The sequence below is a fragment of the Populus trichocarpa genome, chromosome 18, assembly GCF_000002775.5.
Source record: "Populus trichocarpa isolate Nisqually-1 chromosome 18, P.trichocarpa_v4.1, whole genome shotgun sequence".
NCBI classification, from domain to species: domain Eukaryota; kingdom Viridiplantae; phylum Streptophyta; class Magnoliopsida; order Malpighiales; family Salicaceae; genus Populus; species Populus trichocarpa.
In genome coordinates this window covers 2832052-2904140 of record NC_037302.2, presented here as the reverse complement: position 1 = coordinate 2904140, position 72089 = coordinate 2832052, and the positions used below count along the sequence as shown (strand labels likewise).

The following is a 72089-nucleotide window of genomic DNA, read 5'->3' as shown; positions in this document are numbered from 1 at the left end:
AAAAAAAAACCTTTAACAAATTAAAATCTCCTACTTTTTACCTATTTATTTTTTAAAATATCATTTTCACCCAAGAAAAGTAACAACTAGACAATTGAAAAAAACAATCGATAAAAAATATCCCATTATTATTTACAATGAAAAATTTTTGTCACTAATTTTTTACAGAAATAACGGCAAAATATAAAAAAAATCTATAAGCAATTCCATTAGTATTGTTGACGTATCAAATTACAAACAGAATTGCTGATGAAAATCTCATTAATGATGTTAAAATGAATTAAAACCCAACTATCCCTTTTCTCTCTCTTTTTTATGTTTTAATTATTTCATCCTAGAAATTTAAAATGATAGGCAAAGCTTGAAGACATGATTATATATTACTCTTTAACAATCAAAACATTTGATTCAATAAAATATTCTTATCATTTTGTACATTTAGATGTTTAGTCATTAATTATGATATTTAGAAGCGATAAAAAAAAAAACCTTTAACAAATTAAAATCTCCTACTTTTTACCTATTTATTTTTTAAAATATCATTTTCACCCAAGAAAAGTAACAACTAGACAATTGAAAAAAACAATCGATAAAAAATATCCCATTATTATTTACAATGAAAAATTTTTGTCACTAATTTTTTACAGAAATAACGGCAAAATATAAAAAAAAATCTATAAGCAATTCCATTAGTATTGTTGACGTATCAAATTACAAACAGAATTGCTGATGAAAATCTCATTAATGATGTTAAAATGAATTAAAACCCAACTATCCCTTTTCTCTCTCTTTTTTATGTTTTAATTATTTCATCCTAGAAATTTAAAATGATAGGCAAAGCTTGAAGACATGATTATATATTACTCTTTAACAATCAAAACATTTGATTCAATAAAATATTCTTATCATTTTGTACATTTAGATGTTTAGTCATTAATTATGATATTTAGAAGCGATAAAAAAAAAACCTTTAACAAATTAAAATCTCCTACTTTTTACCTATTTATTTTTTAAAATATCATTTTCACCCAAGAAAAGTAACAACTAGACAATTGAAAAAAACAATCGATAAAAAATATCCCATTATTATTTACAATGAAAAATTTTTGTCACTAATGTTTTACAGAAATAACGGCAAAATATAAAAAAAAATCTATAAGCAATTCCATTAGTATTGTTGACGTATCAAATTACAAACAGAATTGCTGATGAAAATCTCATTAATGATGTTAAAATGAATTAAAACCCAACTATCCCTTTTCTCTCTCTTTTTTATGTTTTAATTATTTCATCCTAGAAATTTAAAATGATAGGCAAAGCTTGAAGACATGATTATATATTACTCTTTAACAATCAAAACATTTGATTCAATAAAATATTCTTATCATTTTGTACATTTAGATGTTTAGTCATTAATTATGATATTTAGAAGCGATAAAAAAAAAAACCTTTAACAAATTAAAATCTCCTACTTTTTACCTATTTATTTTTTAAAATATCATTTTCACCCAAGAAAAGTAACAACTAGACAATTGAAAAAAACAATCGATAAAAAATATCCCATTATTATTTACAATGAAAAATTTTTGTCACTAATTTTTTACAGAAATAACGGCAAAATATAAAAAAAATCTATAAGCAATTCCATTAGTATTGTTGACGTATCAAATTACAAACAGAATTGCTGATGAAAATCTCATTAATGATGTTAAAATGAATTAAAACCCAACTATCCCTTTTCTCTCTCTTTTTTATGTTTTAATTATTTCATCCTAGAAATTTAAAATGATAGGCAAAGCTTGAAGACATGATTATATATTACTCTTTAACAATCAAAACATTTGATTCAATAAAATATTCTTATCATTTTGTACATTTAGATGTTTAGTCATTAATTATGATATTTAGAAGCGATAAAAAAAAAACCTTTAACAAATTAAAATCTCCTACTTTTTACCTATTTATTTTTTAAAATATCATTTTCACCCAAGAAAAGTAACAACTAGACAATTGAAAAAAACAATCGATAAAAAATATCCCATTATTATTTACAATGAAAAATTTTTGTCACTAATTTTTTACAGAAATAACGGCAAAATATAAAAAAAAATCTATAAGCAATTCCATTAGTATTGTTGACGTATCAAATTACAAACAGAATTGCTGATGAAAATCTCATTAATGATGTTAAAATGAATTAAAACCCAACTATCCCTTTTCTCTCTCTTTTTTATGTTTTAATTATTTCATCCTAGAAATTTAAAATGATAGGCAAAGCTTGAAGACATGATTATATATTACTCTTTAACAATCAAAACATTTGATTCAATAAAATATTCTTATCATTTTGTACATTTAGATGTTTAGTCATTAATTATGATATTTAGAAGCGATAAAAAAAAAACCTTTAACAAATTAAAATCTCCTACTTTTTACCTATTTATTTTTTAAAATATCATTTCACCCAAGAAAAGTAACAACTAGACAATTGAAAAAAACAATCGATAAAAATATCCCATTATTATTTACAATGAAAAATTTTTGTCACTAATTTTTTACAGAAATAACGGCAAAATATAAAAAAAATCTATAAGCAATTCCATTAGTATTGTTGACGTATCAAATTACAAACAGAATTGCTGATGAAAATCTCATTAATGATGTTAAAATGAATTAAAACCCAACTATCCCTTTTCTCTCTCTTTTTTATGTTTTAATTATTTCATCCTAGAAATTTAAAATGATAGGCAAAGCTTGAAGACATGATTATATATTACTCTTTAACAATCAAAACATTTGATTCAATAAAATATTCTTATCATTTTGTACATTTAGATGTTTAGTCATTAATTATGATATTTAGAAGCGATAAAAAAAAAACCTTTAACAAATTAAAATCTCCTACTTTTTACCTATTTATTTTTTAAAATATCATTTTCACCCAAGAAAAGTAACAACTAGACAATTGAAAAAAACAATCGATAAAAAATATCCCATTATTATTTACAATGAAAAATTTTTGTCACTAATTTTTTACAGAAATAACGGCAAAATATAAAAAAAAATCTATAAGCAATTCCATTAGTATTGTTGACGTATCAAATTACAAACAGAATTGCTGATGAAAATCTCATTAATGATGTTAAAATGAATTAAAACCCAACTATCCCTTTTCTCTCTCTTTTTTATGTTTTAATTATTTCATCCTAGAAATTTAAAATGATAGGCAAAGCTTGAAGACATGATTATATATTACTCTTTAACAATCAAAACATTTGATTCAATAAAATATTCTTATCATTTTGTACATTTAGATGTTTAGTCATTAATTATGATATTTAGAAGCGATAAAAAAAAAACCTTTAACAAATTAAAATCTCCTACTTTTTACCTATTTATTTTTTAAAATATCATTTTCACCCAAGAAAAGTAACAACTAGACAATTGAAAAAAACAATCGATAAAAAATATCCCATTATTATTTACAATGAAAAATTTTTGTCACTAATTTTTTACAGAAATAACGGCAAAATATAAAAAAAATCTATAAGCAATTCCATTAGTATTGTTGACGTATCAAATTACAAACAGAATTGCTGATGAAAATCTCATTAATGATGTTAAAATGAATTAAAACCCAACTATCCCTTTTCTCTCTCTTTTTTATGTTTTAATTATTTCATCCTAGAAATTTAAAATGATAGGCAAAGCTTGAAGACATGATTATATATTACTCTTTAACAATCAAAACATTTGATTCAATAAAATATTCTTATCATTTTGTACATTTAGATGTTTAGTCATTAATTATGATATTTAGAAGCGATAAAAAAAAAACCTTTAACAAATTAAAATCTCCTACTTTTTACCTATTTATTTTTTAAAATATCATTTTCACCCAAGAAAAGTAACAACTAGACAATTGAAAAAAACAATCGATAAAAAATATCACATTATTATTTACAATGAAAAATTTTTGTCACTAATTTTTTACAGAAATAACGGCAAAATATAAAAAAAAATCTATAAGCAATTCCATTAGTATTGTTGACGTATCAAATTACAAACAGAATTGCTGATGAAAATCTCATTAATGATGTTAAAATGAATTAAAACCCAACTATCCCTTTTCTCTCTCTTTTTTATGTTTTAATTATTTCATCCTAGAAATTTAAAATGATAGGCAAAGCTTGAAGACATGATTATATATTACTCTTTAACAATCAAAACATTTGATTCAATAAAATATTCTTATCATTTTGTACATTTAGATGTTTAGTCATTAATTATGATATTTAGAAGCGATAAAAAAAAAAACCTTTAACAAATTAAAATCTCCTACTTTTTACCTATTTATTTTTTAAAATATCATTTTCACCCAAGAAAAGTAACAACTAGACAATTGAAAAAAACAATCGATAAAAAATATCACATTATTATTTACAATGAAAAATTTTTGTCACTAATTTTTTACAGAAATAACGGCAAAATATAAAAAAAATCTATAAGCAATTCCATTAGTATTGTTGACGTATCAAATTACAAACAGAATTGCTGATGAAAATCTCATTAATGATGTTAAAATGAATTAAAACCCAACTATCCCTTTTCTCTCTCTTTTTTATGTTTTAATTATTTCATCCTAGAAATTTAAAATGATAGGCAAAGCTTGAAGACATGATTATATATTACTCTTTAACAATCAAAACATTTGATTCAATAAAATATTCTTATCATTTTGTACATTTAGATGTTTAGTCATTAATTATGATATTTAGAAGCGATAAAAAAAAAACCTTTAACAAATTAAAATCTCCTACTTTTTACCTATTTATTTTTTAAAATATCATTTTCACCCAAGAAAAGTAACAACTAGACAATTGAAAAAAACAATCGATAAAAAATATCCCATTATTATTTACAATGAAAAATTTTTGTCACTAATTTTTTACAGAAATAACGGCAAAATATAAAAAAAATCTATAAGCAATTCCATTAGTATTGTTGACGTATCAAATTACAAACAGAATTGCTGATGAAAATCTCATTAATGATGTTAAAATGAATTAAAACCCAACTATCCCTTTTCTCTCTCTTTTTTATGTTTTAATTATTTCATCCTAGAAATTTAAAATGATAGGCAAAGCTTGAAGACATGATTATATATTACTCTTTAACAATCAAAACATTTGATTCAATAAAATATTCTTATCATTTTGTACATTTAGATGTTTAGTCATTAATTATGATATTTAGAAGCGATAAAAAAAAAACCTTTAACAAATTAAAATCTCCTACTTTTTACCTATTTATTTTTTAAAATATCATTTTCACCCAAGAAAAGTAACAACTAGACAATTGAAAAAAACAATCGATAAAAAATATCCCATTATTATTTACAATGAAAAATTTTTGTCACTAATTTTATACAGAAATAACGGCAAAATATAAAAAAAAATCTATAAGCAATTCCATTAGTATTGTTGACGTATCAAATTACAAACAGAATTGCTGATGAAAATCTCATTAATGATGTTAAAATGAATTAAAACCCAACTATCCCTTTTCTCTCTCTTTTTTATGTTTTAATTATTTCATCCTAGAAATTTAAAATGATAGGCAAAGCTTGAAGACATGATTATATATTACTCTTTAACAATCAAAACATTTGATTCAATAAAATATTCTTATCATTTTGTACATTTAGATGTTTAGTCATTAATTATGATATTTAGAAGCGATAAAAAAAAAACCTTTAACAAATTAAAATCTCCTACTTTTTACCTATTTATTTTTAAAATATCATTTTCACCCAAGAAAAGTAACAACTAGACAATTGAAAAAAACAATCGATAAAAATATCCCATTATTATTTACAATGAAAAATTTTTGTCACTAATTTTTTACAGAAATAACGGCAAAATATAAAAAAAAAATCTATAAGCAATTCCATTAGTATTGTTGACGTATCAAATTACAAACAGAATTGCTGATGAAAATCTCATTAATGATGTTAAAATGAATTAAAACCCAACTATCCCTTTTCTCTCTCTTTTTATGTTTTAATTATTTCATCCTAGAAATTTAAAATGATAGGCAAAGCTTGAAGACATGATTATATATTACTCTTTAACAATCAAAACATTTGATTCAATAAAATATTCTTATCATTTTGTACATTTAGATGTTTAGTCATTAATTATGATATTTAGAAGCGATAAAAAAAAAAACCTTTAACAAATTAAAATCTCCTACTTTTTACCTATTTATTTTTTAAAATATCATTTTCACCCAAGAAAAGTAACAACTAGACAATTGAAAAAAACAATCGATAAAAAATATCCCATTATTATTTACAATGAAAAATTTTTGTCACTAATTTTTACAGAAATAACGGCAAAATATAAAAAAAAATCTATAAGCAATTCCATTAGTATTGTTGACGTATCAAATTACAAACAGAATTGCTGATGAAAATCTCATTAATGATGTTAAAATGAATTAAAACCCAACTATCCCTTTTCTCTCTCTTTTTATGTTTTAATTATTTCATCCTAGAAATTTAAAATGATAGGCAAAGCTTGAAGACATGATTATATATTACTCTTTAACAATCAAAACATTTGATTCAATAAAATATTCTTTTCATTTTGTACATTTAGATGTTTAGTCATTAATTATGATATTTAGAAGCGATAAAAAAAAACCTTTAACAAATTAAAATCTCCTACTTTTTACCTATTTATTTTTTAAAATATCATTTTCACCCAAGAAAAGTAACAACTAGACAATTGAAAAAAACAATCGATAAAAAATATCCCATTATTATTTACAATGAAAAATTTTGTCACTAATTTTTTACAGAAATAACGGCAAAATATAAAAAAAATCTATAAGCAATTCCATTAGTATTGTTGACGTATCAAATTACAAACAGAATTGCTGATGAAAATCTCATTAATGATGTTAAAATGAATTAAAACCCAACTATCCATTTTCTCTCTCTTTTTTATGTTTTAATTATTTCATCCTAGAAATTTAAAATGATAGGCAAAGCTTGAAGACATGATTATATATTACTCTTTAACAATCAAAACATTTGATTCAATAAAATATTCTTATCATTTTGTACATTTAGATGTTTAGTCATTAATTATGATATTTAGAAGCGATAAAAAAAAAACCTTTAACAAATTAAAATCTCCTACTTTTTACCTATTTATTTTTTAAAATATCATTTTCACCCAAGAAAAGTAACAACTAGACAATTGAAAAAAACAATCGATAAAAAATATCCCATTATTATTTACAATGAAAAATTTTTGTCACTAATTTTTTACAGAAATAACGGCAAAATATAAAAAAAATCTATAAGCAATTCCATTAGTATTGTTGACGTATCAAATTACAAACAGAATTGCTGATGAAAATCTCATTAATGATGTTAAAATGAATTAAAACCCAACTATCCCTTTTCTCTCTCTTTTTATGTTTTAATTATTTCATCCTAGAAATTTAAAATGATAGGCAAAGCTTGAAGACATGATTATATATTACTCTTTAACAATCAAAACATTTGATTCAATAAAATATTCTTATCATTTTGTACATTTAGATGTTTAGTCATTAATTATGATATTTAGAAGCGATAAAAAAAAAACCTTTAACAAATTAAAATCTCCTACTTTTTACCTATTTATTTTTTAAAATATCATTTTCCACCCAAGAAAAGTAACAACTAGACAATTGAAAAAAACAATCGATAAAAAATATCCCATTATTATTTACAATGAAAAATTTTGTCACTAATTTTTTACAGAAATAACGGCAAAATATAAAAAAAATCTATAAGCAATTCCATTAGTATTGTTGACGTATCAAATTACAAACAGAATTGCTGATGAAAATCTCATTAATGATGTTAAAATGAATTAAAACCCAACTATCCCTTTTCTCTCTCTTTTTATGTTTTAATTATTTCATCCTAGAAATTTAAAATGATAGGCAAAGCTTGAAGACATGATTATATATTACTCTTTAACAATCAAAACATTTGATTCAATAAAATATTCTTATCATTTTGTACATTTAGATGTTTAGTCATTAATTATGATATTTAGAAGCGATAAAAAAAAAAACCTTTAACAAATTAAAATCTCCTACTTTTTACCTATTTATTTTTTAAAATATCATTTTCACCCAAGAAAAGTAACAACTAGACAATTGAAAAAAACAATCGATAAAAAATATCACATTATTATTTACAATGAAAAATTTTTGTCACTAATTTTTTACAGAAATAACGGCAAAATATAAAAAAAAATCTATAAGCAATTCCATTAGTATTGTTGACGTATCAAATTACAAACAGAATTGCTGATGAAAATCTCATTAATGATGTTAAAATGAATTAAAAACCCAACTATCCCTTTTCTCTCTCTTTTTTATGTTTTAATTATTTCATCCTAGAAATTTAAAATGATAGGCAAAGCTTGAAGACATGATTATATATTACTCTTTAACAATCAAAACATTTGATTCAATAAAATATTCTTATCATTTTGTACATTTAGATGTTTAGTCATTAATTATGATATTTAGAAGCGATAAAAAAAAAAACCTTTAACAAATTAAAATCTCCTACTTTTTACCTATTTATTTTTTAAAATATCATTTTCACCCAAGAAAAGTAACAACTAGACAATTGAAAAAAACAATCGATAAAAAATATCCCATTATTATTTACAATGAAAAATTTTTGTCACTAATTTTTTACAGAAATAACGGCAAAATATAAAAAAAAATCTATAAGCAATTCCATTAGTATTGTTGACGTATCAAATTACAAACAGAATTGCTGATGAAAATCTCATTAATGATGTTAAAATGAATTAAAACCCAACTATCCCTTTTCTCTCTCTTTTTTATGTTTTAATTATTTCATCCTAGAAATTTAAAATGATAGGCAAAGCTTGAAGACATGATTATATATTACTCTTTAACAATCAAAACATTTGATTCAATAAAATATTCTTATCATTTTGTACATTTAGATGTTTAGTCATTAATTATGATATTTAGAAGCGATAAAAAAAAAAACCTTTAACAAATTAAAATCTCCTACTTTTTACCTATTTATTTTTTAAAATATCATTTTCACCCAAGAAAAGTAACAACTAGACAATTGAAAAAAACAATCGATAAAAAATATCCCATTATTATTTACAATGAAAAATTTTTGTCACTAATTTTTTACAGAAATAACGGCAAAATATAAAAAAAAATCTATAAGCAATTCCATTAGTATTGTTGACGTATCAAATTACAAACAGAATTGCTGATGAAAATCTCATTAATGATGTTAAAATGAATTAAAACCCAACTATCCCTTTTCTCTCTCTTTTTTATGTTTTAATTATTTCATCCTAGAAATTTAAAATGATAGGCAAAGCTTGAAGACATGATTATATATTACTCTTTAACAATCAAAACATTTGATTCAATAAAATATTCTTATCATTTTGTACATTTAGATGTTTAGTCATTAATTATGATATTTAGAAGCGATAAAAAAAAAACCTTTAACAAATTAAAATCTCCTACTTTTACCTATTTATTTTTTAAAATATCATTTTCACCCAAGAAAAGTAACAACTAGACAATTGAAAAAAACAATCGATAAAAAATATCACATTATTATTTACAATGAAAAATTTTTGTCACTAATTTTTTACAGAAATAACGGCAAAATATAAAAAAAATCTATAAGCAATTCCATTAGTATTGTTGACGTATCAAATTACAAACAGAATTGCTGATGAAAATCTCATTAATGATGTTAAAATGAATTAAAACCCAACTATCCCTTTTCTCTCTCTTTTTTATGTTTTAATTATTTCATCCTAGAAATTTAAAATGATAGGCAAAGCTTGAAGACATGATTATATATTACTCTTTAACAATCAAAACATTTGATTCAATAAAATATTCTTATCATTTTGTACATTTAGATGTTTAGTCATTAATTATGATATTTAGAAGCGATAAAAAAAAAAACCTTTAACAAATTAAAATCTCCTACTTTTTACCTATTTATTTTTTAAAATATCATTTTCACCCAAGAAAAGTAACAACTAGACAATTGAAAAAAACAATCGATAAAAAATATCCCATTATTATTTACAATGAAAAATTTTTGTCACTAATTTTTTACAGAAATAACGGCAAAATATAAAAAAAAATCTATAAGCAATTCCATTAGTATTGTTGACGTATCAAATTACAAACAGAATTGCTGATGAAAATCTCATTAATGATGTTAAAATGAATTAAAACCCAACTATCCCTTTTCTCTCTCTTTTTTATGTTTTAATTATTTCATCCTAGAAATTTAAAATGATAGGCAAAGCTTGAAGACATGATTATATATTACTCTTTAACAATCAAAACATTTGATTCAATAAAATATTCTTATCATTTTGTACATTTAGATGTTTAGTCATTAATTATGATATTTAGAAGCGATAAAAAAAAAAACCTTTAACAAATTAAAATCTCCTACTTTTTACCTATTTATTTTTTAAAATATCATTTTCACCCAAGAAAAGTAACAACTAGACAATTGAAAAAAACAATCGATAAAAAATATCCCATTATTATTTACAATGAAAAATTTTTGTCACTAATTTTTTACAGAAATAACGGCAAAATATAAAAAAAATCTATAAGCAATTCCATTAGTATTGTTGACGTATCAAATTACAAACAGAATTGCTGATGAAAATCTCATTAATGATGTTAAAATGAATTAAAACCCAACTATCCCTTTTCTCTCTCTTTTTTATGTTTTAATTATTTCATCCTAGAAATTTAAAATGATAGGCAAAGCTTGAAGACATGATTATATATTACTCTTTAACAATCAAACATTTGATTCAATAAAATATTCTTATCATTTTGTACATTTAGATGTTTAGTCATTAATTATGATATTTAGAAGCGATAAAAAAAAAAACCTTTAACAAATTAAAATCTCCTACTTTTTACCTATTTATTTTTTAAAATATCATTTTCACCCAAGAAAAGTAACAACTAGACAATTGAAAAAAACAATCGATAAAAAATATCACATTATTATTTACAATGAAAAATTTTTGTCACTAATTTTTTACAGAAATAACGGCAAAATATAAAAAAAAATCTATAAGCAATTCCATTAGTATTGTTGACGTATCAAATTACAAACAGAATTGCTGATGAAAATCTCATTAATGATGTTAAAATGAATTAAAACCCAACTATCCCTTTTCTCTCTCTTTTTTATGTTTTAATTATTTCATCCTAGAAATTTAAAATGATAGGCAAAGCTTGAAGACATGATTATATATTACTCTTTAACAATCAAAACATTTGATTCAATAAAATATTCTTATCATTTTGTACATTTAGATGTTTAGTCATTAATTATGATATTTAGAAGCGATAAAAAAAAAAACCTTTAACAAATTAAAATCTCCTACTTTTTACCTATTTATTTTTTAAAATATCATTTTCACCCAAGAAAAGTAACAACTAGACAATTGAAAAAAACAATCGATAAAAAATATCCCATTATTATTTACAATGAAAAATTTTTGTCACTAATTTTTTACAGAAATAACGGCAAAATATAAAAAAAATCTATAAGCAATTCCATTAGTATTGTTGACGTATCAAATTACAAACAGAATTGCTGATGAAAATCTCATTAATGATGTTAAAATGAATTAAAACCCAACTATCCCTTTTCTCTCTCTTTTTATGTTTTAATTATTTCATCCTAGAAATTTAAAATGATAGGCAAAGCTTGAAGACATGATTATATATTACTCTTTAACAATCAAAACATTTGATTCAATAAAATATTCTTATCATTTTGTACATTTAGATGTTTAGTCATTAATTATGATATTTAGAAGCGATAAAAAAAAAACCTTTAACAAATTAAAATCTCCTACTTTTACCTATTTATTTTTTAAAATATCATTTTCACCCAAGAAAAGTAACAACTAGACAATTGAAAAAAACAATCGATAAAAAATATCCCATTATTATTTACAATGAAAAATTTTTGTCACTAATTTTTTACAGAAATAACGGCAAAATATAAAAAAAATCTATAAGCAATTCCATTAGTATTGTTGACGTATCAAATTACAAACAGAATTGCTGATGAAAATCTCATTAATGATGTTAAAATGAATTAAAACCCAACTATCCCTTTTCTCTCTCTTTTTTATGTTTTAATTATTTCATCCTAGAAATTTAAAATGATAGGCAAAGCTTGAAGACATGATTATATATTACTCTTTAACAATCAAAACATTTGATTCAATAAAATATTCTTATCATTTTGTACATTTAGATGTTTAGTCATTAATTATGATATTTAGAAGCGATAAAAAAAAAACCTTTAACAAATTAAAATCTCCTACTTTTTACCTATTTATTTTTTAAAATATCATTTTCACCCAAGAAAGTAACAACTAGACAATTGAAAAAAACAATCGATAAAAATATCCCATTATTATTTACAATGAAAATTTTTGTCACTAATTTTTTACAGAAATAACGGCAAAATATAAAAAAAAATCTATAAGCAATTCCATTAGTATTGTTGACGTATCAAATTACAAACAGAATTGCTGATGAAAATCTCATTAATGATGTTAAAATGAATTAAAACCCAACTATCCCTTTTCTCTCTCTATTTCTTATTCTTCTTTATTTTACAAAACATCAGCTTATGCCCCCCCCCCCAATAAATATGGCACCAACAGTAGCTCTCATCTCTGATCCATCTCAAGTTTGTATTCTTGTTCAAATAACCTTAGGGTTTGATATTGTTAAATTGATTGTGGTTTGTTAGTGTTTTTGGCTAATTAATTTGGGGGTGATTTTATAGAGTTTAATGACAACATTAAACATGATAAGAAATTTTAATTTAACTTATTTCATGATTTAGTTTATAAGTAGTCTGAACCTTTGTAATTGTTGGGATTATGACTTGCTATTATTTTGAGTTCATGAATTCAATTATGGTTCCCTTACTTAAAACTAGCTAGGTTGATTATGAATGGAATGTAGCTTTTTCTATGTGTTTCCTATGGTACATTAGCGCTGAGTTATGTTCCAGGGTCTGGTGCTCTTACACTGCTCTTGCACTGGTTCTCTGCTTAGATCAATTTATCATAGAAATTAAGGCACCAAAAGGAAATATGGCTGCTTTGCTACTAGTTATCACTTCTGAAGCATGTTGCTAATTAATTAATTAGGAAAGGCTTATCAATTTGCAACATCCGAGTGTTGTTGTTTCAATACAACCGGTCCTCTTGATTTTTGTGAGCTTTATATTAACTTGTTCCAATCTCACTATCCCTATTTATTTGATAAAAATTAAGCACAAGATAATGTGAGTATGTGCAAGTTTCGAGCCCAAAAGACTTTCACTTGACGGGGTGTATTAGAGAATAATATAAATTATATCTTGGGACCTCACCTAAGAGCTTAAGCTATTGGGTTGAATTGGTTCTTTGACAATTTCAGTGATTGTGTCGTGAATCTAGGTAATGATTATGAGGAGGCATATAATGTAACTTAGCAAGCATCCCTTCAGCCATCTCTTATTTGATAGAGTCAATTTCAGATAAATGGATAGTAGAATAGAAGGGCAACTTCTCTATAAAATTAATGTTTTGTCTCATGATGTTATTTATTTGAATTGAGTTATTTTAAGTTTTACAATTACATGAAAATAGCTTTCTTAAATTGATTTTTAGGTTTACTAATATTGAAGCTACTTGTTCCATCACCTTTAAGGGGAAATGGTCATTTGAAGAGCTAATTATTTCAATGGAATCAACTTCATGACCATCCTAAATGGATGTATACGATAGATGTTTGGGGGAAAAATTTAAGGTTAGATAAATAGTCTCTAATTTGAGTTACTAGTTTTTTAAAATTTAAAAACTAATTAATGTATAAAATTAATTAAGAAAAAAATTTTCGTTGGACAAGACCAACAAGGTGCTTGTCACGAGAGAGAGAGAGAGAGAGAAAACCACAATGCAACTAGGTAATTTTAAATCAATTATTATTATATTATTGTAAACTTTTACTCTTTTATTTCCTTACCTAATTTATGTTTAATAAATATCTATACCAGGTTGTGTGATTTTTTATACAATACCCTTAAATAAGCAATTCATAAGGTCGGGTTAGATAGTATAAAGAACTAAAAAAGCCGTAAACTAAGACATGTCACAGAGCGTAATTAGGCTTTACATAAACAATTTGTGGTTTTATAAAGTCTTACATATCACTCACGATTCAATATACAAAAAAGAAATAAAGAAGGTCATAGTTCGATGCATCAAACACATTAGAGAAACAATTATGTTTATCAACCATGTAAAGAGTCTAGTAAGAGCTTGTTGTTATATATTTTGTTATTTTTCTTGAACTTTTAATTACATGTTTATTTGTGAGACTTTTAATAAACTATTTAATTTGTAGTAAAAAAAACATGGGCAAGAACTGACTCCTATGAAATTATATAAGAAAACTCATATAAAGTAAGAGGATATAGGGAAAAAGAAATTTTTTTTTTGTCAATACAAGAGCGAAAGCATTCTTCGTAAGTGTTTTGATGGTTATCATTGTTTTAAAATTGTTTATTTGCATCAATAATATGAAATGTAATTGAATTTAAGATTTTTTTTTATGAGATAGATATAACACCAACATGGTTATGAAATTTAGAGAAGACACTTCCTCCTCATATATGATCCTCAACTGTGGTTGAATGTTTTTGCAAGTGATGGACCTGATAAAAATTGAGTTTATGATTTGCCCATAGCATATGTCTGAGAACTGAGAGCTGGCTATACTATTTCAATTGTAGGCACACCACATTCCAACCCAAGCTATATTTCAGAAGACTTTTATGAGATTATCTAAGAAAGGGTTCAATAACAAATGGTTGTTGAGATGAAGAATATGAGAGTGAAACTCCTACAAGAAAATATGATGTATCAGGCTCAATTAACAAAGTGCAACTATAGTTGTACCTTTTCCTCTTGGACCTTCTAGTTAAAGATTTTTTCCTCCTCTTCCACCTCGACTTTCTCCAGCACCTCCAATATAATGTATTGAGTATAAATACTTTATAATGTTGATTTGATTGTATTTTAATTAGGATTTTAATTGTTTCCCACTGGAATTTTAATGAGCTGTTCATATCTACTTTTGTTTTAAAATTGTTTGCATATGGAATTTTGTTTATCTTATTGTTGTGAATTATTTATATGAATTTACTACTTAAATCTTCCGGTTATGAAAAGTCATAAGTTTGCGTAATCCATTTAGCATTATTCATTTTGGAATTAATAAGTCAATTTTTTAAGATGCTTTTTTGTTGTGGTTATGGGATTGTGAGCAAGCAATGTTTTGGATCAAAATAGACAAAACAAAAAAAATTAAAATCTTTGACTGAATCATCGATGAAAATGTTATTCCATCGACGTTTCCGTTGAGATTTCCACTAGAAATTTTGCACCATTCTAAAAAATGTGTAGCAATTTACCGATTAAATAACTGATGAAAAATTCTATTGAGAGAATAAATGGTGACAAAATTCTCAACAGAATAGAAAGCTTGATGAAATGTTTTCCAACAATAGTATCTTCATGGATGAATTAATTAGAGATAGCTACATTCCAACCCAAGCTATATTTCACAAGATTTTTATGAGATTATCTAAGAAAGGGTTTAGAAACAAATGCTTGTTGAGATGAAAATATAATGTATTGGGTTTAACAAAGTGCAACTATGGTTGTACCTTTTTCTATTGGACCTTTTGGTTAAAGAGTTTTTCCTCCTCTTCCACCTCTACCTTCTTCGGCACCTCTAATATGATGTATTGGGTATAAATACTTCATGATGTTGATTTGATTGTATTTTAATTAGGAGTTTAATTGTTTTGTTCCCACTGGAATCTTCATGAGCTGTTCATATCTACTTTTGTTTTAAAATTGTTTGTGTATGGAATTTTATTTATCTTATTGTTGTGAATTATTTATATGAATTTAGTACTTAAATCTTCCAGTTATGAAAACTCATAAGTTTGCATAATTTATTTAGCATTATTCATTTTTAAATTTGTATAAGTCAATTTTTAAGATGTTTTTCTGTTGTGGTTATGGGACTGTGAGCAAGCAATTTTTTGGATCATAGTAGACAAAACAAAAAAACATTGAAATCTATGTCTGAATCATTGATGAAAATGCTATTCCATCAACATTTTCGTTGAGATTTTCACTAGAAATTTTGCACCATTCTAGAAATTTTTGTAAAACTTACAAAATGTGTAGCAATATACCGATTGAATAACTGATGAAAAATTATGTGGGGACAATAAATGGTGACAAACTCAACAGAATAGAAAGCTTGATGAAATATTTTCCAAATATTCCATCAACGTTTCCGTTGAGATTTCCACTAGAAATTTTGCACCATTCTAGAAATTTTTGTAAAACTTACAAAATGTGTAGCAATATACCGATTGAATAACTGATGAAAAATTACGTGGGGACAATAAATGGTGACAAAATTCTCAACATAATAGAAAGCCTAATGAAATATTTTCCAATAATAGTATCTTGTTGTCCCATTTTCATAACAAGACTCCTATTTCAATCTTTTCCATCTTCAATGAGAACAAAAATTAATTTTCACATCAGAAGCTTGGAATTCCCTAAGGAATTGCTCAATTAGAGGTTGTAACCAAGGGTGAAATCATTTTAGCTATCAATCACATCTTCATGGATGAATTAATTAGAGATAGCTACATCTCCAAATATTACAATAGGATTAAACATAATACTATTTATCTTTTTTTTTTCTTTTATCTTGTAAGCATATACATTTTTGAAAGAAATTTTGTCTAGCTATCACTAAAGAAAAAGACATATATGTATAGGATATATATAATTACATGTAGGAATAAATAATGATGTATTGATATGTGTATATAATAGAAATTATAGGATAAAAAAACACATCTCTCTATATTTTTTATTTAAAAAAATATATAAATTCATTCTAAAACTATTATAAATTGTTTGGATTTAATTTTGTGATTAAATATATTTCTTACTTGTAATTTTTACTAGCATAAGAACTAAATACAACTTATGCGATGACATGACTTTCTATCTTATCTTCTCCTCATCTAGAATTGGGGGATTGCAACTACATTTTCGTGCTAGACATTCCAAGGAATAACGATGATCATCATGGATCTATATTGTCTGATAGATGACTATTTCATTGACTGAATAACTCCCCACCATCTGATTTGATACTGACCTCTGCCACTCAATCATAAAAGCCTGGAAAATGGTCCAAATCAAACCGTTAGGGCACAATCAATTTTTTTTGTTGGACCACAGAAACAATATTGAAAGGATTTATGATTTGATCAAATTGGATGGTCCAGATCGATCAGTGACCATGTGCACCTTGTGTCCGTACCTGGGCTAGGAGAAGAAAATTTGTGAAAATTTATATGCCTATCATGAGCTTGTGGTTGTCGATGATATAGATATGGACACCATGGCTGGACCGCTCCTACCTTAGGGTTTTTAATGACTTGGAATGGAAAGTGTAGTTGCTTTAAAATATATTGCTTTTGATTTGATATATATACCAAATATAGTTAGTTGGTTTTCCAAGACCTAACACTAAACTCTTTTCTCCTTTCTCCTTCACAAAATTTATAATGAAGTTATTTAAGACCTAACGTTGAACCATCATCCCCCACATAGAACAAAAAAAAAGCAAAAAGTCTAAGGATAACTCTTGTAATGTTAGAGCTTCTTAAATAGACAATAATTTTTTTTTTGTGTTTTAAATTGTATTTTAAAAATATGTTTGACATGAAAAAAAAAACATCAAATTAGTATTTTTCTTAATGTTTCTTGATAATTTTGATGTGTTGATGTAAAAAATAAAAAAAAATTATAAAAAATTATTTTGTTGCATTTTCAAGTAAAAATACTCTTAAAAAACATTTCGCACCACATTGCAAAACACACAATAATCTTATAAAGTTTTTGCTTATATCTCTCTATCTATCAAGCTGCAGTTAGATGTAATTCATTAATTTTCTTCCATTTAAATTAAGTTTAGCTAGTTTTTCATCCAAACACTAATTACGAATCATAGTGATTCATGTTGGTTGGTCTGAACATTTTTTTAAAAAAATTATAGATACAAATATGTAGCCCAAAATCAGTTATTAAACTATTAGAACGTACTTCTATATCCCTGCAAAGGTGAGAACATAAGTTTGATTACCAGGAAACGCACTTATTGAGAGGGACAACTACGAACCTCGAACGAGACTAGTCTCACCCTTTAAAATGGTGTGAGGATACCCGAGTAAGAATAAAAAAAAAACTATTAGAAGATTAGTATTAGTAGCTAGCAATTATCGAGACATAAAAGTCATCATCATGACCAAATTAAATTGACAATCACTGCCAATTAGAGAGGTATTCTTACAATTGTTTTTGAGATAAATCAATTTTTAAGTTTAAATACTTTAGAAAAAAAAAGGGATTTGAATTCAATAGATTAAACTATCTACTTTTTCTATGAATAACCGAAGGTAACAAGCGACCTCATAGAATCGAAGTAATCGTAAATTAGCTTCTTTTACCAACTATAGCACACCCATGCATGCATTTAAAATTAAATAATTAATCCACTGATTGAATTAAAAATAGAGATGAAATTATGCGCAATTACAAAAGTTACAAATGTCCCATAAATTAACATGTAATGTTTTTTTTTTCACAGATATTTAGGTCCCTCGTTAACAAAAGCTAGTCGGAGAGAGAAAAACATTATTCATTGTAAGAGGATTTATTGATCATTGTAATAGTATAACGATCATTTTACATTTTCAAAAAAATTGATAAACAAACTATTGAGAGTAATACGGTGTTTACGCAAGGTCGATTAGTCATTATCAGATTGATCTTGAATAAGTAGGTCTTTTCGCATTTTAAAAGTACATTGAAATGATCAATAAATCACCCTTAAAAGCACATTTTTGTTCAACTGGTGTCTATGAGCTTTTTCATATTTTCATTCTAGTTTTTAGTTATAATTAAGTTGAATAAGGAGAAATTTGGTATTTTAATAAATATAAAATATAATTAAAAAAAAAATAGTTGCACAAGCTAATGGGCTTGTTGCTCTGCTGTATTCAAGCGACGTTTCTAGTGGATTGGCAGCCAAAAATGGCATTCATTGGTGTTTTTGGAATCTTCTCAGCGAACACTCCCTCTTTAAGTGTGTGCGTGTAGCGTACTGACAATCTTTTTTTCTTCTTCTTCTTTTCTCTCTCCATCTTAATTCTACAATTGACCCTTCAAATTTTTAGAGCAGCCTTTCATTTGTTTTTCCTTCAAATTTCTTACATGTTTTTTTGTTGTTATTTATTTTATTCTAATATAAAAAATATTAAAAAACAAATTAAGGGGGAATTGCCCCCTATTGCTCCAATGTGGTTCCCCCACTACAAGCCAAGGCCATAAAATCAAAGCCATCCAAAAGGCCATGAAAGCCCGACCATATAATTTTTAATAGACCAATGTTATTTAATCATATGCCAAATTAAAGTTCAATTATGTTTCAGAATTAATTTGAGTCCAATTGAAGGATTTAATCAAGTGTTAGGACTTAAAATGGATCAAATTAATTTTATTAGGGGCTTAATTGGTGAAAAATTAAGTTTGGGAGCCCAATTTGGGTTTAATCGAGAAGATTGGAATTTTAAAAGACCAAATTTAATTTTTACCAAGTCAATTGGTTGAATCAAGGGCAAAATTGTAAGAAAATCAAAGTTTTGAGGTCAATTAAGGACTAAATTGAAGAAATTTATAGCCAATGACTAGTTTGTAAAAGGAGCCAAACTATGGGGACCCAATTGACGAGAATCAAGGGCCAAATTGAAGAAATTTAAAAGTTTGATGGTCAATCAGGGGTTTAATTGCGTAAATCCAAGATTAGGGACCAAAATGAAAAAGGCAACCAACATCAGGGCTGACATTTGAATTCAACAAGAATGCAATTGAAATGATTCTTAAAATGAAAATTACAATTGAGGACTTGATTGAATAAATCACAAATTGATGACTGATTTGAAAATTGACTTTTTTGGCGCCATTTTCTTTTAAAAGAAACAGCGTGTTTTGTTCAAACCAACGTCGTTTCATGTACTGTTCATAAAAAAAAATGCCAAAACAATGTCATTTTTAATGGCAATGTGGGTCTTCTTCTTCCCCTGAACGCGCATAGGCAGGTGAAGAAGAAGATTTTCTCCCTTGTATTTTCCCGCTCCTCCTCTCTCCCCACTTGTCCAAACCCTACATAACCCACACTCGTCATGACCTACCACAATGATGTAAGGGGCAAGAGAGCCATGCCCTGCGAGCGACTCTGGGGTGGTTGTACAGGACCGTCCTAGCCACCTTACCCTGTCCTCATGACTAGACAGGGGTAAGGTAGCTCTCGTTCCCCCTGCGCCATGATTGGACAGGGTAGGGTGGCTCCCTCTCCCCCTGCAGTTATAAATACTAGAAGAAAATGGGGGAGCAAGGGAGGGAAAAAATGAAAGAGAGGAGAGAGGGACGAGAGACCAGAGAGAGAGAGAGGAAGAAAAACATGGAGGAACAACAAAAAACAAAAGGGGAGGAAAAAAATAAAAAGAGAGATAACTAGGAAGAGGAAGAAAATCAGAAAAAGAGTAGAGAAATAGAGAGGGAAAATATAAAGAAAAAAAATAGAGTAAAACAGAGAGAAGAAAAAAAGAGAAAAAGAAACAAACAAAAAGGGAGGAAGAATAAACAAAACAGATAAGGAGAAGAAAAAACAAAGACTTGTGCTTCTGCATAGGGAGAAGAAAAAAATGGCAGCAACCACCGCGTGTCGCCACTCAGCACCACCGTGAGCCGCCATCAACGACAGCAATGACGCGGTCCTCACTGCTAGGTCATTGCTGCCACTTCCTTCCTTTTCTTCTTCGTCTTCACTACCTCTATTGTTTTGTAAGTGAACAATGGAAAGTTCTCTATTGTTCACTAGGCCGGACCAGTGAGAAGAAAAGAAAAAAATACATTTCAGGCCAAAACCGGCCCAACCCGAACTCCTGTGGGCTGACCCTGGCCCAATTTCTTCAGGGCTAATTTTGGCCCAGCTAGGATGGGCTCAGCCCATATATTTGGGCTAGCCCATCCCATTATATATTAATAATATTATATTATATTAAAAAAAGACAAAAATTATCCAAAAATATTCTTTAAAATTTTTTTATTTTCCCGCGTATTTTTCTATTAATTTTGCTTAATATTGGTTTATATTTTTATACTATAAAGATTCAAATCTGATATTAAAAACCCGGTTTTCTTTGAAATATTGCAAAAACAAAATGTCTTGTTTTCATGAATACATTCAAGTCTATCAAAGATACAAAAATCATATCGTATTTTCATACAATAAAAAATTTAAAAATATATATGTATTAATTGAAAATTACTTTTATTCTATTAGTTAAACTGCACGTAGGGACAGGATGAATCCATGGCTAAAACCATGAAATCCATTTAACTGTAGCGAATATCTTGGAAATGTAACATTATATCTCGATTTCTTTTAGTAATTTTGTAAGTAATTATCTGCGTAGGAAATTTGTAAGTAATTGTTTTTCAACAAATTTCCGTAGAGAAATAATTAAAGACGACGCTGTCACCGACACATTATTTTCTATCTATGATTCGTCTTTAAATGCAATAATTACTGCTGGGTGTTATTAAATCAACGAGACATTTGAAAGAAAATTCGTTAGTGATTATTGATTATTGATTATGGATGGCAATTCTCACGTTCAATCAATCAGATTGATCATGAGTGGGTTCAAGTTTTATTAAAAGTGTGGTTATAATTATTTTTTAAAATATTTTTTATTTAAAAATATATTAAAATAATATTTTTTTTATTTTTTAAAAATTATTTTTAATATTAGCGCATCAAAATGATTTTAAAATATTAAAAAAATATTAATTTGAAGCAAAAAAAATAAAAAATTTTAATTTTTTTTAAAATCACTTTTGAAATGCAAAAACAAATATAACCTCCGTAACTTCCTTTTTTTTTCCTTTGTTTTTTGAAGAAGCTTAGACAAACACTTTCGAGAATGTTTGTTTTTGTGTTTTAAAAGTATTTTTTAAAAAAATTAAATTTTTTTTATTTTTTTCTTTACTTCAAATTATTTTTTTATGTTTTCGGATTATTTTGATGTGCTAATATCAAAAATAATTTTTTTATAAAAATATTATTTTAATATATTTCTAAATTAAAAAACATTTTAAAAATCAACTTCTAGCACGTATTCTCAAACATTCTATTACTATTTTAGCCTTTGTGGGTTTTAGAATATTCCTCTATTCAATGCATCGTTTTCTCCTCCAATGACCTTGGTTACAAAATCTTTTCCCATATATCCGATATATTTGGTTACCAAAATTGAACAACAAGACTACAGAAGCTCCAAATTAGTACAGTGGCACAAGGACTCCTTGCTTTAGTTCAATGGGTCCTAGAGGCTAGAGCATTTCCTTTGGAATCAAAAGGGAACTAAAAAAGCATGCAAAAAAACCAAATTAACTCAAGATACGAGAGGTGGTTGGGCTGTCAAGAAGATTTTTTTCTTAAACCAAAGTAATTCCAAGAACACAGAACAGAGAAAGGAGAAAGAAACGACAATTGCTGGGGGTAATAAAAGCCCAAGGGGGTCCGACGTAGATAGCCATATGGATCTCAGGGGCCACGCAGCTCCCTGTAACCTCCCGTGCCTGGCTTTAAATGGAATTAGCAGAAGAAAAGGATGACCCCCCATTGATGTTGATCCTTCAGCCTCTCATGATTGATAAGAGTGTGGTGTCCTGAAGACTGGATTTAATATTTATGTGTCTCTGTTCATCAACAACACTATGCGGTCGGAATAAACCCTACCACCCACTTTCTTTAAAATCCTAACTACCCCTTCCATGTAATTATATACATGTTGTCAAAAGTTCATTCGGGAACGTATCACCGGCATATTATTCAGCATGCAAATCCAAGACTGTAAAAAAAAAAACAAAAAGCAATGAAGAACTGGTAAAGAACGTTATGTGCTTTTTTCGTGGCCCATTGATAAGTAAAACTCATAATTCTTGGAACAAGAGGCTGTTCAATAATATATGATGAACAATCACCAAAAGCTGTTTAAAATTATAAAAAGTAATATAACACAAAAACACTCTATTTCCGCTCCAAAACAACAATAAGAGAGCTCTTGGTTCAATTAAAGACACGCATGGCAAGAGTTTTTACTCGAAAATACATTCATGAGAAGGTTTTGTGTGAATGTTACGTGATTAATTTATTAGTTTTGCTTTTGAGAAAGCAATTCGTATAGCCTTAACTAAGATATATATATATATATATATATATATATATATATATATATATATATATATATATATATAAGCAAAATTAGGATCTGTTGACTATATTCAAAAGTCGAGATTGCTAGTAATTAACCCTTTTTTTTTTTATCATAATTCACACTTTCAATCTCTTTTTACATGCACATGGATGGAGAAAAGGTAAAGAATAATGAGAATTAGTCCTCTTACACAGCCTAGCTAGCTACTCATAACTCATTATAACAATTTAAGAAAAAAGAAAAAGAAGGAAGAAGAAAACATGGCACCATATTGACTTTGGATATATACGACAGTACCAAGAATGCATAATAAAGAAATTAGCATGTTAAACATCGAGCTACAGTGATGGGGGATTGAAACTGTTTCCATTCCTCTCATCTTGGATAATGGGATCAATAACTAGATCCTAAAATTTTACTTTCGGCAAAGAATATGGGGTCGGTGAAATCAACTATCATAGTTGCATGAGTTAGTTAAATTTAATCCCACCATCAAATCTTTTCTGGATTTCTTCTTCGATTTTTTACAAGCATTTTTTTCCCGATTCATTAGGAGATTCAACGAACTGGTCTTTGGCTGCACAGTGATGGAGAATCCTTTCTCTTTTCTAAATTTCGTTTTATCCTTTGTATGATATTTTGTAGTATAAATTTCTGTTTTATCCCATAAAACAATCGGAAGGAATAGCAAGAAAATGAGTAAAATTGGTCTTTCCAATTCTTGTATTATAATTTTGGGTATCAGAATCCTCTCATTAATTCTACTTTCTTAATCACATGATATCTACATGAAATCATATTCATTAATTAGATGAATGCCACATCCACACGTATAAATGGATGAAACGATCATACGTGACCATAAATTGAAATTGTGAAGTTTAACCGTATGTGTAATTTATCAGTTAAATTCCAACTCTTTGTTTTTTTTTTAAATAATCATCGAGAGTATATTGAAAAGAGTATAAAATTAATAGCCAAAGCAAAAAACAGGAACATGACAAAAAAAAAAACAGACTTAAAAAAAATTGATCTACTACAACAAAAAAACAAAAAAACTACTTAAAATTTCATATTACACTATAATTTAATGTCATCATAAGATATTAAGAGTTTATTTTCTATATAAGTGAAGTTTAAATCCAAAATTTGAACTCTTTGTTTGACTTTACAAGAGGACTTGTTGATATTTTTTTTCTTCTATATGGTCCATAAATTATTATATGTAAATTAATAACATTAATATCCACATTATATATGAAGTTTTGAAGATCTTTAATTAAAGTAATTAATCATAATTTAGTCAATATATGCATCCTTAAAAAAAGCTAACAAGTGCTCTTAGGAATTAAAAAAAATAAAAATCAAAGATATTAATCAAATATATTAAATAAACATATGGCATATAACAATGTTTTTTAGTGTTTATTATAGTTATGAATCCTCACTTGACTTAACAGGTTGATTTGAAAATTCATTGCTTTGAAGCTTGATTCGAGTTGGATTTATCATTAAACATAATAAGTAATTGAACCAAGTGAACCCTGTCAAAGAACCATCTCAACCTAAAAGCTTAAGCTTTTAGGTGAGGTCCCAGGATATGATTTATATTATTCTCTAACACACCCCCTCAAGTGAAAGCACTTTGGGCTTGAAACTTGCACAGACCCACATTACCTTGTGCTTAATTTTTATCAAATAAATTGGGATGGTGAGATTCGAACTCGTGACCGCTTGGTCATCAAGGCTCTGATACCATGTCAAAGAACCATCTCAACCTAAAAACTTAAGCTTTTAGGTGAGGTCCCAGGATATGATTTATATTATTCTCTAACAAACCCAAGCATCTTCATTGGGTTTGAACTATCCTAACTGACTTGCTCAAGCCTAATTTAGATACGGTCAGATTGTTTTAATTATTTTAATCCAAAACAATATCATTTTGAAATTAGTTTGGGTTGATTTGCTGACTCGTGTATTGACCCTAGTTAAATCTTATGCCAAGTCTAATAACTATAATATTTATAACAAATTGTAAGAAGAAGGATACACGATAAATTAATTAGGAATATTAAAAAAAACTTTTAATAAGTGTTCTAATAGAACTCATAAGCCGAACCCATCTTTAATATGTGTTATAAATCCATCTATAGTTGAGTACTTCCATTAATTTCTCATTACTTAATTAGGGTGGTGTTGTTATTTTCAATTTATAGTGATTTTTATTCCAAAAAGTGTCCCTCTTTTACAGAAAACAAACTTCTTTGAATCTCAGTATAGCAACATAACCATAGATCCATATCTAAATCTTCTTCTCCAAACCAAGATTTCACCACAAATAAATAAATAAATAATTGAAATCATCAAACCCCCAATCTCATTAATTATCAAATTTCACATTTGAGATCAGCTTCTTAAATGTGACATTAACAGCCTGCCTGAAGTATTTAGGCACATGAATATTAATAATAATTAACAAGCACAAGTAGAGTTGATTTTTCCAGGCTTATTGTAAGTGGTGAATGCATATGCTTCCAACTCTAGCTGTCATATTCTGTGAGACTCAGACTTACTACTTACTAATGCCATATTTTATGGCATGTAGCTTAGTCAAGAAACCTGTGCTCGCAACTTTTTCTTCAGATAGTTTCACTTTTTATCGTGGGTCAGAAATCCTGCAGTTCCACCTGATTACATATCACAACCATTTTTGCTTTTCAGGTTGATGAAAACTGATGACTGCGATACCTAGCTTGCTTTTTGAGCCATCCATTTTACTTGTATGGCTCTCAAGAGCACCCATGGCCATATTGTTGCTTTACATCATTAGGAAGATTCGAAGAATATCACATCTGCTTGCGTATTTCAAGTTACCCACTAACTTCTCAGAAAAAGAAAGGTCATATCTTTCATGGTGCTTCCATATTTTCTGGAAACATGAATTTGCACAAAGAGTTTAGCATATATAAATGGATCTTCTACTTCTTTGTTAGAAGCATGTTTGCGGGTATATGAATATATATACAGTTTTTTTTTTTTTCAAAAACAAAATTACTGTATGAATTGGCATATGTTAATATACAATTTCTTTTTGCAAGCTTCAAACTATTCGTAAGAAAGAAAGAAAGGCCTCTCATCCACTTTATTATTAGAGAATTAATAATATTTGGGAGCAAATTTGAGGTTAGTTTGAATGCGGCAATATTAATGGCATGGCATTTCTTTCATTTAATAGTATTCTGAGGAGTTGTAAACGTACACATGTAGGTTCTGATGAAAGGTGGTGGTCCTGGCTGCTAATGAGAATCAAGACGACTACAAGTCACTAAAATGGCAGATGATTAGCCCTCAAGAAAGGAAGGAATTCAAAATCCAAACACAGAGAGATGGAGAGTCATGATATGTAAGGATTTCATAATTAGAAGTCATCAATTCCTCCTCTCGAAAGTCACCATGACATGCATCCCAAGACAAACCCCAATAGGAAAGGGAAAAAAAATTGAAGCATACATTAGAGAAAAACTTGAGAAAAATGTTAACAAGTCTCATCCCAAACCCACCCATGGAAAAGCAAAATAAAGGTTAAGCACAATCATATCATCTCACCTATGCAAAACAATCTATAGCCCTCTTCATTCTTTTCCCTCTCTAGAAGTCATATCTAATTAGAGAAAAATTGTATTGTACAAGCTGTACATGATCGATATAGCTGAGGTCCCCCCCAAAACAACACCACCAACCTTCTCAGATTCCTCCTTCACAAGGGTTAATTTGGTTGGTGTCATCTTGGAAAGATAAGGGTTCTCTTGCAAAACTCTCTCCCTAGCGATGCAACCTTTTTTCTTCTCTTCCTCTTTTCCTCAGTTGAAGGATACATGTCAACTTTGGCACCATCGATCAGTATTGTGTCTGTTGGCATATACCATCCGAAGAACCTCTCATAGGCTATAATTCTTCAATCAACATATTCTCTATAAATCGAACTCAAGACAAGAAAAACTTGGTGGTGGTGGTGGTGGTGATTTCATCAAAACTGACCGATCACACGGTGCAGCTTCTTCATTTCTGCATCGTTCAATGTCTTCAGCTATTCTTATAGCATCCACTGAGGCTCCTAATATTCCACGTTTAGTGAACCCCACTGCATATAGCCCACACTCCCCTTTCCATCCATTTGGAAATGGTCTTCTAGGAAAACCATCTTTTTCCGAGAACATATCTCCTTCCTGACAATAAAAAAACAAAAAAAAAAGGCCCATGTCCTCTTTTTCTTTAGCATTTTGATCATCAACTTGGTGCAAAAAAATAACATATCCTTAAGAATAAGAAACTTAGAGAAGAAAGGAAATTATGAGGAACTAAAGATAAAGAAAAAAAAAAGTTACCTTTAGCCAAGATGGCACATTACTTTTGTAGCCTGTTGCTAAGATAATAGCATCAAAATTCTCCGTTTTCCCTTCAATAAACTCTACCGTGTGACGTTTTAGCTTCTTAATTTCTGGACATATCTAAAACAACAAAGGAAAATTCAGGAATTCTACAGTAAAAATAGGATTTTTAGCTAGGATATACAGTGTATTAAGTTCCACACCGAACACAGCATATCTATTTTTTATATATATAGCTAATTAAAAAAAATAGAAAAAGCGAATTAGAATTACGCGACACTAGCTATGAAATCAAGAAAAGCAAACAGTGTCTTACGTGTGCATCGAGGCTTCTGACCCAGCAGCAGAGGCAAGGTTTTCTTGCCTCTGTCACCTGGGTTCGAGCCTCAGCGTGCATGTCTGTCACCCCCGAGGTGTCTTATTTGCCTACTAGGCTTGCAGGGTGTTTAGTGAGTCCGGAGATTAGTTGTGATGGGCGTAAGCTAGTCCGAATACCCCAGATTAAATAAAAAAAAAAAGCAAACGGTCCGATTGTTCCGCACAGTAGGATCCATTTCAAACATACATATGATGCCACGGAGAGCAAAATGAAAAGTGATGATGTGATATGCTCATTATATGATACGTGATATAATTGGGAAAGTACCTTAATGTCTCCACTTTTGATCTTGGCTAGTGTCCCAACATCTAATACCGGGGTCTTCCCGGACAAGTTCTTGAGTTCAAGGGGACCTAATTCCGGCCGCTCCAATCCAAATCGTGCCGTATCACCGAGCATTAACCTCGACACTATCAGCAGGAACCGATCGACAAGGCGCACAGGCAGCCACTTGAGCAACCACATGGACAGCCCGAAAGTTGATTGGCCCAGCATCTCTCGAGGTAGAACATGCACCTTCAATCAAAACAAATAACATTCCCACAAAAATTATAAAAAAAGAAAAAGACAAGAAGTTACTACTTCTACAACTTAGAAAGCCTATAGAATGACTCAAAAAAGAGCTAAAAGTTTGATGATATTGGTGTGACCCGTCTAGTTGCCCGAGTGATGTGTGTGTACATGTGGGCTAATTCGTTCGAGGTCATGACTGAATATGCCTAGAGGTCTTTACAGAGAAAAATTAATTATAGGAACACAAAAGGGAGATGTATTGTTATGATATACATGCAAAACCTTACAATTCTTACCATTGTATGCGCATGCTTGGGAATCCCAAGAAAGTGAAAGATCAAGGATTTTTATTTTTATGTATAAAATTACATATCCCTATTTTTTTTCCTTGTCATTTTTTAAATAAAAAAAAAAACAGAGAGAAGAAAGCGTCTGTTGGAACTTGAAGTCACTATGCACACCAGGCCAATTTGAAATTGTTATTAGACTCCCATGAGAGAAATGAGCCTGAAATACATCATACATGCCAGGACAGAAAAGGTTTTTAATGAGTTTTATTTTATAAATAAATAAAAACAGATCATTTTGCAAGCATTTCCATTCGTTATTTATATTTGGATTTTTTATTAAGAAAAATGACTGAAAGGGAGAAAATAATACGAAACCAGGGATTTGAATATTTATATTGATTTTTCAAAAACAAAACCTGTATATCTTATTGTTCTATCATCAAAACGAGGTTTTTTTCCCCATCAGAACATTTGGATTTGAACAGACCAAAGGCTTAAGGATTAACCTTTCAAAGGGTTCTTTTTTCTTTTTTGCTATGAAGTTTTAAGAAAAAAGAGAGAACAATATGCTTAACTAATTAAGATGAGCAGTACTTACTGTATCTCTAACAACAAGTGAAGGCTTAGCACTATGATCGCATAGATCCAAACAAACTTCCATTCCAGAGTTTCCACACCCCACCACCAAAACCTTTTTCCCTGTAAACTCTTCTCCACTTTTGTAATAACTTGTATGCTTTATGTCCCCTCCAAATTCTCCCATTCCATCAATCTCTGGCACCACCGCCTCCGCATTCTCTCCTGTCGCCACCACCAACCAGCGGCACACATACTCGGTCTCCTCTAGCTTCTTCCCAACAGTCTTCACGCGCCAAAACCCATTAACTTTATCATATTCAGCATGTGACACAGTCTCATTGAACCGGGGACCAATCTCAAACTTTTGTGCATATGACTCTAAATAATGAAGAAATTGTTGCTTAGTAGGGTAAGTTGGAAATTCACTAGGGAACCCCATGAGAGGAAGCTCACAGAATTGTTTTGGTAAGTGAAGGCGTAGGCGGTCATAAGTCTTCAACTGCCACAAAGATGCTATGCAACTAGATCTCTCCAGTACCATACTTAAGACACCTTTTTCTTTGAGACAAGCTGCCACGGCTAGGCCTGAAGGACCAGCACCAACAATAACTGGACCAGGGACAAATACACGTGAAGGTTTATTCATAATTTTTTCAAATAGAGGATCGTGAGCATGTTTGCCTTCTAATTCTCTCAAGCAATCCATGATCTGTTTAAGAACTGAATATATAAGTGTGGTTAAAAAAAAGGGTTATAAACACACTGATTGACTGTATCAGCTATAACTAATATGAGTCAAAGCTAATTTGGTTGTTGGGTTCAAGAGAAAGAGCAGAACTGAAGAGAACCACTTCGGCCAAACAACGTGCTGTTGATGTTGGGAGAGAGTAAGTGGGGGACTAAGTTGAAAGATTAAGCCGAGATTTAGTGATGGATTTCTCTCTTATCTATAGAGAGATTAGGCTTTGCGAGGGAATTCCTTAAATATTGGAGTGGATTAAGAGGACTTATCCACTTATGAGAATAATTTTTGTTTTCTTTTTTGAATTCTCTGTGCGTTGTGTTGTTCAATGGAGGTTAAACCGGAAGATGAGCAAAGAACTTCGGGGCAAAATCAGCATTCAACAATGAATGTGAGAGGGAGAGAGAGAGTGAGAGAGATGGTGATATGTCTATATATATTCCCTTTGTTCATAGAAGAACTTAAATACGAGCGAGGCTTGAGTGGTAAAGATGAGTAATGCCAGTGGGGACATATTTATATGTATAGGGTCTCAAATATTTAATTATCATTAACCAAAATAAGCCAAAGAAAATTTTAATTAATTATCATTAACCGACATAGAATATATATAAATATATGTAGGGCTTCAGCCATGCTTCAAGTCATAAGAAAAAAGTAGAGATCGATCTACGTCACTTCACTTGTCACAAGAGAGACTTAGAGACCTCATTGGGCAAGGATTAGTAAAAGAATTGGTTGTGGGTTAGCAAAACAAAGTCCTAAATTAGCCACAATTAGGAGTAGTTTAATTAATTAGAGTCATTAATCAAGAAGGTTAGCACTAACTAAGGTCTGGTTTCCAAATTGAATCTATGGATGTGATGTAATTATGTGGGTGGGCGATGGGTTGGACCAAGGACCAACTTGGGCTTTGTGTGGAGTGTGAATTGTAGCCGAGATGTCTTCCACCATGAATATCGAGGCAAAGATGTAATCATGGACTAGTAGGGCAGAGACTAGCTAAAAGTGAAAAACCCTTTAAAATCTGAGATTTCCATTCATGTGCATTTGATTTGGGTAATTATGACCTGCCTCAAATTTCAATTGGACGTACTCATAGTATCTGAATTTCTATCGCAATAGTCAATCATGAGAAAATCAACTATCTCTACTCTGAGTTGACTTCCAGCATATAATTAATCGGAGCAACATTTCAGATGATATGTTGGTCAAGATACGTACGTGTGGTATGCAATGGAGAATTTATGTTTAGAAGTATGAAAATAGTTATTTTTTAAAGTATTTTTTATTTAAAATTATATTAAAATAATTTTTTTTAATTATTTTTAACATTACACATCAAAAAATCTAAAAACGCCCAAAAAATTAATTTGAAGAAAATTAAAAAAAATAATTTTTTAAAAAAAGATTACCATCACAAGAATTCTGTTGTTGTTAATATTATTTAGTTGGAGGATTTGGTGAAGGCGATGAACTGGTGTACTACACCCAAATAAACTACAAATGATCCGGTTGCTTCGATGTTAATTTAATTTGAAGATCATGCGAAAGAAATCAGTTTAAAAGTTTCCTTGATTTTTCATACCAATGTGATTAATTCTAAGCTAAAATATGAAGGCTGTGCTCCTTTAAAATTAGTTTTGATCAATAATATTTTTTTTATTTAATAAAAATTGAAATATTCAGTGGTTCCCTCTTAATTATCACACATACAAATAAAGAAATGAAAATATTAATACCAAGTTAGAAAACAAATATATAAGAAAAAATTTTAACTAAAAATTTTAAATCACAAGTTCTAGTATAGGTTTATTGTAAATTATTTTTACTAAAATTAATTGAAAGCTTATACACGCACGCGCGCACGCGCACACACACACACACTACAGTTATTAAACACTCAACCCGGCCCGACGGGTCGATTCAGGACCCGGTCGACCCAGTGGCTGGACCGGTCCAGATTTGTTAAAAGATCAGCCGATGCAACAACCCGGTAAAACCCAGTTGACCCAGCAGGTTAAACCATGACCCGGGCGAACCCGGATGAGATCTTTTTTTTCAAATGTGGTTTTTCTCCTGTACCCCTCTTTTTTCATATTCTTTAGTTAGTTATTAACACTTTTTAAAGTTCACTATATAAATATTAGAAAAATATTTTATTTTTTCAACTTGGGATTTCAAACCCTTTAGAATATATACTCTATGTTCCCAAGAAAAAAATTATTTTTTCAATGTGGGATTTGAAGCCCTTTCGTATATATACTCTATGTTCATAAGAAAAAAGTTATGATTTTTCAATGTGACATTTGAAACCCTTTAGTATATATACTCTATGTTCCCAAGAAAAAAAATTATTTTTTCAATGTGGAATTTGAAGCTTTTTCGTATATATACTCTATGTTTTCAAGAAAGAAGTAATGTTTTTATAATGTGGGATTTGAAACTCTTTCGTATATATACTATATGTTCACAAGAAAAAAGTTATGCCTTTTCAATGTGAGATAAAAAAAACTTTTTTGGTTTAAATACTTCAACTTAAAAGGATAATATATTATCTTTTCAATGTGGGATAAAAAAAATTTAAAAATATTTTTTAAAACTTCATTATTTATAACATGTATAGCCTATATTCATATGGATTTTTTTTTCATATGAAATATTAAAACTTTAAATATTTTTTTTAATTTTTCTGTGTTGATCTAAATTGACCCGTAAAACTTGGGATCCGACCCCTTGACCGGGTCAACCCCGGGTTGGATTTGATAACTATGATATATACACACACCACATAGTAGTTAGTTATGCTGCACTTATTAGTAACTAATTAATGAATTCTTTAAATGAATAAATCTCAAATTAGATATGGAATTTGCCGCAGTGCATCACATTAACAAACACAGGTTGTTAACCATGCCATCCATCATTATTGATATCAAAAAGAAGTGTTGAGCAAAAAGATTAAATTTAACCTAACAAACAACCATGACATGAAGGTAAATCAAGATTCAGTGCTTAAAAGTTGATTACATGCTAACTAGCCTACCCTCGAATTTCTAGTGATCATGTTTGCGTGTTCCTTCGGTACGAACAGCATTCATGTTAAAACTTGACTTTAAAGTACAATTATCAAGATCTAATGATTTCCTGATCTGATTGCAGAATTGTGCACAGATAACAAGCCTTAGCTAGGTTTCAGCTAGGTCAGAGAAGATATCAATGAGAGGAGTGGTGGCAGACTTGGAACGGGATGGCGGGCCACCACCCCTTAGACATGACAATGTTGGTGGTTATTTAACCACCTACCTCCCTCTCTGCCGCTCGGTTTCTTGATCACTCATTGGTGACATAAATAACTAGTTCTCGAACCCCATTGAATTCATAGCTTATGACATGCGTATACTTATTCGAAGAAGACCAATTCCATACCTTTTCAGTTCCTTTCTTTATGGAAATAGTGCAATATTATTAACTCGCTAGTGATATTAGGAATCATGGAATTGGGTGCCTGCTAGCTGTGAATGATTCTATTGATCTTTACATGTATATATTAGCCAATCCGTATACATTTTATGGTATATATTCGTTAATTATATATGAAATCTTGGTCATTCTATCGAAATATAAATACACTTGTGAGATTAACCCATGAAATTAATTGAACGACGCGCAAGCAGGTCCGAACACACACACACACACACATATATATATATATATATATATATATATATATTCTTGTGAGATTCATATATATACTTTATTCCATGACAGCTTCTTGGAAAGAAATAATAAAAGCTTCCAATTATAAGGATTAAAAAAAACTGAGCAAAGGCACTACATGCACACCCATTTCCTTTGTACTTCCTAAGGAGTTCTTGCAGAGTTGGCATTGAAAACACTTCTGAAACTTGAAATTCCCAAGCATGCCATCAATTCCCAGAAACAAATTTGTATTTGCCAGTGGTGTTTACTGATGAACACAAGGAATTAATCTATCAATAAAATTTATCGCAATTTACGGATGAAAAGTTTTTGTCAATAATTTGTATTTATCAATTTTTTTAACGGTGAAAGATAGAATGGAATGTACTTCTAGCAATAATGGGCTACAATTTCTTCGAAATACGCTTTATTTCAATAAATCTCAGGATATAATTTCAATGGTAATTGGGCCAGAATGCATAAAAAAAATGTTTGCACCGAGTCCTTCTGTAACTAAAGCCACAGGAGATTTTCAGGCTCGAAGATTAGTTCCTTCGCCTGAATATATGAGAAATATTTTTCCACGTGAAGAATTATACAGAGTGGTGTGGAAGAAACACTTTCTTTCAATGTCCTTCAATCTTAACGACATAAACTATGAGTTATTTACTAGTTCATTCTTGAACTATGAATGTATATAAGAGAAGTTTTTTTCAGCTTCTCCTAAAATATGGATATGGGATGTGACGAAATCTAAGAGCGAACTAAATGACAACCAACATTATTAGATTTAACAATTTTACTTATGAAAATTTATATTGGTATTTACATTAACATTCTGTCTATAACTATTTTACAGACGAAATCACGAACGGAAACTGTTCGTTGGTAAAATACTCGTCAGTAATTTCTAGTTTGTCGGTAAATCCGTCGTTAATAAATTTACCTATAGTTTTATAGACGAACCATGGGCGCCAAAAAAAAATTACCCACTTCAATCTATCGCTAATTCCATCTTTGAGTTGCAGTGGCATTTACAGTAATTTTTTTTCAACTATTTGTAATATACCGACAAAATTATTATGTCGGTGATTTATGAGTTGCAGTGATATTTGTAGTAATTCTTTTCCAACTCTCTGGAATATACTGACGGAATTATTCCATCGGTGATTTAATAGTTGTAGTGGCATTTGTTGTAATTCTTTGTTAACTCTCTGGAATATACCAACGGAATTATTCCTAATTCCATCAGTAACCCCATCAGTAATAATTTAAAAATATTTGTTAAAAAAAAAGTCTATTAAACAAAAATATAAAAAAAATTAATTAATTAATATAGAATTCAAATATTTCTTATAAATTTATACGTTTAAATACAATAAAACTAGAATAGAGGCGACGCTAGAGGAGGAAGAGGAGGTTGGTCATTCTCGGGACCATGGGACCAATTAATAAGGAGGTGCACATCTACCACCCATCCAAAAAAAAAATTCTATAATTTTTGTCTAAGTTGACAATCTTTTTTTTTTTTAATTTGATTAGACATTAAACCGAAAGCATATATATAGGTTGATCCTAAAAAATAAATCTTTAATTACTAACCAGCTTTTGAAGTGAATTGTATTATGGATATAATTATCTAATATCCATCTAATCATCACAGAATTAAGTAGGGTCATGAGGAAAGGGGAAAGCAAAACAACTAGCTTTTGAAGTACTTAAAAAAAAAAAAGTTTTAGCACTAATATTATAAATAATTTTTTTATGTTAATTAATGGGGAAAGATATATTTATAAATATCAAAGTGTAACTTCATTGTGAAGTTTATACCCAGCTGGATGCATTGAAAGGAAGAGAACTAGGGGGGAAAGGTAACTAATTAAAAAGTATTTTATTCCTTTAATTACTCAAACAAAGCAGATGGAGCATTTCATATTTAATTACTTATTGGTTGACTTATGTGGAGGTTATAAAGTAATGGTTCATATGCAAAGAAGTTAGGTGTCGTCTTCGTCTTCATTAGCTATTTTATTCTTCATTTGATTAGTTTAAATGAATGAGTTAGCCAAGGAGCCAAACACTGTATATCTTCTTTAATCAAGAGTGCTTGGAGTCTTATTATTACTCTTGCTATTATTTGAGAAATTGCTATTGTTATCATCTACTTAATGAAATACTTCTGGTTTTTTTTTAAGATTAAAAATTATGTTGGCCCCTTAATAATACTTTATGATAAAAAAAAAATTACACCAACCATTTCTTAGGCTTGAGAAGATCTATATTGATATAGAACAAGAAAATAATTCAAAACAAGAGAAATGAATTTCTTCTTGTTATACAAACTAGAGTTGGTTTGCTTCTAAAGACTATATTATTAACCATAGTTGTTAAATTCGGTTCAGTCTTACAAGTTGACTCAAAGAACTTAGATTGATCTAGTGACTCAAGGGTTAACCCGATGACTTGGTGACTTGGGCTCTTTTTCAAATCAGACCTTATTAGAGTCCAATACTGATCTAAGGAGACTTCCTAGCCATTAAAAAAACACGTTTTCTTGTTTTATATTTTTTTTCTACTCTAGTTTGAGATATATTTTTCCTGATTGTATCAAGATTAACACACACACATGTAATGTATTAGAAACACATTAAATCTAATACAAAAACTCAAAACATGGGGTATAATATTTTTCCACATAATTCACCTTTTTTTTCTTTCTCCTTTTCTTTTTATTCCCTTTATTTTATATGGTATCAAAGGTGTAGCCTATTTCTCCCTTCCAAGTTGCTCAACAAACATCTTCCCTCCTAACTAGCCAATAAACTACACTAGCATCCTCATTATTCTCACTCCCGAATGCTCATCATTATATTTCTTTGAAACTAACAAAAGAATTGCTTAGTCTAGAGGGCTTAAATGAAGTCTTTTCTTATTAGGCAAGGCATGTAAGGCTTTATTAATGCATTCAAATCAGGTTTACCATCCCTCCTTATCATAGAGAATACATCCACTATCATATCAACCCATTAAAATCTGCTTGTTTTTTTTTTTATTTATCCAAGTTGGTTGTGTGTTTCTGTTCACAATCAACTTGAAGAGGCGTATTAGATCCCAATATTGATAAAGAGATCCATAAGATTCATAAAAATACAAGGAGATATACTTTTCTTGTTTTATATTTTTATTTTATTAGTTTGAGACATACTAGAATTAATATATATATATATATATATATATATATATATATATATATAAAACAAACACATTAAATTTAATACAAAAAATCATAACAAAAGATATAATTTTTTTTGTATCAAATTCTCCTTCCTTTTCTCCTTCTCTTTTTCTTTATGTTCCCTTGATTTTACATACCCTGAGCCAAGTATAACAGCTAAGATATTAACACCAAATGAGAAGCCTAATTGAAGAAGAAAAAAGTAAAAGACAAATTGCATATATATAAACATGAAGTGAGTGTAAGAAAAAAAAAATCAAAATACAAAAACTAAAATAAATGAAAAATATATATACAATAGACCCCAAAGCATGTCTCAAGAGTATGTTTGGCTAACCAAACTAGTTAAAAACAAATCTCTTATATGGTAGAAAGGATGGCGAGATAAATTGGAAGAATGTGAAAAAAAAAAGAAGATAAAATGAGGTTGATAAATATTTAATTGTTTGACAAGTAAAGGAGGAGAATGATGAAAGTCATTTTATTCAAATAATAACTAGATCTATCGCTTGCATTACGCCACGATTCACATTAATTCTTTTAAATGTAAAAAAAAAACCATTAGGTTACTAACATATTTTCCAGTATAAAAAATTTTAATCATGAAATAAGAATTTTATACATATTGGACAACATTTTCTTTAAATACTAAGATTGTGACATATTAAATAATATTTTGTTTATCTAAATATTGAGATGACGACATATTAAATTGACAGAGTCAGCCCTAGTTAAGTTAGAAAACTTATGATCCAAGTTATGAGACTATAATAACCCCCACTGAAAGAAAATTGATAAAAATCATGAAACTCAATTTCCAATTAACCCAATGTTGGAGGATAAAATCAAAAAACAAATTAAATTTCAAAAACAAATTGAATCAACTCGGGTTATCTCATTGAATTCGTGATACGAATCATGATAACAGGATAAACTCATAAAAAGCAAATTAAAAAATATCTACGAAGCTTAATTATCAACAACTCAATGTTGGAGGATGAAATTGAAAGAAAAATATTAAATTTTTTAAAAATAAATTTTTTAAAAAAAAGATTATAAAAAATTATTGAAGTCAACCCAAGTAAACTGGCTAAACCCGCATTATAGGTCATGAGAAATAGATAGCCCTATAAAAAGCAAATATATGAAGCTCAATTCCCGGCCGATCCAATGTTCAATGATGAAATTAAAAAAAAATATATATATATATATATATTATTTTAAAAAATAGAGAAAAAAGAACTGATTCAAACGGTTTATCCCACTGAACATGCAACATGGATCATGAGAATGGATAACCCCATCAAAAGAAAAAAATAATATTAAATACAAAGTCCAAATCTCAACCAACCTAATATTAAATGATGAAATTAAAAAAAATAATCAATTTTAAAAAAACCAACAAAAAAGACATGAGTCACCTCGAGATAACCTCAAAGAAAGCAAACTGAAAGAATTTATTAAGCCTAATTTCCAACCAGCTCAATGTTAGAAGATGAAATTGCAAAAAAAAAAATCCGTTTAATAAAAAAACCAAAAAAAGATTTGGGACAACTCGAGTTAATCTGTCAAACTCGCAACCTAAGTCATAAGACTGAGACAACCTCATAGAAAAGAAATAAAAAAATCATGAATTTTAATTTTGAATCAACTCAATGTCAAATGATGAAATTAAAAAAAAAAATCTAAACAAATGACCTAAAAAAGACTCAAGTCAACCCAAGCAAACCTTTCAAACTCGCGACCTGAGTTATGAAACTGATATTATCTCATAGATAGCAAATAAAAAAAAACCATGAAGCTCAATTTCATACCTAAAATAACAAAAACAAAAAAAAGACCAAGTAATCATAGGTCAACACGAAAACCTTGTAAACTAGGTCATGAGACTAGCATTGCCTCATAAAAGGAAAAATAAAGAAAAAAAATAAAAAAGTCAAATTATCAACAAACCCAATATTGAAGGATGAAATTGAATAAAAAAAATATTGGTAAAAATAACAATCACAAGAATGAAGATCAAATTTGACACCTAAAAAAATTGGCAGCCCACTTTTGTTTTTGAAGAGTTTTGGCGTGGAAATCGAGTTGAGGAAAAAGAAAAGAAGAATGGTTTGCTAGAGCCAAACAGAAGCCCTTTCATCGACATGCGCTGCACTTAGAGGTAGATCGTGGTGAGATGATTTGGATGACACCAAGGAAGGGAAAAACTAGACGTCGTAGGCTGTCACATGGGCCTTCAAATGAGGCAGCCTCTCTGGCAATCTAGCGCGAGATACGCATACACCAACCACTTTTCCTATTTGTTTCCATTTTTCATTCAAATTAGTCCTTGAATTGGCAAGTTTTGATTTCATCCCTAAAGCTTTAATTGTTTTAAATCAATTAATCAAATTTGTTTTTCCTAAACTGAGCATCAACTGAGTACTAGATTTGTTTTTCCCGACACCACGAGAATCCCATGCGAAGCCAGCCAAAGCGAACCATGAGATCTAATCATGAATCAAACAAATATGAAGATGATAAAATTAAAAAAAATAACAAACCAAAAAAAACATTATGGATTCACTATTGCAATTCATAGTGCTTAGGAGTCTTATGCTACATGGAAAATTGCTACGGTAATATCACTTTATCTACATGTTTTTTCTAATATTAAAAATTATAAAAGAGAAGAAAGATTATAGCTAATACATTATGGGGAATTAAAGGTGAAGAAACATTTGAAATATTCTCGAGTCTTCCATATTTTTTACAAAACAAATGAAATATCCAACTTTCCATCATTCATTGAATCCTTCCTAACAAGTACACTCAAGGAATCGATAGGATTTGTTCTCGTCGTGTTGATGATATTGTTTTGATGAACTAAAGTTTTGGAATAAAAAAATAAATAGTGATTATAGTTAGAAAAAAGTCTAGGAATGATCATTTTTCTAGGTAAATACCGCAATTTTCATTAGATTCTTTTGTACTTGGTGGTTTTATTCTCATGCCCAATGGTGGAGGTGCTCGAACATGTAATATATATACCGTAATATGTTTTGATGAATCCATGTGGACTTTCTTTACTTGGAAAGCTTTTGTGGATTCTTCCCTCACCAACATATATATGATTGCAAACCTCCTATTAAAATAAGTTCAAAGGAGAACTTTTATGAAACAAAATAAGACTTTATATTCCATCGAGTATCATTGAGCACAATGATGTATCGATTTGATTAAGACGTCTTGAAATGAGAGGAGAGGGAAGAAAATAAAAACCAAGCCCAAGAAATCCCTCAAAAGCTGGCTGGCTAGCTAGCTAGAGGCAAACATTCTACAAGTCCCGGTTTGTTTACATATATAGGGGAGAAAAACGCAACTTTATGAGAATCATTTCCTCCACTCTCTTGAAAGGGCAACTACTATATATGCATGATTGAATCATTATGGGCACCTCTTCCACTCTCTCTCGAGCTTTTTTTTAATTATTTGCATTAGCCCCATAACATAAATATTTGATTAAATTATATATTATCATGTTTTAATCACTCAAATCTAAAGCTTGATTAGACCGTCGAGGGGCCGTAACTTTTCCATGATTTAAAGTGCATTTGTCCTGAGACCCTTTTGTTTATTCGAAGATAATAAGCAACCCATAGATTAACACCATTAATTACTATTAAGGAATTCATACAGCAACTTGTAATGTTCGATAGCTCGAAAGTTCTTGATCCCAAAATACAGTGATCAATCGGCAAGAAGATGATATAAACCAATCGTGTATTAAAGGCCGAGGTGAGTGCTAGCTACTTTGCATTAACCCTAATGACAAAACATATATCCAATAAAGATTGAGAAATTGGAAAGGAACATCAAATCAATCTGATCATTTCAAACTTTTTTATTGATATTTTCTTAATCCTTTTCTCCTAATTATAATATATCAAGATTCTTTTTTCCTCTGCAAGAAAACATCGGTCATGATTAATAACAAGTATCTATATATGCATTGCACATACTTTACACGAGACTTTTTAGGACATTTCTTCGCTTTTTGAAGCGAGACACTGTGTATTTTCCTTTAAAGAGAGCTTGCATGGTCATTTTCTTTCTTTTTTATGTATTTACAAGGGTTTTAATTTCCATAAACCAATTGGGAAAGCATTTTTCAGTAGTCGGCCAGGTTGATATCAAATAATGACCTGTATGTAGGTCATCACCTTTAATTTCTTCTGGGATTTTTTATATATATATATTTTTTTTTGATAAATTTAGTCGACTCGCCCTTGTTTTTTCTAGAGATTCTCAATTATACTTTTTTAAAAAAATTAATTAGTTGTAACTCTGAGTTTGTCCTTTATTTGTAGTCTACCTATATTGAGTAGACCTGTTAATTAGCTTTAGTAAGAGTATAATATAATGTAAAACTGTAACTTTAACAAATTTATTTAATAAGAAGAGTATATTAAAAACAATATGATAAGATCGGGACTATAATTGATAAATTCTTATTTACAAGAATATGAATAATAAATATCTAGAAAACCAGAAGTGCATGTTGATAGTTTGCTTTATATTTTTAATTGTTGCATGAGCACCATATTAGAGAATAATATAAATTATATATTGAGATCTCACCTAAAAATTTAAGTTATTGGGTTGAGATGGTTCTTTGACACACCAAACTTACTTAATATTTTCTGAAAGTATTAGCACAATTTCAAGAGTTAATTTTTTATTTAAAAATTTGTATTCTCTTGATTGTTTTAGTTTAAATTTTGAGACCATTACTCAAGAGGGTTTTTTTTTTTTATGTATATCAGGTTGATGTGAATAATATATCCTTAAAATCATCTCGTAAAATCCAATGATACCTCTTCATATATGTAATATCACACCTTTTAGCTAGCTTGCTAAACCACCAAAAGGTATAAGATCAAAACCAAATTAATTTACACAAAATATATATTGGTGACACTAACAATGAACTTCTTTTCAATAGATATGGACAGCCGGATAATCAATAGCGAAAGGATTCAGCAATCCTCCTGCGCGCACGATGAATGCTCTTCACTTTGGTGATGGGTTAGGCCAATAGGATTCTTCATGCATGCTACACTTAATCACAACACTTTTGGAATATGAAATCACGTCATACTCCTACAACCAAAAATATTGAGTTTAAGAAAGCTTTTAATTAAAAAAATAATAATACTAGTACAATAAAGGGAAGAAACGAATGATCAAAGTCCATTGAGTTCAAAATGCATTATAGCATAGAAAATTCTTGAAAGATGAGATTAAGCATGACATTGGTATTGTTAAAGAATTATATAAATTATCTTTTGAAACTTCACCTAACAGTTTAAGTTTTTGGATTGAGATGGTTTTTTAACATGATATTAGAGTTTTGTTGATCAAGCGATCACAAATTCAAATCTCACCAATATTTCTATTTTATTTGATAAAAATTAAGCGTAAACTTATGCACGTTTCAAGTTCAAATGATTTTTACTTGAAATAATATGTTAGAGAATTATATAAATCATATCTTGAAAATTTATTTAATAGATTAAACTTTTAGGTTAAAATAATTATTTAAAAAACATAATGCATGTGAGTTCGTGTGGTTGAGAAATCCACTCATCGGGGAAATCATGAATTCTTAGACGAGAAATGTCCAAAAACCAATGCAAGTAAAGCCATAGCATGCCGATATCATAATGTGGATTCTCTCATTTTTGAATTGCCACACAAACAAAAGCATGTTGGCACTGTAAACCGTCCCACCAATGTTTCTATACCAAACTACCATTACAGAGATTGACTCACTGAGCTATAGTAAGAAAATGAAGTGAAAAAAAATCTCTCTAATGAGTGGAAGACACTGTGCCCACCAAAGATTAGGAAGAGGAACGCAACAAATTAATTAATTAAAGGTGTACAAAAGAAACAAATTAGTGGGCAAAGGGATGTTTTTAGATACACTAGACGAAATGGCTTACATGTGAGAGCAGAAAGATTAAAAAAGATAGTGCCCACCATGAGATCGATAGGATTTAAAGTGTAAATAAATAAATAAACAAGGCCGAACCCCGAGCCTTTGTTACCATATTTTGTTCTTGGCTTCATTTCTCGAGCCATCTTTGCATGAAAATGTGCCTTCTTTATTTATTTTCTTGGTGCTAGCTTTCTTATCTGGTGTATATTGAAATTAAGCGAAGAACCAAATACCCTAAAGCAAGATCTGTTGCAAATGTTGGTGGTATATAGTTGTTATAAAGAAACAAATACCTCCTCTTCTTGTTGTCTTTGTTTTTCTCTAGCTTTTTTTTCTTTTCCCCTCCTTGGAAAGCCAATGCTAGCTAATCGAAGACATGTTTCTGAAAATTTCTGCATTTGGTCCTACGCAAGGTAACAGGAAGTGCGAAAATCCACTGAATTTGAGTGGTTTAGAATAAATCCATGGAAGCCCAAATCTCTAGCACACATGATAGTGGTAGTGAAAAGCCCAATATCTTATAAGCAAAAACAGTAGCTCGAAAGGGGCTTGTAACCCAAGAAAGAAAAATGGGGTCCAAAATAGGTGGTGGCAACAGTCACCTTTGATGTGCGCTTACGCTTAGTTTCCCCTTGTTCAAGAAAAACATAAATGAGCACCACCAGAAATGGTTGTGAATTGCTTGAACATCTTGCCAAAAACACCTGCATTCTGCGACGAATAGGTTCTTGTCTCTTTGAATCGTATCATTCCGACGTCGAATACAACGGGATTTAGAAGCTCATCTCACTCTCAATTGAAGTGTTAATGGAGATAAGTATCACAATCTCTTAATAAGAGTTGAATGGATTCAAATTATCTTGTTGGATAAAATGATTTTGAATCGTTTTTAAAATAAATTATTTTGATGTATTTCTAAATAAAAAGTACTTTGAAAAATAACCGTTATTCTAATTTTATATATTTTCTAATCACATGATTTAACATGACTTGACACTTCTTTCTTATTAATTCACAAGTAAAAAAAGACATTGCTTTCTTTTTCACTATTCATTGATGTAAAATTGAAATGCAATTGGGTGAAGCAGCTTGAAGTCTAATGCAGCCCTACTTCTAAGGGTTTTTTTAGATTAATGTGGTGTCCGGGTCAGTTTGCGCGTGTCTCAACTAATTCCATGGATTTTAAAGTTAACAACCATATAAGTCTCTAGTGACCCTAAAATTTATGAAACTCAAACTGATAATTTCTTGAAAGCAAATTCAGAACCTGACTAATTAAATTATCTTGTTCAATATTTGTTTCTAAGTTCTTTGAATGAACAGGCCACTTTCTTCGGTCTTTTTCTGGCCATAATAGCTTTACATTATGAGTTGGTTTGGCCTTAAAGGTTTTCAATTCAAAAAAAAGAGCAAGGTAAAAAGGACTTAGTACTATAAATTATATAGTTTAGTTGCTCTAGTCAAAGAAGCTGGACCACTGCACAATGGATATGGACCACATCTTATCGAAGCTAAATTCAGTCACATTGATATTAACTGGTAAAAGTGAAACAAAAACATAAATGAAAGCGTATAGAACATTACTCATACGCCACCAGAAATCCACATCTTCCATTCTTCCTGCCTGTTCTTAGTGAAAGCAAGTTTAGCTTCCTATGAGTTCTACATGAGTTGTCTACTTAGAGTGTGTTTGGTATTGCGGTTGCTGTTGTGGTTGTGGTTTTAAAAAAGTTATTTTATAAAAAGTACTTTTAGTTGAGGTTGGTTTGGAAAAATATATGTTTGGTTAAAACTGTGGTTGAAATTGAGGTTGAATAAAAAGTTGTTTAATGTGTTTGGTTAAAAAAATACTTTTTAAATTGAGGTTATAAAATAATTTAAAAATAATTATAATTTAAATATTGTAGATTTAACTACTATTATTACATCATGAAATAAATAATATTGATATCAAATATTTTTTATTATTCAATTAAACTATATGCAATGTCATCACATACGAAATCTACCCAACAATGACTATATTTTTCATGGTTTCTTAAGCACGCAACAACAAAAACTGAATTTTCTGTTACGTCATCAAGCGATATTCTTCTAATTTTTTGAATAAAACACAATTAAAATAAAAATAAAAACTGAATTTTTTTTAACTGAGTCGGACCCGGCAAGAACATAATTAGAATTGCGATCAAATTACACAAATGCTACGTCATTATGCGATATCCTTCTAATTTATGTAGTGTTATAAAATAATATTAAATACTAGTTTTTCGAGTAAAACTCAATTTTTTAAAAAAAAATTTCCAATGTCATTACGTACAAAATTTATTCGACAAGAACTATAGTTTTCATATTTTTTGAGCATGCAATAAAATTAAGTAAAATATTATCAGGAATAAAATTGGAATTACAGTACGATTAAATTTAATTCATCTTAAACTATTTTTTTAACAAAAAAAAATATTATTCATGTTCACATGAATAGTGTGAGTGAAATCAATTAATTGGACTAATTTTTTTTTTAAAAAAAAAAAACCTAAACTTTTAACAGTGTAGCACACTGGTTTTTCAAAATTTAAAAAAAAAAAAAAAAAAAAACGCTGCTTCTCACTTTATAGTGAACAGCTACAGTGGAGCATGGCTCCACTGTTAGATGAGAAGCAGCAAAATGCTGCTTCTCATGAAACTCCGGTTTCATGTGGGTCCTACCCACCAAAAGCAATTTTTTTTGGGTTACCAAACGTTAATTAACGTGGCTGCGGCTGAACCTCGCCCGCAGCCACGTTCCCAAACAGCCACTTAAAGGCCTGTTCGATGCAACCAGCATTTTTAAATTGGCAACTGTTGCTTTTAAAGTGTTTTGTGTTTGGAAAAACATTAAAATAATATATTTTTTTATTTTTAAAAATTTATTTTTAACATCAGCACATCAAAATAATACAAAAACATTAAAAAATTAATTTAAACAAAAAAAATCAAATTTTAACAAAAATACATGTTGAAATTCATTTTTAAAGGATTAGTTAATGGTGAACTCTTAGGAAAGTGTGGTTGTCCATAGAATCATTTTGGCATCTATGAAGAAACAAGACAAGCTCCTAGCACCGGTGTGAACGACAAGTTAATGATAATTGTCAAGCTCAAACTTGGGATTGATATGAAAAAAAGATCTGGATGATTAGATTATCACGTCAACTCACGTGTTATTATTGGGATTAACCTGAATTGATTATTTTTATTAAAATACATTATTGAGATTAAGCTGAATTGATTATTTTTATTCAAATACATTGTTTTATTTTTTCTTATAAAATAAAATTATCAGTATTGATTCTGCTAATTTAGATTAAATTTGATCAGATCAACTAGATCACTAAGAACCTAGTAATGATCAATCGAATTTCATTAGATTAATATTTTTTCTAGTTCAATATGAAACTTAACTAGGATCAAATTACAAATCACCAATAAATGTCTTAGAGCATATTTGGTATTGTGGTAACAGTTATTTTTTAAAGTGTTTTTCGCTTGGAAATGCATTGAAATAATATTTTAAAATTTTTAAAATTTATTTTTAACAGCAGCACATCAAAATGATCTAAAAATACCAAAAAAAAATAACCCTTAGACTTAAAATATTTCTTTCAATTAGGCCCCTCCTAAAGTTTGGTTATCCTTTATGACCGTATTTGTTTTAGTTTCACTTTAGAGTCATCCAGCCAATTATTTTGATCATGAGAGCATCATTTTTTTGCCACAGAAGTTTTCACCCATTATTTGATGATCTCCCAAAAACAATAGGCAACATCCATTCCAACTGAATGAGAAAATAGTTCCAAAAAACATGACATGATCATCAGAGAAAAGATTTTAAAAAAAATACATGCTGCCTTTGGAATCCCATAATTATGGAGGACAGGAAGTCTCAACACCCACTAACCTCATAAATATGGCAGTTGTTTGTTCAAAGTATAAGCACTTAAGGACTGCTCCACATGTCAATTTTTATGGATGCTATGGTCATTAACTAATAATGACGTTCAGAGTATGAAGAGCCCTTCTGTTTCCATATTTTGCAGAGGTTAACGTCTTACCAAAATCAAATTGATAACCATCGCTTGCTGGTCTCTTTCTTGTAATCTTCACCCTTCACATGAGCCCATCACTGTTAATGGTAATAAGACAGAACTAATCACCTCTTGTTTTTATTGCTCCTGACCCATTTGCATTTAAGTGAGTGAGCAGCCGGGGAGGGGGCAGTTGGAAATTATTGAGCAGGCTGACAATTGCGGCCGGTGATGTGTTGCTTTTCCAACTGAAGCAGCCTCCTCAAAGCAGAACTCCCTTTATAAATTTTGCAAGCCACTTGCTATTTCCTACATTATCAGCTTAGGTTTACGTTCTTCTCTCTCATTATAATACCTACCTAGCTTTTTGTTGCAAGGCTAAAAATGGAGTTCCATGTCCCACGCATTCTTGCTTTCCTCGCTGTAAGTTTCTGAATCTTCACTTGTTTTGATACACCAGGGATTGGTCTTTCAGGAGATTTTCTGTTCCCAATTCTTCACCTGCATTCCTATTTATAATGAGTGTCTTATGAAAGTTTGTATTTAATCCTGCTGCAGTTTGCACTTGTGGTAAGCCATGCGGCCTTGCCACCTGAACTTTACTGGAAAAATGTGCTGCCCAACACTCCTATGCCAAAATCTGTCAGAGATCTTCTACACCCAGGTGAGATTTTTAAGACCTGATCTCTTAAAGACTTCCTCTTCTTTTTTCTTTTTTGGTAACACTCTTTAATAACTTGGATGAAACTTCTGCTAGTTTTTTGCCGTGTCTAAAATCAAAAAAAGCACTTCTAATTGACGTTACTAAAAATGCAGACTTGGTGGAGGACAAGAGCACTTCTGTTGCTGTAGGGAAGGGTGGAGTGGATGTTGATGCAGGAAAAGGAAAGCCAGGAGGAACTGCTGTAAATGTAGGGAAGGGTGGAGTGGATGTTGATGCAGGAAAAGGAAAGCCAGGAGGAACTGCTGTCAATGTAGGCAAGGGTGGAGTGAATGTAAACTCTGGGAAAGGAAAGCCTGGAGGAACTGCTGTAAATGTTGGAAAGGGTGGAGTGAATGTAAACTCAGGGAAAGGAAAGCCAGGCGGCGGGACACATGTCAGCGTGGGAGGCAAAGGTGTTGGTGTCAACACCGGAAAGCCTGGGAAGGGAACCCAAGTTGGTGTTGGCAAAGGCGGAGTGTCGGTGGGCACAGGACACAAGGGCAAGCCCGTAATTGTTGGGGTACACCCCGGGCCAAGCCCATTCCTATACAAGTATGCGGCCACCGAGACTCAACTACACCATGACCCTACTGTAGCCCTTTTTTTCTTGGAGAAAGACATGCATCCAGGAAAAATGATGAACTTGCAGTTCACTGAAAACACTAACACAGCAACTTTCTTACCTCGCCAGGTTACTGATTCAATACCCTTTTCATCTAACAATTTGCCAGAAATCTACAGTGAGTTTTCAGTCAAACCTGGATCAACAGAAGCTGAGGTAATGAAGGAAACAATCAAGGAATGTGAAAACCCTGGAATTGAAGGAGAGGAAAAAGAATGCGCAACTTCACTGGAGTCAATGATCGACTTCAGCACTTCCAAACTAGGAAAGAATGTTCAGGCAATCTCCACAGAAGTGGAAAGCACCCAGATGCAAAAGTATACAATTAAGACCGGAGTAAAGAAGATGGCAGGAGACAAATCTGTAGTGTGCCACAAGCAGAACTATGCATACGCCGTCTTTTACTGCCATGCAACACAAACCACGAGGGCTTACGCGGTTCCATTGGAGGGTGCTGATGGAACAAATGCTAAAGCTGTAGCAGTGTGCCACACAGATACATCTGCATGGAACCCAAAGCATTTGGCTTTCCAGGTGCTCAATGTTAAGCCAGGAACCGTACCAGTCTGCCATTTCCTTCCTCAGGATCATGTTGTGTGGCTTCCCAACTAGGAGTCTGGATCCCAGTCATTTCGTCTCTCTTCAGTCCACGGTAGCTGAAATTGGAATGTTGTATACTTATATATCTACTCGGTTATATCTACTAGGTTTTCATAATAATACATCCAAAACCCACTACAAAAGGTTATGTATAATATAAAGCTTGCTGTAGATTCAGTGAATCACGGTGTTTATTATTAGATAACATCTCCTTCTGTTGCTATTTTCCTATCCACATGAGCATGTAATGTGAAAAGAGAGACCTCCATGAGAAGAGTAAACCAGCACAAAGGGCCTACTTGAGCATTTTGTTAATCATTGAACAAGAGCATTTTGTTAATCATGTCCCCGTTCCCCTCAAAGAAGATTTCGTCGTTCATTGCCGAACTAAAATTCCAACGACGAATTTTGCCAACCATTTCCCCAGCAGGAAGTCCATTTCATTACACAGCAAATCTCAAGAAGACTACAAACAGACCCACTAAGCACTAACTATAGTTATTGACAAAGATGTTCCAAAAACCTCTGGGAATGACAGGTTAGAAGATCCGAGACGCCAAGTACCTAGAGAACATATGCTGAGAAACTGTGTCCAACTGAAAACCTCATGTGTTGTGTGGTGAGTTCCTTGGCACTAAATTATGCCTGCAGTTGTTATTTTTCCAAGACGAGTTTTACTCTTCTAATGTCTCCTAACGTAACTAGCATGTAGAAGATGGGTAGGAACAACATGAAAGCATAAATTTATATGGGGATGTTTTTTCATTATATTGGCACGCAAAACCCTAAAAGAACCCGGATTAAAATTGGGGGAAAGCCCTAAAAAACAATGACTAAATAGCAAGAAATAAACTATTATCCTAAACAACATGACATATTCCTAAATACCCATCTAAATACCATTATATATTTATTTATTTATTTATTTATAAAAGGACATTATTATTCAAATGGATTTAACTTGAGAATAGTTCTCCGAACCACTGCTTTAATCTCATCCACCACTAAACTCATCAATAAAACTATCCTTCCCATACTACACCCCAAAATTCTTATGGTGTTATTAGCATAGCTCTGGGCCAAGGCATTCAGAGCATGTCATATTCATCTACTCTCTCGCCATCAATTATCATTCCAATATTATCACCATTTGTTGCTTCTAAGAACTCCTTTTTCTTTCTCTTCATCCAAGCCTTACATCCTACAATGGTGTCTAGGCATGAATTTTTCACCACTTAAAACATTGACCTGTTCTTCTTCTTTGTCCAGCAATGTTTCTGGTTGTTTAGTATTGGCCATTATTTCATTCTTTGACTGAATAAAAGGTTTAGCATAAGAGTTGCCTGTTGTCTTTCCAAAGTTGTAAACTGGATTGCTCTTCTGCAAGAATCTTATTCACTTAGCTACGGCATTAATGGACTCCTCTTGCCATTTGGCTTGTTCAAATATATACTTGTACCAGCATTGTAGTTTTGAGGATCTTCAACATTGGTCTGATATCATCCTTTACAAAGCTTGAAATATAACATGATTCTTAGAGGGAAAAGTTCAAAGCATTTATTAAAGATTTGAGTTCTTCAAATCTTTCCACATACTCATCTACACTCGTCTTGTGCTAACTTATTGAATTCTTCCACCACATCCTCTCTATTGCAAAATCTTATACACAAAGCTTTTGTAAACTCCTCCTAGCTTGCTAAATTTTCTCCTCCATACAAGAACCCTTTGTACCAAATTTCTGCCTTACCATCCAAGTATAGTGATGCTAACCCATTGTTGTACTTACGTATCCAGCTCCTAGGATTCTCTCCATGGATATTTGACAGATCAATCCTTGGCATTGCCATATGATGTCCCACTCGTGCTGCTTCTTGGTTACCAAAACAATCTCCTCTTTGATTCATAAGCCCATCTCCTCGCGGATTCACCCTTTGAATAATACCTCCAGTTATGGTGTTAACTCTTTCAGTTTCCTGACTTCCTCAGTTAGCCTTCAACACAGTCATTATGGCTTCCAATTGTGAGTTGATCTGATCAAGCTTCTTGCCATGCTCTTCTGTAATTTCTTGTAGGTGTTGAATATGCTCATCAACCTTCCTACCATGCTCCTCTAAAGCCTTGATCTTGTTGTTTTCCACCATTGTTGATATCTTAGGAACAAAAGCAACCTTCCTTTACCCTTGGAAAGTGGCCTTGATACCAATTGTAAGAAGATTCCTTACAAGTTGCTAGAAAAGAGAGGAAAATAAAGGAGAGAAAGATCTCGCAATTTCTGCAAATTTTTCATCAATGACTACCTGGTCTATTGGCCATTCAGTCATAACTAACTTGGCCGTTATTATCTTCTAAACTAACTAACAAACTGCAACTGATTACTTCAACTAACATATGAATCACGTGTTTATAATTCCATCACATGTTTAATATCTTCAACCTGCTGCTGCTCAATTTTGTTGCCTCAGCCTGCAGTTCACTCTTCTCCTCTAATGTCCCAGCTCACCATGCTAACTGTAACACAGATTTTTCTCTCTATCAGAAGGAATAACTAAACAAAGAAACACTATAATAATTAGAGGACACAATTATGTCAACTGCAAGACTGAAAGAGAACTTGGCCATCACACGTGCATAGCATGCCTTTGTGTTTATTTTCAGGAAAATAGAAAATGTGTAGGCTGACCAAACCACCTTCATTCCCATGTGCACGTTTGTGTCCCCAGAAAAATCTAAACGAGGCAAGTTTTTTGAAGGATTTCAAAATAATTATGGTTGACACAGCCCCTTAGAAATCTTGTGAAGTTACTACAGTCACAATCTAATTGTATGAAAGATAAAATAAATGATTAAACACTAAGAAAATGGATTACAAACAAGAGAAAAACTAAAGCAGAATCATGGAGAGAGAGAGGCTTTATCCCATATTAATTTCTTTTTCAATTGGTGAAGAGAATTTATGAGAATAAAAGAATGCAATAAGGAGAATAAGGAAATCTCCATGAAATTAAAAAAAGAAATCAACAGGTCATACATGCTTGAAGAAGTTTAGCATAATGTTGCTAGATAATATTTACTCCAAGAAAGCATCTGAAGACCCCAACTGGATATCTACTACTATTGGCATTCACCATGATAAACTCCTGTGAATAGACAGTAATATCCAATTATTCTTGTTTATTTTATTCAAATCCCAATAGCTGATGAAAAATGATCACTTTAATGTTAATAATTACCCAGTTACTCATGGCATTTAGTTATTACACCAACAAAATATGCTAAGCCAACAAATGTTGGCAAGCTGCAAAAGAGATTTAAGGCCTTCATACCTGATAGCTAGTCCAACCACTTGAGTGATCACCATATCAATCAAAGTTGGTTGACTTCGTAACTCATATGATGAATCTAGTTTAGAGATTTAAGGCCTTCATTTATTCCAAACATAATGTCATTTGAAAGAAGACATCAACCAAACTGCAACACAAAAATTTAAGACAAATTTCAGGTAAAAAAAATGAAGGGTTGATTAGCCACACATGCTCTAAAGCCTATTGCCACAGGCCTCTCTTCATCCAGCTGGAAAGCAAGGTATTTGCTCCTATTTTAAATATTTCTAGTGCATGTTATTGAAGAAGAATTCTTCAGCTTAAAATCTTGTTATTTAAGCAATAAGCATAGCCTATGGTTTCTGCTCAATTGGCATTTTCGTTAATTCTAAAACTACAATCATACACTGAAGGTAGATGAATATTATGTATGGATAGAATATAGTAAAACTTAGCAAATATTTTTCAATCTGAAGAAAAGACAGCAGGAAGGAGAAGTGCTTATAGATAAAAACCAGTTCGTATACCTGCACAATACTACACGGAACCCAAATTTCTTTAAATGTAAAAAAAAAATCTGAGTCTCAAAAAATCATTTGATATTATCATTAAACCCAAAAATAGTTGTTTTGAAAAAAAAAATATAATGATAAATTTTCCTATTGTTTATCTTAGACAACATAATGTTTATAACTAGAAGCATTGTTTCTTTAAAAAAAAAATATTTGTTTATGATTGTTAAAGCAAGTTAACAAAAAATATCAAAATAGTATGTCCATATTTTGTACGACTGAAAGCTAAAAAAATCATAAATATAATAAAATCATGTTCAAAATCTGTTTAAACATTTTAATAATAAACAACCGATTTCAATCAAATTTTCATAAACAATTCATTATTATTATTTTCATATCAAAAACATAATAATTGAAGAACAATTATTAAAAATCAAATAAAAAATTATAACAATATTTAAAAAACATGTCATAACTGAATAGCACGTGAATCCGGTAAATTGTTTTTGGAAAGTCAAAAAAACTGAAGAAAAAAAAAGCCAGCAAAGAGCCTAGCCCACACGCACGTGGTAGGCTAGGCTCGCGCACCCGGCCCTACTCTATTTTTTTATCAAGGGGGCAGATGATTTAAAAAAAAAAAGAGTGACAAAGAGAAGCACTCCCAACACTCAAACCCGCAACTTGTGCCCTCCCCACAAGCGCCTCAACTGATTGAGCCATGACACAAAATTGTTATTAAACAAGTATTTCATTGTTTATATAAGCAGTAAAGCACTACAAGATCAATACAAGAAAGAAGAGAAAGAGAGATGTGTGTGCAATTAAAGAGATAGGATAGATGAGGAAAAAATTGAGAAAACTGGTACAAATAATTTGGAAGAGAGAGGCTGAGGGGAGAGTTAAATAATTGGAGTAATAGAAAACGTTAGTGCTACAGAAATTCAAGGAAAAAAGAACATCATGGTATGTTCATGTTTGTTTCTTCAACTAGCTGGCCATCAGTTTCTATCCGTTCAGTTATGATTTCCATTGTTGCAGCACAAATAATTCCTTTATCTCCGCTTTTTCTTTTCTGAATGCTTATCATAGGCATCCAAAATCAGCTGTGTGTGATCACTGCACACTACATACTTGCAAGAAATAGGAGGAGAAAACTATTGGGTTTGATATCCTGTCCACTGTTGGAAGTTATCAACAGGAAGTGCAAACACAATTGAGGTACAGAATGGATGTGGGTTCTTGTTTCCTCGTGCAAGTTGTCTTAGAGATTCATAACTATTTTGCAAGTTGTGCACCATGAGTTAAATTCTTCAGCTACAAAACAATATTGAAGGTCCTTTACGGCAGAAATATAATTCCTGCAGCATACAATACTCTGTAGAAGGACCAGTAGACATTTTTTCACAAGCCATTATGATGGAAACTGGAAAAATATAAAACTTCCAGGCAATGTTTGGACGACATATCCCATCCATGCCTCAGGGCACTGAGGCCTGCATCATTTAAGCCCTGATAAACCTAGGACAACCACTAGTTTGCATGTTATTGCCAATTAAGCTAACCGATGGTGTAGTCAAAAACATAGATGGTGACCCACAACAGCTCCTATGCATTGGTTTGTTACGTGGTATGGAAATAAAGAGTGCCCAGAGCTCAATCATATATCCAATGAGCATGGTGACAGAGATACAATACAACCAGAGCACAAACAAAATGCATCTCATCTGCGATATGTGCTTATTTCAACTAATTTGGCTTCCTTGTTACCAATACATACCTTCTATTCCAACACTGAGTACGTTAGCAATTGCTTGGCAGTTGACCTTGTAGGAATTTGGAATAGCTATGTGCTCATGATTTCCTAGCACTGGCAGGATCAGCAGCCAAGCTGTGAAAACAAATAATCATTAGCATTTGTATGTAAAAGGCAAGCTCAATGAAGGACACTGTAAGTCTTTGTTCCAAGAGAACTCATACATAATCATTAGCATTTGTATGTAAAAGGCAAGCTCAATGAAGGACACTGTAAGTCTTTGTTCCAAGAGAACTCATACATGATCCTCTGGTGAAACACATAGGCAATATATCTAGTGATCGCATTAGCTTGCCCACCTTGGAGAAGCAGTTCCTTTGCACCTCTGTGATTTCTTCTTTCAACCTTCCAGATAACATCAGGTCAAGGCTTATTATTTCAAAACCGCAATTCAAGTGGAGCTCATAAAATTTTCCATCTCCTTGGGGAACATTTTGCTCAGCATAAATATAGAAGCTGGAATCTCTGCATAAAACTATACTTAAATCAGAAGATCTGAAATTACATCTTCCATCTTATAAAATAAAATATTGTTAACCAATTGAATCACATAACATACAGTGGTCCAAATTGCCAACAATCTTCGCCTCTAACACCACGCAACTGTTTACTTCTTTATCAAACAACTCGTTCCTCATGATTCAGGCATAAGAACTTCATTTACGTGTTGATCAGCAAGGAAAGGCTCTAAAGAGCCCCAGGTTCTTCCAACTTTTAGTTTGACATGCAAAGGAACTGAAATGAATGTTGTACAATTATGGTTAATTACATTATCAAGATGTCAAGATTTTTTTGAAAAAAAAAAAAGTATTGAACACATACCAAGAAGAGAAGCAGCATCTTCCATGCTCATTTGTAACAGCACTGCAGCTTCATTGATCAAGGATGGATCGACTTCCAGCACTAGCTCGTCATGTACCTGAATAGTAGTCACCAAGATTCTTATCAACTTTCTCAAATGACACTGCAACTCAAAGTTCAGCTTGCTGGATTGACGGATCATAGACCAACAAATGCACAGATCAGAGTTCCAGTGTCCAAGCAATTACTATATATACTTCTCAAAGACATTGGAAATGAAGGAATATTTCAAAAAAAAAAAAACTGAAGAAATTGAAGCAGTTTTCCAAAGTAACCTGTAATAGAATTCGGCATTGGCCCTTCAGCATGTGAAACTTGTTTGCATGTAAAGAGCTAGACTCTGGCCTACCAACTCCATCAACAATCAGAGAGTGTATATTTATCATTGCAATCTTGATTAAGTCAGCAGCAGATCCCTGTAAGAAGCAGCTATCAGGACAAAACTATTATTAACCCATGCTGTCCTAATGTCTTTGACCATCCCAAAAAATCACTATACCTGACAGATAGAATTAACTGCTTGTCTCTGAGCTTTTGATTTTTCTTCACTATTTCCGAATTTTATTTTCGACAAGAACCGTTTTCTTCCCTTAATGGTCTCCACGTATCTGAATTAACAGTAAATAGATACTTATACTGATAATTAAATCTTAAGGAACAAGAAGAAAACTTGAATGCCATGCATAATCTCAAGTTACTTTAAATACAGAGCTACACGCCTCTTGATTTAAAAAGGATTGTCTTCGCATGCCATCAAATAGAAAATACAAGAGACAACTTTTGATACCAATGATGATATGCGTTAGAAGAGCATGTACAGCTAAACATTTGCAAATAAAAAAGATGACAATACATGCATCCAAAAAGACTTCAAAATTATGATGATATGCATTAGAAAAACATATACAGCGAAACATTTACAAATAAAAAGGATGAAAATATATGCATCCAAAATGACATCAAAATTATGCAATACCTTTACCACTTGAACTAAATAAAAATAGAATAAGATGACAATAGAACTAAAATAAGTCAAGTGAAGACTCACTGCAATAAGATAACACCCTTACCCTTTTTCACGGCAAGATGCAACTGCTTCATGGAGCCAGGAAGCAACCCCAGGAAAAGAACTTTTGAAGCTTTTAATTTTTTCTGCAGCTTCATCAGAGCTACAATCCAGTTGTTCAGCAAGAGTGTTAGCACCCATTCCATAAAGAATTCCATAGACCATCCTTTTGGTCTGATCTCGCTCAACTGAGCTGACAGAAGCTTCAGGCTTCCCAGTCCATCGTGCGGCTATCAGGTTGAAAACATCGCCATGTGGCTTGGTAAGGAGTTTAATTAATGCAGTGTCTTTAGAGAAATGTGCCATCAGTCGCAATTCTATCTGAGAATAATCTGCTGTTAACAGTAGCCAGTTATCCTGCAATAAGAATTTGAGCTTTAGATCCTTTGGGAATTAGGATTGATGCATAGAAAGCATAATCTACAGGCCCCACAGGACTTTTATCATTCTCCAGTTTGCATTACCGAAGCAAGGGGCTAAATTAGCTCAAGGATTTTTAATACCCTAGACTGTTTTTCTTTTCCAGGCTATCCTTTCAAGTTCTAAGAAGATATTTGATATATACTGGATAATAACTACAAATACATATAAATTCATTAAGTGAGAAGCATGAGACAAGGTTACAAGCTAAATGACCATATTACCTGAGTAGGAACAAAGAAGTCACGGGCATTTATTTTATAATGCTCAGGTTCAGCATCATCCCCCTCTTTATCTGAACTCATTTCGAAATCAACTGCATGTTCAACGCACTGCATAACTCAAAAGCAAGAATGGTTACCAGCACTAAAATTAAATTCAGATTACCAAAAAAAGTAAAGAAAAGAATCACTGTAACAAAAGCAAGGGTGAATATAAATAATTATAACCTGAAGATTAGGTTCTTCAATTGAAAGCCGACCAGTAGCTGTTGATGTTTGGAGCCAATGGCCATGTAGTGTGTACTTCTGAGTCTCCATAGATAGCCTCGCCAGTGAACAGATTGATCCCAGTGTCGAGTTTAAAAGCTTTGCTAATGTCCTGTGCTCTCTGATGACTGGAACAATAGGATGCTCATGCCTGAAAGGAAACAAATCCTATTAATGTACTTCTTTTCACAAACATAATAAATGCACGAGTAAGCCACCATGATGAATCATCTAGATACCCAGAGCATGACAGGATAAACTGCTTTGTTCTTAATCAAAATGTACAAGGGCCAGTACTCAATAAACTGTAAAAGCCAGCTAAATTTGAAAGTAATGCCTTCAATTAGGGATGGTCATTTCTGGTAATTCAGGCTGGAAGAAGGGAATTCGGGATGAATAACATTTCCCCAATTTTCTTTTTCATTAACCAACCTAAACCAATTTTATGTTGCCAAACTTACCCAACCCAAACGTGTAGTTCAAGTTAACTGAGCCCATTTTGAATTTTTTGGGCCCTTTATAATAAAAATATTATTTTATTAGTTAAAATAATATAACTTAAAAAACAAGAGACAGCATGACAAGAACTAACAGGGACTTATGTGAACTAATTATCTTTTATTAAATTGCCTATTTAATAATAATATATATCAATATTGGTTTTACCAATGTCAGATAAACTGCTTTGTTTGTAATCAAAATCATTCTGGGAAACAAATACCCTTTATTTACAATCCATTTGTGAATTGAAAAAAAAAAACAGACCCTAAATCGACAAATAAAAAGTTAAGGTGAAAATCTTTGTAAGATCTAAAAAGGGTAATGAACAAAGGGATGATTCTCATCTCAACAACTTTTGTTAGAACATAAGCATAGAAGAAAAATAACACAACTTGCAATTTAAACAAGAGATAAAAATGTTATTTCCATTGTAGGATATAGGATATACAGGCCTTGCATCTTTGGAGGCCCAGAGTTAAGGAATGAAAAATAATATACGACAAAATTAAAAAAGAAAAAAGAAATTACAGTCCAGGTAACTTGGGTACCCAAACTTTCTCTTACTAGAAATTGCCTCAAAAAGATTCAGGTTGAAACCTAACCCAACCCTAAATCCGATCTAAAGGAATTAGTTAACCCAAATTGAATCGTGTAGTTCAGATAAATCCAGATAATTCAGACCCATAAATCAACTGACACATATATATTGTCAATGGGGTATTCCATCATGCAATTAAAACTTTCACATTGAAAAACTATAAGGTCAACAATTATAATCCATCCTATTTATTAAATATTCAGGCTTTATCAGAGGCATGACGCCCAAAACATTAAGAGTAAAGGTAGAAGTGGGCTGCTCTAAATGACCACAAGAGCAATTCTTTTACTCCATTCAGGGCATTGTACAGCTCAACAAAGACTTAATCCAAATTACTTGATCTTGTAAGCAAATAAGAAAGACTTGTGTACTTGTGACAAAAGCCATAGCCATGACATTCTCCAGGAGCAAGAATAACACTTGATTATCCACAAAACAAAAGAAAACACAGATCTATATAGATAACTTGGACATTCATTTTGCATATACAAACATTGCAAGATGTGCTTAGCATATTTTTCACTTAAAGGTATTGGGTACTAGAAAGTAAGACCATCTCATACCTTAACAAATCCAAACAATGCTTGTCAGTGCTAGGATGTTTTTTCCCCTTATTGTGTCCTTCTGGAATGGGAAGCTTCAAGTGTCTGTATAGAATATTTGCAATGTCTGCTGCTGTGTACAGTGAAAATGTCATGCCAGCCAGCTTATAAGCCTTCTTCTCAAGATACCTTAGCCTTTTCCCCAGCACAGTGCGTGCATTTAGGCACCCCTCCATGTCAACACCGATCCCCCAAAGCTCCATGTCAGCAAGAACATTCACCTGATACAAATTTGCAAGCAATAGATTAGTAATGTGAACATCAAGTTACAGAGTGAAATTACTGACGATACTGGCTCAGTGATTCCAAAACCAAAAATATCTCGCATCACATGACCATTTGTGGATGTGCATGACCAGCCATACGAGAGGCCAAGATTCTATGAAGATACTAACACTAGATGATAGCAGCTTCCAATTAAACAGTTTGATAGCAACTTTTCTTCTACAAAACAAATAAAGGAATTTAATATAGAACAGAATCTCTACCAAACGATCATGTGTTACCATCCCAACAACTTCCATGAAAATAAGCAAGGTGAAGCTCAAGATACTAAGCTCCGATTTTATTGAAATCTCGTATAAAAGTTTAAACTTTCAATGCCTAGAAACAAATTTACATTTAAGGAAGTATAGCTGAAAGCAACAGAATATTTACCAGCGGGATTTCAATGTTCTTGAGTGCTTCAAAGAGTCCCTCAGAAGTCAGTAACTTCCAAAGACCAGAGCATAGGGCTCTTGTTTGTGCAACGCGGCGACAACAGCCGTTATGAGCAACTCTTCGCATCTGATTCTTCCACCTGCCATTCTGATTAGCAGCTGCCACAGCCTCACTTGATAACCTTTTCTTGACTTCCTGCATCATCAATTCATCATCATGACAATCAGTGGAACAGGAAAGAAAACAATAAAAAAAAAGGTGCCTATCTGGAAAAGGAAAGGAAACTTCCCCTTTCAAAGACAGACTGCACAAGCTAATCTTCGGATTCACATTTTAAATGCAGCTAGTTAATATTACCTTCTCCAAGTTCGGATTGGAGCTTCTCTCCTCATCAGGCCAAAGAATCCATGCCACAATGCACATGTCGATTGCTTCTTCAATGTTAATAGGGGATAATGTTAAGTGCGAACTGTCTATGAGTTCAGGACCGAATATTTTCCTTGGAAAACTCGGGCAGCCAAATCTCTGAATGGAAACTACAGCACCCTTGAGCACCTGAAGTTGAATTTTCAAATTCCAAGTAAATTTTAGGACACCTCTCTTTCCCATTATTTCTCCAATCTTGTTCCATCTCTTCCGAACTATCTCCAACCAATTCTCAGGTGGTTGAACATTATTTTTGTCACCAGATTGACTGGGAGTTGAATCATTCCTTTGCTTATGAGACCACAGTAGGTCCTTAGGAAGATTGATGAAGTACACAGGAGAGTTTTCCCAGCAGATGGCAATACCATGTATTTCAAATAGGCTGACAGAATTTACTTCTGATCGCTTGTTATAATGGATATCAAAATAGAATTCTTGGGTAGCATCCCAGAGATCCAAGAAAGAATCAAATCCACCAGAAATATTGCTTGCATTAGTAGGACCCTTCTTGCAAGCACTGTCCTTTTTATCACTACTTAAATTCTCTCCACTACACTGCCCCTGAACTCTGGTATCAGTGATCCGGTCATTGGTCCCAGTTCCATCACCACTATGTCCAAATTGTACAGAGAGGATTGTTTCTGCACTATTCTTATGATCACCAGTAGTACAAAGCTCGGTGCCAAGATTTGAAGATTTCTTAGCTGGTACTGTAGAATTTTCAGCACCAATATAGCACTGAATGGGACCATTTGAGTTTCCTTCTGCAGCAACTACCAATCCAACACTGACTGGTTTCATTAGTTTGTCTTCTCCGGTTGCCATTGTAACTTTACCAGAATTCTTGCTACCTTCTATAAACAGCATAGATGAAGCATGATCTCTTTGGTCCGCATGCAAAATGATATTAGATTTATCTCCAAACAAGGTACCTGCATTTCCTTGCTCAACAAGATTTTCGGGAGCATTGGATAACAAAGGCGGAGAAAATTGTGGAACATTGAATCCAAGTGATTTGAATGCTGCAAAAGCAATAACCCTTGCCTCTTCTGCTTTGTCAAGTACAATTTTACGTGCACCATTCTTGATTTTCTTCGCAATTCCCAATTGCACGCGTCTTTGTGCTGAACCTTCTGCATCAATTTTCTCAACTTGTGTGAATCATAATAAATCCAAATATTTAATACATGCATCTATAAATGCATGCTACACAACAGAGACAACAAGGGTACACAAAGTCTCTATTAGAAGGCATGTAGTAGGAACATCATTGCAAATATTAGAAAAGTTCCATTACAAGTATGATATTAAATATGAGATACTTAGATTTAGATCAGAAATCCATAGATGCATGTTTAGAAAACAGAAATAACAACCAAGAATGAAACCTCACCCCAAAATTCTACACACCAAAACCTAAAAAAGAACTATATGCCCTAGGATCCTAACCTGCAAACCTATCCTGAATATACAACCCTAAACTCTTAGGCACATTTTCCCTTAAGACCCCCAAAACTAAACCTGTCATTAATGAGAACAAACTCGGTTAGAAACCCTTTTAGCTGTAACTCAATTACATCTAAGTGTTAAATCCTGAAAATCTCAACCTCAATGATAAACATGAAACCTAAATCCATATACCAAAACCTAAATTGCTGAGCACAAAAAGAAAAATAAAGGATCACAAAGAATACGACAGGACAAAACTGAAATATAGGCATGTGCACCTACACACACAACTTCAAAGCGAAATATAACTATTATATTTGAATGTAAATAGATCTTTATACACAGATACAATGTGCAGGTGCACATGTAGTCTTACAGACAGAGTGCATGTTTGGGCGTGCCACAAAATCCGAACCAAGAATTTGTTTCTCATACACCACAAGAAAGACTCGTTTTCCTATCTAAGAAACTCATCCATTACAAATTGCCAAACCTAAAGCATGCAACAACATTCTAGAATCTGCTGCCACTTGGCATGATGTTCATAAATCTGTGATTTCTTTCATCCAAAATATAAAAGGTACAAACCTCTCAAAGTGGGGAAAGAATTCTGTGATAGATAAATTCTGTAAGAATCACAAATTAATCTCCCATAAAAGAAGAAATCACATGTAAGTTACACCAAGGGAAGTCTTCAGTTAGGACATTTTAGCTAGAATAAAGATAACATGCATTTTCTACACAAAATTATCGTATAAGAGGTCATGTGCTGAAAACTCTATCAAGTTCACCTTGTGCAGACCATGATGAAGATTCAAAAAGTGCTTTGCCTATTTCAGGAATAGATGCTTCAGCAATAGCTTGAGGTGTACGCAACCCTGCTTTATAGAGTGCCCTTGCTCGAGAACCCTACAAATGAAGCAATGAAAATAATGGCCATCTTTGAATCATTAACTAGAAACTTTGAGGCATCAACAGGATGACAAATAACTATTACAACTATGTGTTAGCAATCTTGCAGGAAAAAAATAGAAGCAATTGATTACCTTAACATATGGAATATTAGTGAGCTCCACAATCTCTGCTCGCACTCCAAATGAAACACGATTTTGGAACTTCGCAACCAGACCTTCAAGATCATGCCATCCAAGTCTTTCACAAAACACAGAAACCATAGAAGCAAATCTTCCAGCATTCTCTTGTAAGGATTGGACCATGCCTCTAGCAACTTTAAAAGCTTCACACACCTCAGGTACAGGTGCTTCCTTTATGCCAGAATTTAAACAGCATTTATTCAGCAAAGCAATGAACTAAAAAAATAAATATAAAAATCGGCATTTATTAGCAAGCAGAAGCAAACACAGCCCATGATAAAGAAATATTAGGTATCATATCCAAGTAACCATGTGAATAAATAAGCAGAATACTTGATAAATATACTTTTTTCAGGATAAAGAAATAACCAAGAATGTATATTCTTAGTATATGCAATTTACACATGGTATTATATGCCAACACGCACAAAATAAACACAAAAAATAGATGTACTCAAAAAGATGTGAATCGCACAGGAAAATATTTGGTTCCCTGAGTCAATATTATTGATCAGATTGGAGGAAAGATGAAAGGGGATGAAACACCTGCACAAGTCTTGACAAGATGAGAGCAACATAAAATCTTTTGCACACCCTAAGTGTCTGATCATCTGAAATGGCACTTTTGTTTGTAACCCCAGATTGGTTTTCATACTTGCTGGCATGCAAGGCTTTTGTATTATCTATTGATCTGTTCAAGCTGCGCATAGGTGCTCCATGTGCCATCCGCATCAAAAATGGCTCTGAAACTCCAACTCGATTTCCAACAGACTTCATTCCATGAAATTGGAAAAGAAAAGGGTAAGAAATTTAAAGCATTATTGAAAATCCAGAGAAAAGATCAATCAAATGTGAAACAATAACTCAAAGATTGGGAAAAAAATGAGCAGAGGAAAGATATCACCTCTATTTCTACTGTTTAGTAATTTAATCATGCATAATAGTACCAATATCTGTTAGTTTACATGAACTAATTACATGAAGAAACTATGTTGGTTCAATTCTACTGTTTTTTTCTTTCCTATAACTCTTTGAATTTTAATGAACTTGGTGCTCTGATCATATGTTCTGTGCTAAGTGGCATCTACATAGAGAGGTCAAAAGATTTGAACTCTATGTGGCTTTAATATCACCAAGCAGGTTACATCTGAAAAGACCATTGGCCAGGATGAAAGAATGCTATTCAGAAATCACATGTCACACACCAAACATATAGATTCAACATACAGAAGTCCATCTCTCACAAAAATTGGAAAGCGGCCACATGGTATCAGTTGTCTCCAACTTGCAACGAAAAGAATGCCCTATATCAACTGACACAAGGTGATCAAAACCAGCAACATTACCTGATCAAGGATAGACAATTCCATAAACCTTTCATAATACAATTCCCAGTTCGGCTCAACATCAACATTGATTGGTGTGACTAAGTACACTAAATGCAAATCGGACGCAAGCACAAATCCTTCTCGTGCTCTGGAAAGATCATCTAGCACAATCTAGGAAACCAGACAAAAAACCACAATAAATGAAAGCACAGGCACGTGTCAAATAGTTAGCTACAACAATTAAGAGAGAAAAAATTGAAAAGCAAGCAAACTCACTGAGAGAATGCTTAGGAAAACATGTTAAACAAAAGGGATGCAACCAACAAAACATTGGTCTGAAAATGGAGCGAAAAATGCAGAAAAAATAAGGCTACAGATCTTTACAAGTGATTCTTCTGGACAAAGAGAACTGCCAAAAGCTGCACGTCCAAGAGGTGTTGTGCCATATAACTTAGTATCTTCATTCCATTCAAGAAATTTTCTGTGGCACAACCACCTAAGTGAATCCTGTGCTGATTTCACAACATCCCTGAACGGTTTTGTAGAATTGAGAAGAGTACATCTAACATAACGATGAATATCATTAGCAGTTTGAACAATCCCACCAGCCACAACTTCTAAAATTGCATGTGTCATTCCATTTTTATCTTCAGATAGACACGACTGCAATGGTGGACAGCTTTCATTAAGAAGTCCCATAATTCTTTTTAACTCTTCTGGTTTGCAAATCAGTACCTGATCAGGTAAAGCTATACAACTGTTAAATGGAAAAGGATAATTTCATTCAAAATAAATTTATGCCCTCTTCAGCAAAATTAAAGGTAAGGTGATAAAACACGGATTATTCAAATACTACTAGCAAGTTCCTAGGATAAGCTTACACTTTCCCCTTTAGTATCTATTCCAGTTCGACCAGCTCGACCAGCCATCTGTCTGTACCTTGTCCCGTCAATGAAATCACGACCAATTCTGGGTTGTCGAAAAATTACCCTCCTAGCAGGCAGGTTAACCCCGGCAGCTAAGGTAGATGTAGCAGTTAAGATGCGCAAAAGACCTTTACGATAACAGGTCTCAATAATTTCTCTTTCCTCTACCTGTAAGAAATAGAACATTATAATCCTTTGATGACACATCTAATAGAAAGGAAGTATATACTTAAAAACAACAACCAAGCCTCAAACTACTTGGGGTTGGCTGTATAGATCCTTTTGCACCATTCCACACAATTAAGTGCATAATTTTTTAAAAAAAAAGAGTACATGAATGAATATATACAACACACATTATCCACCAAATAAACCACATCATGAAAAATAGATAATAAAAGTTGCAAGAAATTAGATTACCAGAACATAGATAAAAAAAAGAGAGCCAGGAAATCATACCGTCAAGCCAGCATGATGATAGGCAACCCCGGAAGGTAGAGTTTCTTCCAACGTTGAATCCAATCCTGCAGGACATCTTCGCAGTGCATCAATGGCTGAAGTAATATCACCAAACTCGCTCTCATTCTGAATGTTAATAGAAAACTTCTTCACAAATTTTGAAACATGCCTCGCAGTTGATTCACATCCTTTTCGACTAGAGCAGAATATTAACACTGAATGTCCATCTTGAACAACCTAAAATACAAAACAGCCATCCAAAATTATTCAGCTTTCTAATAATTAGATACAGCTTGATTCACATTAGAAAAAGAAGGGTCCCTGCCTCATTGCATAGTTCCACAATATGATCTGGATCTTTACCACCCAGGTCAGCTGCTCTTGAAAGTGTTCTAACAATATCCATTTTCTTGTCATAAATTGTGTTGCCAGCTTTAATGTATTCTTCTAGTGGAACCGGTCGGAAATTTGTCTGGTATAGTGCTGCCTGCACAAAAGATTGGTTGCAAAAACAATTTGACGAAACTATCAAATGCACAATAATATTGAGAAAAACATATAATACAGCCAGAGTGGCAGAGAAACAAGTTCTTGAAAAGGTAGGAGCAAACAAACATCCTGTACGGTATAGAAGTACAATTAAAAGCTGTTGTACCTAGATTAATCTGGTCCTATATGTTTATTAAAAGACTCTCACCTATGGCTGACCAGTAAGTTGAAGAAACAGAAACACAAATTAAAAAAAACCTTAGACGGAAAATCTTTTGTAAACCCACTTACTTGAAGCCAATCAGCAACTGCTGCCACATTGGGCATGGTAGCACTCATCCCAACAATTTGCAGACCATGAGCAGGATCACCCTTACTGCTTGTACCTGAGCTTTCTCCGCTGCTGGATTCTGAATTGCCTTCACCAGCAGCATAACGAAGCTTTGTCAGCAGAAGTTCCAAAAGGTAACCCCTGCTCTGATCACCAACCTGTCCACACAAAAAAAAAGGCCACAATACTTAAATTACACAGATAAATAAACCTAATGAATAATTTATGAAAGCTGTATGAGTCATACTTAAATCACATGTCTAAATAAAGGGAAATCATAGAAAACATCCAGTTTAAGTTTTGCTCTACATAACATTTTCTTCCTATATTGTTGATCAAATGTCATTTCACTAGAAAGGAAAAAAAACATCTAGAGATTATTTGAATGAACAAAAATGCTTGTACCTGAAACATACAAAGTTTTAGAGGAAGATTTTGAACAGTGATTAGGCTTCTCTGTGGGTGACAAGATTTTTTCACATTGCACACTCCCATTAAAGCACCTCTTTACGGTCGTAAGTGCCGGTGAAGATTGAGGAAGAGGGAGGGACGGAGTTATTAAGAGAATGAAAAGAAGGGTCTGGAGGGTGAAACTTAAAGAGCATATTTGTAATTTTACTCCATATTAATGAAACTTCAAAATGCCATCAGCTAAGGACGCAAAGTGTTACCTCATGCATTATGGGGGTTGTTTCAATGTTCTCACTTAAAGAACAAACAGCCATATAGATATATACAAGAAGAGACATGGTTTTACATTCATGGGAACCTATGATTCGAATTACCATGTGTAGTTCATCTATCACCATGATTCCAACTTCTGATAGACGACCCTCTTCCAGTAATCTGTTTATTAAGGAGTTTGCTTTCTCTATTGTGCAGACAGCTACGGAAGTATCTTTAGGAAGTGTTCCTCCACCCTGGTTGCCATAATAACTCCGGACATGCTTACCAAGAGGTTCCAGAAGGCCCTCCAGATGTTCTGCCTGGGAAAATTAAGACACAGGATAAAATATACATGGTATACAGTATATCACAAACAGGTCATGCACTAAGAAAAGAGTAAGAACATTTCGTAATTCCATGACAAAATTATCAAGAGACCTTTTCTGCACAAATTGATACATAGGGAAGTACAAGAAGCGCAATCTTTCCAGTTGATACAACCCGCCGCAACATCAAAATTTCCGCAACAAAACTTTTACCAGCACTGTGGCAAGCAAACATGTTTAAGGAATGAATACCGCATCATAAGACACAACCAAAAGGGGAAAAGAGAAGGAAAACATTGATTAGAATTTGTTCTCCTTCTGAACAACAAGCTTGCTGGCACAAAATAGAAATAAGTGATAGAAAATGTATAAATCTGTTACAGAATATAATCTGAAATCAAATTAACAAAAAGAACCTTGTAGACGCGCAATATACAAGATTTCGTCTCTGCAAAACACCATCCACCTGAAGGCAATCAACCTGGAAAACAGAACAGCCGAATACATCAGAGTCAGACAGACATATTGAAATATATGAGCACCAACACAGAAATCTCAATAAATAAATAAATACAAAAAGAATTCTGCAACCCCACTGGAAGCATAATTGTGCTTGAATACTGGAGAAAAATATTCTATAGATGACCTCTGGCAAATCAAAAGCCAAAATTGAGAAATTGTATATGAGAGTTTGAATAGTTCATATGTACACGCCCTGTGCAGAAAAGCATTAAAACAAAAGGAAAGGAAAAGAATATATAATGAAGCCCAAACAACATATAGATAAGATCAGAAAAATAATATGTAGAGAATACAAACGGAAAGCACAACACTTGAAAATCAAAAGTAAATCAAGTTTTACACCAAGTTATGCAATAAAACCAAAACAAAAAGGATTGGCAACAAGTAGATAAGTTGGAACTCAAATGAGCGATCTTGAAATAAAATAAATGTGCACTGGAAAAGGGATTACAAAACATGCTTGAATACTCCCAAGCTAAGAAAGGTTTTTTCTATGAGATATAGACTGCAAGAAAGCAATATAAAGATTCAGAGGGTAAATTTGAACCTCGATTAAAGATGCTCCTATTCACTTTTTGAGTGACGAAAATAATACAGGAATTGGCACTACTGCCTGATATAACAAAAAAAACACCCCAAACTTTGGCTCTAATGATCCATCTCTGTCCAGGTTAAAATTGGACTACATATCCGAACATCAAGTTGGTAAGGATGGAGTGTGACAAGCCATTGAATTAAACCAATGAAGTAGCCGGTTACTTGTCTGAGTTTTACTAAATGTGATTGAGTCCAATACAAACAAATTCCACAAGAAATACACTAGTGGCAACCCAAAACTACCCTGAACATTTGTACAAGTTACACCAGTCTGTGGAAGTCTTCTTATTTCATGATGGTGAAAACCAGCCTAATAAGAATTATATCTGGGGCCAGTACAAGTGGACCCTAGTCTACATCTGTGTCCCAAAAATGAAAGAGATAGGAGAGTCTCTCCATAGTGGGCCCAAACACCCAAAATTGCAACACGAGGTGGGTAACTTATGTATAAGCAGGAGAGATAACAAAATAAACCTTGTCATTTCCATCCTGATCACTAAGCAAAATATAAAGGCAACCTCAAGCATTGTGATTCAAAAGTTCGAAGATACCTGCCAAGGATACAGTTTTGAAATTCCTTTCCTCTTATATATGCTGCATACTTCTAGAGGAAGCCAGTTGCTAAGATCTAACCGGTCCTTGAGCGGCCCAAAACTTGAAGGAGTTCCAGCTTCAACACACTCATTATTATCAATTACATTCCTGGTTTCTTTAACTGGCAAATGATATATAATGCTATCGGCATCTTGATTTGGCAAATCCACTTTCTTTGTGGTCTCTGTATCCACAGTTGTTTTCTCCTCTTCTTTATGCATCTCTTCTCTTGGCTCATCTTTGAGATGATATGTTACAATATTCGCATTTTTTAAGCTTTTTAGATTAATAGAACCGTGCTCAGATATTTCACTGCTTCTGTCCACATTTGAATCATCTTTAGCACAGGGTGGGGTGCTAACTTCCAAGTTCCTGTCCTCAAATAGTAAGTCAAGTTGTTTGACAGGCAGTGGAGATACTTTTTCCATATGCTTCCTTATAAACTCCAATGAACAACCTCTGCTGCCGGCTTTGTTTAACAATTCCCGTGACAGGTTGCCAGACTTCCCATTAATGATATTTCCAACTGCCTGGACAAAAGGATTGTCAGCTTCAGAAAATAAACTATCAGCAACTTGAATTGCTTCATTCCAAAATGCGTCTCCTGGTGAAAAGATAGAGCTTCCACGTGTAGATTTGGGACCATCACTACCCCGTTCTCTACAAATTGATGATCCTGGTGTACAGCATTCAGCCATATTTACCGTTGAGTTAGCCATTTTGTTGCATTTTCTCAAGCTTGCTTGAAGCTGAACAGGATCATTACCAACAGCTACCTGCCATGAAAGTGCAGGAGTAGGAGGAAAAGAATGGTCATAAACCAGAAACCTCACATATAACAGTCATAAGACTGCTTCATAAGACACCAGTTTTACCTCTCCAAAAGCATTGAAAACAGATGCTCCATTTTTAACAACAAAAGCAGATTGCTTGTCTTCTGGCTTCTTCTCGATTGGACAAGGGGTTTCAACTTCAGAATTTAACTGATTGGACATGCAAAGCCTCTTTTTGGATGTTTTATAATCAACATCCACTAGCAATGGACCACCATTTCGCTTATGGTCATTCAACTTTGTCTTTGAAGGTGAAGTTGCAGTTGATTGAAGTTCACTGCAATAAAATGATTAGCAATGACATTTGCATAGTGAAAACAGACACAAACACACTACATAACATAATTTCAATGGACATACAGAAATTTAAACTACATTACCCACAATACAGAGACAAAAAATCAGTAGCAAACTGTTTTAGTTCCGAATTCTCCACCCCATTCCCCAGATCCAAGCAACCCTTCACAACCCTTTCAACCGCAATATTTCCCACATTTCCTGCATCGGACGAACCTTGAGACATTTCCTTCTGAACCTCTTTGCCGCCTTCACAACTTCCCACGCACAATCGACCAGACACAAAAGATTCCTCCTTTTCTTCATTTAAAACTTCATCAATCCCCAATGCCAAGCTTCTTTTAACCAAGAGACCACGCCCACGGTTATCATCCTTCGAGTTCACCAAGTAATTATCCAAAGTTCCTTTGGCACTGGGGGACCCTTCAACTACTTTGCTTCTTGCATCTTTTTCGATCCTTCCCGACTTCAAATTCGGCGACGAAGATTTCCTCTTCCTCGACGCAAAAAACTGTAAATTAAATCACAGACACAAGCAAAGCACGTGTTGGAATAATTAAATCCGCACTAAAATATAGTAAATTAGTTCAAATCTTCTATGATCTGAATTCAAATTTGACTAATTTCGAACAAACCCAGTTTTCAAAATTCAGTTCAGATTTTCTTTATCTTTGAAGAAAGATCGATTTTTTTTTACCGTTGGGAAGTTTCTAGGGTTTAGGGGGCCCACCTGATCGATGCGAGTCCGAGGAGAATCAGACATGGGAGAAGGAGATGGGAGATTTCGACGGTGATCTGCAAAACCCTAGGATTTTTATTCACGCGGTGGTGTTTTCTTGGGAAGGGAGCTATTACGACATCGTGAAAGATTTGAAACTTCAAACTGGTGAGGGCAAGAGCGCCAAGTAACTCGCTGGATCCGAGCACTGTGGGTCTTTATTCACGTGGGCTCCGTCTAGACTCTACAGGGCGAGAGTGGCATGGTAGTAAATTATGGGAAACTTGATGGGAGGTGGCTCCTAGCGTCATATGATTTTATTAATTTTTGGGCATATTTGATATTTCAGCGTGGCTGTGCTTTATAATTGATTTGAAAAAAAAAATTATTTTAAATTGGTTTTTTTTATTTTTAAATTGTTATATTGTAATGATATATCAAAAATAAATTAAAAAACTACCACCACTACTACAATAATAAACACTACTTATATCTCTACATATCTATATTCACGTTGTGTTACGGAGTGTTTATGAATATTATTAGAATAAAACCAAGGCTTGTTAAGTTCAAGCAAATGAATCAGCCTCGTTTGTGTTGGCATAAAGTGGTTTTCTGGAAAATCACTGTACAAATTTTCATGTATTTTTTTGTAATTAGAAAAATTAATCAATGAAAAATACTTTTCAGTCAAGGAAAAATTTGGCTTGGTTTCTAGAAAAGTGTTTTCCTTTTATTTTGGGAGGAAAACATTTTTCAAAAATTGTAAAAATTTTAAAAATATCATA

General features: G+C 31.9%; 3 protein-coding genes across 13 annotated transcripts; 1 reads left to right on the top strand and 2 right to left on the bottom strand.

The window, feature by feature from the left end:
- Window positions 1–26983: 26983 nt before the first annotated feature.
- On the bottom strand, window positions 26984–30968 carry LOC7462947 (indole-3-pyruvate monooxygenase YUCCA6). The gene is made up of 4 exons (XM_024590027.2): window positions 29765–30968; window positions 28631–28879; window positions 27982–28104; window positions 26984–27822 (listed from the first exon to the last, which is right to left on the bottom strand). The coding sequence occupies exons 1-4, from the start codon at window positions 30449–30451 to the stop codon at window positions 27568–27570; spliced, it is 1314 nt and encodes a 437-aa protein (XP_024445795.1). The 5' UTR covers window positions 30452–30968; the 3' UTR covers window positions 26984–27567.
- A 16766-nt stretch (window positions 30969–47734) lies between these two features.
- Window positions 47735–49625, top strand: LOC7462948 (BURP domain-containing protein 3). Its single transcript, XM_006371656.3, has 3 exons — window positions 47735–47900; window positions 48036–48141; window positions 48294–49625. The coding sequence occupies exons 1-3, from the start codon at window positions 47862–47864 to the stop codon at window positions 49412–49414; spliced, it is 1266 nt and encodes a 421-aa protein (XP_006371718.2). The 5' UTR covers window positions 47735–47861; the 3' UTR covers window positions 49415–49625.
- A 1214-nt stretch (window positions 49626–50839) lies between these two features.
- Window positions 50840–71518, bottom strand: LOC7458982 (helicase and polymerase-containing protein TEBICHI). Of its 11 annotated transcripts, none has more exons than XM_024590226.2 (31): window positions 71314–71518; window positions 70667–71094; window positions 70329–70563; window positions 69411–70229; window positions 68157–68221; window positions 67853–67958; window positions 67534–67734; window positions 66709–66906; window positions 66254–66415; window positions 65929–66165; window positions 65425–65637; window positions 64928–65278; window positions 64562–64714; window positions 63762–63986; window positions 63168–63386; window positions 62913–63030; window positions 60604–61805; window positions 60244–60441; window positions 59548–59807; window positions 57847–58036; window positions 57622–57729; window positions 56982–57334; window positions 56411–56519; window positions 56187–56327; window positions 55873–55969; window positions 55610–55785; window positions 55292–55515; window positions 55015–55125; window positions 52726–52870; window positions 52431–52539; window positions 50840–51910 (listed from the first exon to the last, which is right to left on the bottom strand). In XM_024590226.2, exons 1-26 carry the CDS (start codon window positions 71344–71346, stop codon window positions 55685–55687), a joined length of 6522 nt encoding a protein of 2173 aa, XP_024445994.1. In that variant the 5' UTR covers window positions 71347–71518; the 3' UTR covers window positions 50840–51910; window positions 52431–52539; window positions 52726–52870; window positions 55015–55125; window positions 55292–55515; window positions 55610–55684. The 11 variants fall into 11 exon arrangements, with proteins under 11 accessions (XP_024445994.1, XP_024445999.1, XP_002324822.3 ...); XM_024590231.2 differs by lacking the exon at window positions 52431–52539 and having other exon boundaries at window positions 60604–61526; window positions 61605–61805; XM_002324786.4 differs by lacking the exon at window positions 52431–52539 and having other exon boundaries at window positions 55292–55525.
- Between the last annotated feature and the right edge of the window lie 571 nt (window positions 71519–72089).

Bases quoted from the DNA above. Each gene is read 5' to 3' on its own strand.
- LOC7458982 (XM_002324786.4), bottom strand. From the start codon at position 71,346: ATGTCTGATTCTCCTCGGACTCGCATCGATCAG. The intron at 64,715-64,927 runs GTAAAGATCTGT...CTGGTTTCCTAG, and splicing joins TTTGTCCAGAAGAATCACTT to ATTGTGCTAGATGATCTTTC. The intron at 60,442-60,603 runs GTAATATTAACT...TTGATGATGCAG, and splicing joins CCAATCCGAACTTGGAGAAG to GAAGTCAAGAAAAGGTTATC.
- LOC7462947 (XM_024590027.2), bottom strand. From the start codon at position 30,451: ATGGATTGCTTGAGAGAATTAGAAGGCAAACATGCTCACGATCCTCTA. The intron at 28,105-28,630 runs GTACTTTCCCAA...TTGTTGTTTTAG, and splicing joins TCAAAAGTGGAGACATTAAG to ATATGTCCAGAAATTAAGAA. The intron at 27,823-27,981 runs GTAACTTTTTTT...TTTTATTGTCAG, and splicing joins ATGTGCCATCTTGGCTAAAG to GAAGGAGATATGTTCTCGGA.
- LOC7462948 (XM_006371656.3), top strand. From the start codon at position 47,862: ATGGAGTTCCATGTCCCACGCATTCTTGCTTTCCTCGCT. The intron at 47,901-48,035 runs GTAAGTTTCTGA...ATCCTGCTGCAG, and splicing joins GCATTCTTGCTTTCCTCGCT to TTTGCACTTGTGGTAAGCCA. The intron at 48,142-48,293 runs GTGAGATTTTTA...CTAAAAATGCAG, and splicing joins CAGAGATCTTCTACACCCAG to ACTTGGTGGAGGACAAGAGC.